The sequence below is a fragment of the Hyperoodon ampullatus genome, assembly GCF_949752795.1.
Source record: "Hyperoodon ampullatus genome assembly, chromosome: 11".
NCBI classification, from domain to species: Eukaryota; Metazoa; Chordata; class Mammalia; order Artiodactyla; family Ziphiidae; genus Hyperoodon; species Hyperoodon ampullatus.
Window position 1 is genome coordinate 71814436 of NC_136924.1, and position 61609 is coordinate 71876044.

At 40.6% G+C, this 61609-nt stretch overlaps 1 protein-coding gene across 2 annotated transcripts; it reads right to left on the reverse strand.

Moving 5' to 3' along the window:
• Window positions 1-3878: 3878 nt before the first annotated feature.
• Window positions 3879-45861, reverse strand: BEST3 (bestrophin 3; the record flags this gene model as incomplete). Of its 2 annotated transcripts, XM_079716017.1 has the most annotated exons (9): window positions 3879-5810; window positions 23045-23196; window positions 24877-24957; window positions 28142-28294; window positions 28403-28480; window positions 30042-30196; window positions 41465-41698; window positions 42162-42256; window positions 45710-45861. In XM_079716017.1, the coding sequence occupies 9 exons, from the start codon at window positions 45859-45861 to the stop codon at window positions 4880-4882; spliced, it is 2031 nt and encodes a 676-aa protein (XP_079572143.1). The 2 variants fall into 2 exon arrangements, with proteins under 2 accessions (XP_079572143.1, XP_079572144.1); XM_079716018.1 differs by lacking the exons at window positions 3879-5810; window positions 23045-23196; window positions 24877-24957; ... (3 more) ...; window positions 42162-42256; window positions 45710-45861 and adding an exon at window positions 34627-34682 and having other exon boundaries at window positions 41465-41627.
• Between the last annotated feature and the right edge of the window lie 15748 nt (window positions 45862-61609).

Sequence of the window (61609 nt, forward strand, 5' to 3'; positions counted from 1 at the left end):
TAACCATCTGGCCAAATCTACTTGTGGTGAAAGGAAGAGTTGGGCCCATTTTCTGAACTAATTCAGAAACAAAACACAAAAACTGACTCTCCACACAGAGTTAACAGGGTACTTAGGGCAAATGTGTTTTTTGTGCCTCTGTTTTCCAGGGTAATTGCTTCCGTTTTCTTTTTGCCACATCTAGGGTTCTCTAAGATATGCAATAAGAGAACAATCCTGGTATTCTTGAATTGGTTCCTTTGACTCAATAGTCACTACCATAAATACTGTCCTAAAAATTAGGGTTCCCAGAACTAAGAAACACAGAAAGCATGCGAGGGGACTTCCCTGGTGGCACAGTGGTTAAGAATCCACCTGCTAATGCAGGGGACATGGGTTCGAACCCTGGTCCAGGAAGATCCCACATGCCGTGGAGCAACTAAGCCCGTGCACCACAACTACTGAGCCTGCGCTCTAGAGCCTGTGAGCCAAAACTACTGAGCCCGCGTGCCACAACTACTGAAGCCCGGGCGCCTAGAGCCTGTGCTCCGCAACAAGAGAAGCCACTGCAGTGAGAAGCCCACACACTGTAATGAAGAGTAGCCCCCGCTTGCTGCAACTAGAGAAAGCCCGCGTGCAGCAACGAAGACACAACACAGCCAAAAATGAAGAAATAAATAAATTTATGAAAAAAAGAAAGAAAGCATGTGAAAGGATTGAGGATCTGCCTGAGAGTATTCCATAAGACAAAATGAGGAAGATCCTTGCTTATTCCTATTGATGCCACAGCACTTCAGAAAATGACTGATGTTGATCATATAGATGATGATTGTGAAGAGGAAAAGGAATTAGATTCTAATCTGGCTCCTGCTTAGGAACTTTTTACAGTTGTAGTTATTATTCCCCCTTAACTGATATAGGACCAGGTTTAGGGAGATTAGATGCCCTAAGAGGGTCCTCCAACTGCAAACCAGAGGTGCTAAATCCTCTAGAATTATAGTGGAAAGAGCAAAGGCAATTGATTTTTTTTCTGGTTCCATATTTTGATTGAGGAGATTGATACGTAAAATGGGTTAGGAGCAGAATTTACCACCATGATGATGAGGCCGGCTATTGTGGGGAGTGAAGGTTTGAGAAAAACGCTGGAGAAAAGGAAGATGTGGTAGACATTGGGAAACATATGAAACAAAACAAAAAAAGAAGCCCAAAGAGAAATGGCAAGCTTTCTGAGTGAAAGAGTTCAGCATCCTGGAGAACAGGGGATCCCGATAAGCAAATGACTAAAGTGGAAAGAGAGAAGTCGTTTTGTCTGCAGTTCGTGGTGAATCCACGGGGGCATCAATTCCCAGTCGGGCCAGTCACCCACACAGTGCTGCCTGGGGCTCCCCACCTTTTCACATAAACTCCCTCAGCTCCTCACGGCGGCCAGTGAGGTGGGGCAGAGAAGAGCCCATTTCACAGATGAGAATATGAGAGATAGAGGAGGGGGCCTCGTTCAAGTTCACAAAGCCACTCAGAGGGAAGTCACACACCGGGTTTCTCATCCTCATTCCATCACACCACATGGCTGCCTGGGCTCAGCAGACTTTATGATAAGAAGGTCTCAGAACAATGATTGAGGATTGAATCAATTTCTCTGGAGAAGGAGGAAGCTAGAGGGGAAACACTAAATAAGAGGGGTGTATAGTTAAGTGAGTCTTTTCTTTAAACTAATGGTAAATTATATATTTCTCCATTCTATTGAAAATATGTTTTCCAAAGCTTAGCTGAACTGGGCTGCAATGGATGCCTGGAGCTGTGGAGGCGATGCCCCAAGAAATAGACGGTACCATTAAAGAGGGGAGAGAGTAGCCTTCTTTGTTCTGGAGGGGCAGTCATCCCTAAATTCTTGGATGACAGAGAAAAAGCTCCTGGGCTTTTATCTTTACTGACCTGTGGATCCTGGCATCAGGGCAGAGTCATCATCTCTGGAGAACAGAGGGGGAATGCAGTAAGTAGGGCTTGGCCTCATTGCACCTCTGGCTTGTGGGTTATGTTTAATGCAGAGCAGAGGTGAGCCTGTTCTTGGAATGGATAAGCCCAAACGACTAAGCCGCTGGACGCTGTGACCATTCATCCAGCGGGTGGAAGTTTCCAGAGCTCAGGAGAAGATGGGCTAGGCAGGCAATACAATCAGGCACAGGAGAAGAAATCATTTTGTTTTTGCAACTTCAGTCTGTTTGGGTAAAAACTCATTTAAGAGTGAAGAGAGAATTTCTTCATCTGATCTGGGCAACTGCTGGCTTGAATTTATAGCTGAATTCAACCACCTGGGCTCATTGAATGAGCCATTATTCAGTTTTCAGTGCAAGGAGGAAATAGAGGCCACCTCAAATTTTGATGAAATATTGAGGAAATTAAATAATTCTTTGGACAAAGGTGCATAAGGGATGGAGGGAAGCAGAGATAAATGAACTCTCCTGGTCCTCCACAAAATGTATGATTCTATTTGTGTATAATATATCACTTTGGATTTAGGAACACAAATTGATTATATTTCAAAAGCAGCTAAGTAGAAACTTATTTGAATTTGAGCAACAGCTAAAGCCAAAGAGAAGAGAAGATTTAAGTTGAAACATCCAAGAAAATAGCGTTAGGAGGCTGGGAGAAGGTTAGGGCTCCTGCGTTTTAGCAGCGTTGCATTGGGGCCTGATTGCATAGTCCATATATAATGCTTCAGGAACATGGGTGCCTTTCCCAGGTGCTAACACTATTGACCAACACAGAGAACCATCAACGTAGAGCATTTCTTCCAACATTATTACCTTTTAGTCCTTTGAGAAAAATTCATTCAAGAAAATGTCATTGCTGTCATGTAGCTGGGATGGCCCAGCTGGATGCAATGTCTTGTAAAAATGTTCTAATGTTATAGCACATGATAACATTGCATAAGGAGAGGAGCTGGGGAAGGAAGGAGAGGGTCCTGCTAACTTTCATCTGTCAGGTGAAGAGGACCATGGCTAGGCTTCAAGTTGGAGCACTGCCCTCCTGTACACATGCATATAAGGTCCAGGTGGACTTAAGCAGGGAGGACCCAGAAAGGCCTCCAAGGCTGGAGAGACTTAGGCCTGGCTCCCGTGGGGCATCCTCCGGAATTCTGGGCAAATTGCTGGTAGATTCAGGGCCCTACAGAGAGCACAGCACAGTGTCAAAGTGCACTGAACAAGAGTGTGGGCTCTTGAGTCAGTTAACCTGGGCTTGAACCCAAGCCCTGCCACTTCCTAACTATGTGATTTTCATCAAATTACTTCTCTAAAGCCTCTGTTTTCTTCATCTTTAAAATGGAGATAGGGACTTCCCCGGTGGTCCAGTGGTTAAGACTCTGCGCTTCCACTGCAGGGGGTGTGGGTTCCATCCCGGTCGGGGAACTAAGATCCCACCTGCCGCGTGGCCAAAAAAATAATAATAATAATAAAGAAAGCACTGGTCTGCTAAGGTATATTATTTGGATAAAAGAATAACAACTAACATTGAGAAATGAAAGACTCCTTTAAAAAATAATAAAGTAAAATAGAGATAATAGTATATCAATTCATAGGATTCCTGTGAGGATTAGTGGGATTATCTGTTTTTACACGCTATTGTGAACACTCAATAAGTGGTAGCAATTAGGGCTATTTTGTTTTTGAGCTTGTAGTCAAGCTTCATCATATGACAGAAATAGTGAGAGCAGCACTCATTAGCATGGCCTTCCAGTTAAAGTTGGGACTCCCAACAAACAGCCACCCAAGAACTCCTTGGAGGAAGTTAGTCAATGTCCCATCCCTTTAATACAGTCCTGGACCCCCTTAACCTCCCAGCTCCAATACCCTACTTCATCCCATAAAACCTGGCAGACACAGTAACTGGTCCCATGTCATGACACGATGGGGATTTTTCTTTAAGAGTCTGAGTGAAACAGTTTGAAACCTTGTTATTTGGTTCCATAGCACTTGGTTATGCAGGTCTCATGCCCTCATGGCTTCTCCAGTGTTCAAGACCTAAGAGTGGACGCAGAGAGAGACGGCCACGGCTGAGAGGTCATGGGGGACACAGCAGGTCCCATGCCCCTTCCCACAAGGCTGGGAGGAGCCCGACTGCATTTACTGACACTTTGATCGCTCTGTAGGAGGCTTTGCCAATGCCTAGTGCTTTTAAAACTGTGGCAAGAAGTAAGCAACAGAGTTGGCAGGAGAAAATGTTACAGCCTGAAAGGTGGGACGGATGAGAATCACCAGAGAAGGAGCAAGACTAGGGGGATGAGAAGAACAATAGGATGAGGGAATAAAGGGAGAAGAGAGAAAAATGAAGTCCTGGAGGTCGAAAAGGAAATTGAAGGGAGATGCAGCTTTCTGATGCTGATGAGGTTTAAGAATTAGGAAATGATAAGAGTTATAGAAAGTGGAGTGAGATGGTTAGAAAGCCTCAAACAAGGAATCAGCTTAGGAAGGGGCTTCTGAGGCATCGTATGATCCATCTGCCTGTCTTTATAACTGAAGAAAAGAAGAAAAGGAAAAAAAAAAAAAAGGGAAGAGAGAATCCTTTGTTTCTCTATTGGCAAAACTAGGGGATTGGACCATGATCTATAAAGCCCTTCGCAAAGCTAACAATCTATGAATTTATAAGGCATAGATATTTATATATTTAAGGTTCCTTATTTGGTTAAGATAAGTCACTGTGGTCTGTGTAACTTCCATGAAAGTCACTTTGTAGTGGGTGGCATGAATGTGTTTGATTTTCTCAGGTCTCAAAAAGTCAGGATCATAATGCCCTTCAAAGTTTTAAGTAGCTTATACAGTATGATCATTTAAAAAAAAATTGACCAGCCCCCAGGTATGTTCTGGAACTAATACTTGAACTTTTGGGAAAGTAATAATCTGGGCTAGAACCAGGTCCTAGAACTTTCTGGCCTTCCTTTGGGTGACTCCTCCGTTTGCTCGTGGTTAGACTCTATGATATCCGTTTCCTTGGAGTCCAGGTTTTCCATTAAATACAGCACATCAGGAGAGACTCGAGAACCAGCCACAATGTTGATTCCACCGGTCTCTGAGGATGTTTCTGTGTCAAGTAAAGGAACCGGCTCAGGGCTCACGGGATCCGGACTTAAGCCTGCCAGGGAGGTGCGGCTGGACTCCACGAACCTCGGGAGGCTCCACCTTTCTGGGGACTTGTCACTCTCATGAGGGTCCTCCTCAGAAGCAAACTGGAGGAGGTTTATCTCAGCTTTGGCTGGAACAGTCTGGGAACTGGGGTCCCTAGAAGGTGCCCCTTTCTCTGAGGGGAACGGGACTGACCCCACAGAGTCCTCCTGCTGCCCAGTCCTGCTCGGCTGAACCTCAGTGAAGTCAGAGCTCTGGATAGAGGCAGTGGAGTCATGGTGGTCATCCTCTGCCCTGGGCACTGCCACTTCGGCTGCTGTGACCAGTACCTCAGGGACCCGTGGCGTTTTGGTGGGGTAGCCCCTCACACTGGACGGTGGAGTCAGGCTGGCCTGTCGGATGGTGGGCAGCTCTCCCAGGCTGGCATGCAGCTTGGGGCTCCCCTCTGGGGTGCAGGGGTGCTTCCAGGTGGCTGAGGCACGGTGGGGACTTCTCGAGGGCACGTGCTGCAGGTCCCTGGCTGGGCTGAGGTCGCCCGGGGGTAAGAACGTGGAGCTGTCGCTGGCCTGTCTCCCGTAGCTTCTCCTCCTGGGGCTGGAGGCGCGTTCGTAGGTGCTCAGGAACCTCTTGACTCTTCCAATCATGGAGCGGCGATGGCCATGCTTCTCATAATCCCACAGCCAGTCCTCGCCAGGCAGGTCGGACCCCGACAGCCTGAAACACACAAGGACAAAATGCAGGCAGAGCAGCTTCAGGGGCCTAACTTTGTGTTGGGGCCAGAGGCTCAAAAGGTAAGGACTGAGTTCGGTATTTTCACATTACAGATTTTGAAAGGGAGGATGGAGGGGGACTTTAACTGGAGATAATCTAGCAGAGGTTCTCAAACTTTTGGGTCACTGGACCCTTTTAAACTTCTAAAAAATTACTGAGTACCCTGGCGAGATTTGTTTATGTGGTTATAGCTATTGCTATTTACTGTGTGAGAAATGATGACTGAGGAATATGAAAAAGCACAAGAATGTGCAAGCACACATTCCATTAACTAAGTGATGACATCACTACATAGCCTCTGGAAAATTCTACCGTACCCTCACAAAAGGACAAGGGTGAAAAAGACAGATAACAGTTTCATGTTATTATGAAAATAGTTTTGACCTTAAGGACTTGGGTCTTGGGGTCTTGGTTCTTGGGGATTTCCAGAGGTCCCCAGCCCATATTTTGAGAATCACTGACCTAGAGACTTAGACATTAAAAGAAAAAAAAGATATAGTATGTGTTCTTTCTCCCTTGTTACAGGTGAACTAAAGTCATGTTTTCCCAGGACCCATGTAACCCCCCAAAACAATGAATCACAGCTAAATTCAAGACAATCCAAACAACAGCTAACATTTACTGACTATGCACCTTCCATGTATTAATTCATTCAATTATCACAGTAATCGTGTATGTTAGTATCATTATTATTCACATTCTGCAGGTGAGGAAACTGAGGCCCCGAGAGATTAATTAAGGCTATGTAGCTAGTGAGGGCTAAACCCAGAAGTCTGATTCCAAAGCCTTTGTTCTTAATCTCTTCTATATAAAGTCTGCTACGTAGGTGTCAAGAGATGAGGTAGAGCCTGGGGGCAAAATAATGTGTAAAATACAGTCCTTGCCCAGAGGTCATTTGCTGACATTCCTGGTCCATGCTTTGCACTTCTGTACTTGTGGGAAAGAGTACATCCATGAAGGTGGTGTGGACTCGCAATGCACTTGGGCTCCGCTGGTGATTAAGTCTGATGGATTTGTTATTGCTAAGAATATCCTGCCGAATTTTTAACATTTGAGACATAAAACAAATAATCCTCCCATTTTTAATCTTCTCCTTCAAGGCTGAAATAAAAGGATAACTGAGAAAACAGTAAGGGAAATTTGTTAGTAAGGCAGGCTCCTGCCTCAGATTCTGTGGTTATTGTCTCACATCTCTGTGGATATACAGTCTTAACAAAGTTCCAAGAAAAAATGCTTAAAGCCCTGCCCGTGATCAGGCCATCCTAGTCCAGTGTTCGCACTGACATCCATGGTGACAAGATGCTTTAACCAGGTGCATTTTATGGGACAGAAAGGGAAAACTTGGAACAGCATAATATTGGTGTAACCTGAAAAGGCAAAGTGAGCAGCCAAAGAAAACGTTGTTCCTCCATGTTTATGAATAAAAGATGGATGATTGAGATGATTAACTAGCTAAATGTCCTGGGATAGCATTCGATTACAACCTTGTGCTGTTATTCTAAAGCCTCGGCAGTGCCCTTGGCTACCAGATAGCCTTCTGGCCCACCTTCCACTGTTCACGGCTCGGATTCTGTTACATTGACTTGAGAAATGCAGACTCATGCTTCAGCAGCCTTGGTGACCCTGCTTGTTGCATTTCATTAGGTCAGATCTCCAGTCACACTTCAGGAACCCATTTAGTTACGGAGGACACCAGAGCAGTTGGTCACTAAGATTGCTGTGCTGGATGTGCTCGGGGAATCCTAGGGGGAGCTGGCAATGTCTCTTTATAGGACAGGCCTCTGTCCTCCATTTGGGATCTTCACTTTTTATTTGGGATTTGTCTTCCTTAATTACTTTTTAAGCCACACAACCTTGTAAGAGTGACAAAATCTTCTAGGAAAAAAATGTTTGTATTATCGTTACTTCAAAACTTCGTGAACCCTAAGGAAAAAACTTTCTAACTATGCACTGATGTGGTGGATATGTACACTCAACTGAGGCAAAGGATTAAGGCCTTGGGTCACACACTGGAGAAAAACAAACCAGTTGCAGAGAGCAAACTGCAAAAAGGCCAGTGCTCTTGCTGATGTTCTACTGATTCACCCACCGACATCGGGCAGGACTGCCCATGAGGTCCTGTTGCACTTTCCTGCCTCTGAGACTGTGGTGTGGACGCATGAGATTTATCCACATACCCAGCTAAATGCATTGAGCATCTGCCATGAACACATTTGTTGCATTAAGTTCTGTATAACATAATTTAGAAGGAGGAAGAAGGCATGTATATAAATAGCTAAATTGGGGGCAAGGTAAGTTGTTGAGCAGGTCTTTGACACTGCAAAGGAAACAGATAAGCAGAGAAGGGACAGAATATTGCAGGTGGAAGAAGTGACTTGAGCAAATTAGACAGCAGGGAACTTCAGGTGTTTGTGAGGAATGGGAAATACTCGGATTAGTGTGCAGAATAGTGTCAGGCATGAAACTGGTAGCCTTGGACTGCATCATGAAGAGTCTTATATACCAGGTAGAGGGATTAGGGCTTTACCCCAGAGGCAGTGGGCAGCTGTGGGTTGTCTTTGCGAGTGGAGGGCATAACTAGAATTGTGTCATTTGGTAGTCGTGTCCAAGTGGGAAAAGCTACATGGAAAGCAACCAGAAATGCTTTGGATAAGAAACATGACTTGGGAACTTTCTTTCTTTCTTTTTTTAAAATAAATAAATAAATTTATTTATTAAAAAACAAGAAAACGGGGAAAGGCAAAGGAGAGAATCAAGAGACAAGAGACAGGTCTTGTCAGGGTGAACATTTTTAAAGGGTTATTAAGAAATAAGGCAAATAAAATGAATATTGATAGGAATGAAACAAAGAGGAAAACAAGAGGAGAGAAGGACTTCCCTGGCGGTCCAGTGGCCAAGACTCCGCTGTTCCACTGCAGGGGGCATGGGCTCAATCCTTGGTCGGGATCCCGCATCCCACATCCCGCATGACATGTGGCACGGCCAATAAACAAAAAACAAAAATCGGGGCTAGCAACCTGGGGAGAAGGCGAACTCGAGTCCCAGAACCAGCTCTGGAGATTCTGCTTGGCCATGAAAGTTTTTAAAGGGGAAAAAGGGGAGGTAATCTCAATGGCTTGGGAACTTTCCACACCATTAGTCAGAAAGACCCATTAGTGGGTCTTTGGAAGAACACTTGGTGGTCTGTGATCTGGGGGGGCAGTTTTATGAATCTCATGCTGTTGTGATGAAGGAAGTCCTCCAGCTCTTCACGCTATCAAAGTGCAGAAGTGAAACTCCCCAGCGTGACAGACCTAATGACCTTTCTTCCAAATGTTTCTGTGATGGAGGTTTCATTGCCAACACACAAGACTCATCTCCTTTCTCTGGTTCCCAATATGACAGCAGAAACTGAGGTTTGAGGACAAAATGGTTTAAGACTGAAAACATGCAGAATAGAATACATTAAAGATTATTTATTTCCCAGTTGAAAGGTTGTACCTTTTAGGTCCTTTGAGACTTTCTCCTCCTCCTTATTTGATTTTTATTTTATTTTATTATATTTTAAAGGGAACTTTATTTTTTTAATTTATTTATTTTTGGCTGTGTTGGGTCTTCGTTGCTGCACGTGGGCTTTCTCTAGTTGCAGCAAGCAGGGGCTACTCTTCGTTGCGGTGCGCAGGCTTCTCATTGCAGTGGCTTCTCTTGTTGCGGAGCACAGGCTCTAGGTGTGCGGGCTTCAGTAGTTGTGGCACGAGGGCTCAGTAGTTGTGGCTCACGGGCTTAGTTGCTCCATGGCATGTGGGATCTTCCCGGGCCAGGGATTGAACCCGTGTCCCCTGCATTGGCAGGTGGATTTTTAACCACTGCGCCACCAGGGAAGCCCCTTATTTGATTTTTAAAGACCTTTAGTATAGGATTAGTACAATCCTGAGGCCCAAATATAACACCACTTAAAATGCCCCTAAACAATTATAGCAGAAACATTGTATGATAGAATGTAAGCACCCTCATTATATTGCTATATTTTAGAGAAGATCAGCTGAAAAACCTAGGTCTGATGTTCTGGAATTCACTCAGACTGAGATAGGCAGGTAATTAGAGACCAGAGGACGTACATGGAAAGTGCCATGCGGCCATTAGTGTCCAGCAGGTGGAATTTGAGAATTGCCTCTGTGGTGAGGAGAATGATTTATTTCGGGGGCTTGCAGAGCCAGGTTTACTGCTGCCTAGGCTGACCCCAGCTGTATGACCTTCGGAGAGTCACTTAACCTCCCTGTGGCTTAGCATCATACTTGAGTACAACAATACTTACTTTACCTGCTTTACAAGGGTGTTTGGAAGTTCAGAAGGAATAATATATGTGGAAAAGCTTTGAAAAGTAGACGATATGAAAAGGACTCTGTCAATGACTGGCACACTTTCAGAGATGGTTTCCAAATCATCATCGACTACGCATGGTTAGAGGAAATAATAGTGTCTCTCTGAAGGTCACTCCCTTTTCTCCTTCAAGCGTGACCTTTAAAAATGTTGCTACACCTCGAAGCTGCCACCTAACAACATGTTGGAAGGGATGACTACAACAGTTGTTTATTGATGAGACTAGGGTACTGAGCAGATGGAGGGGAAATATAAGGATGGGAGGAAGCTGGGTTTTTTGAGAGAAAGAAGATAAGGCCAGTCAGGTGGTGGGACTGCCCTGACTTGCCTCCCAATATTGTTTTTTGTGCCATTTGCAGACATTGTCAAATCCTTCAGTAAACATTATGGCACAATATAAATCATCAATGCAGAAAAAGTGGGAATGAGAAAGGTTGTGGCACGTATTGGGCTATTTGTGAAAGGGAGGAGAAGTGTACATGGTGGGAGAGAGAGTAGATTATGTTAAGCTCGGCAGGCTAGTTGGTTCTAGTTGAGTCTGGAAGTGGGGAGAGCATGCTTATTTCTACAGGTCAAATCGATGTCAGGATTGGGATGTGTTCTGATTTCAATCTCAAGTGTTAAAAAAAGACCCCCAATTTTCAAGATACCTATTGAGCACCTACAAAACTGTCAACCCCTCAGTCTCCCTTGCCAATGACAAATGTCTGAGGGCTCCAGCAGCTGTGATTTAATTAAGGCCTCTTGAAAAGACACTTGGATGCTCAGGGGTGCAGAAGAATACTTGTCACCTCCTGTTACCATAACAAAGAAGAGTCAGGACACAGGACTGCGGAAGATGGCAGCCGCCTTCCAGCTTCTTGGGGTGTGTCTGACATGGAAAGACCAAAACAGCCCCAGTGACTTGAAAGATGTAATGTATTTTTTTCAAAGCAAGCTTTTTGCAAAGGAAACCCCTTCTCATTAGTGTGATCAAGTAACTATAGAGCTTCAAAGACTGAAGAATAAAACTAGATGATGCTTGTCTTCCCTTCTCTGTGGCCACTTTTTTTTTTTTTTTTTTTTTTTTGCGGTATGCGGGCCTCTCACTGTTGTGGCCTCTCCCGTTGCGGAGCACAGGCTCCGGATGCACAGGTTCAGCGGCCATGGCTCACGGGCCCAGCCGCTCCGCGGCATATGGGATCCTCCCGGACCGGGGCACGAACCCGTATCCCCTGCATCGGCAGGCGGACTCTCAACCACTGCGCCACCAGGGAGGCCCCTCTGTGGCCACTTTTAAAGTGGAATTTTGACAATTTAAATTCCAATGATAGGTCATTTTAACAGAACTGAAATGAGGAATTTAGGAAAATGATACTTAATACGATGAATTCTACTTCTCACATCAGATTTATTGTTTTCAAATTGCTTGTGTACTCAAAGTCAGGCGGCTACCTTGGAGGAAGCCAGTAATTGCCTGAAAATCCATCGGGGCAGAGGCACACGTGCAGGAGCCTTTATTCACGGGCAAAGCAAAATGTACTCTTCAAACCCATTAGAGGCACACACTGTAATTTTTAACTTTCTGCACTACAGAATCACCGTCAGAGCTGTAGCCAGGGATTTATAAAATGAGTAAATAACCCTCATGCTAAGCTGGGAGGGGCGGGCTGAGTGTTGTGAGAAAAATCCAGTGGACAGAACGTTGTATCCACCCAGCAACACTCCCCGCCGAGCCCCTTCCCCCAGCGCCCTGCCCCGCCAGCTAGGAGAGAGTTTCAAGCTGTGGAGCATCACTGGAGGTTGTTGAGGCCAGAGAGCTGGCCACCACCTACCTGCTGCCGTTCTATTGCCTCTCTGATAGTTTGGACCAAGGATTATGGCAAATCTGGTTAAAGAACAAGCATATCTAGCCTCACATTACCATTCTGTTTATTCTCACCTGGCCTCCATTGGCTGTCACAAAAAGAAATTGTGACCCAAAGTTAAAGTCCCCACCTTTCCATACTCTTGTATCCTATGAGAGTTTTGTTAGAAAAGGAAAGTAAGCCATCTATACCTCTCATACCACTTAGAAGGTGAAAGCTAAGCACCAGTGGTGACCCCATGCCGGCAAATGAAAGAATCCCTGAGCAAGTTCTAAAATTATGAACTTAATGCACATTCATCTCCTTGGGAGTTTCCGTCTCTCATTTCCTTTCTGGTACATTAAGTGAAAATCAATGTTCCAAGAATACGTTTTTGTTGAAGTTAGTGATTCAGAATTTGAGATATTTTTGGCTGTTTATGGCACAAGCATGCAATAGTGTGTGTGTGTGTGTGTGTGTGTGTGTGTGTGTGTGTGTGTGTGTGTTTGTATATACAATCAGACTATGTTTTTTCTTGTAAAGTTAAAATATTTGAATATAGTTGGCTAAGAAGGGATTACTGAATAAAACATCCATCTAGAAATATATTTAACCACACTTTAATAAAGTCTTTGCTTGAATATGTATTTTGATATATTTGAAGTATTATATCACTAAGAATACTTCTGACAGTACTGTAAAATCCTAAATGCTTTGTGCACATTAAATACATATACGTTTCACTGCAAAAAAAGTACTGTATTATTTCTACATATTCTTAGGACCTTGGGAATGAAGATAGATATGTAAAAGTCATTATTTCTGGGTACGTGGTTGTAGTTTCACAGAACCAAATAAATCTTAACTTCCTCAACCCCTAACCAGGAGGAACTCTTACAAAAATTTGAATATTACTCCTCTTTGTTAAGTGGATCCTTAATTCACAGACACATTCCTTAAGATCACTACCAACATGAGGAAATTTTGACATATTTGAATCATGGCAGAAAGGCCAATACAACAGTGTTTTATGAACTGGACTGCAGTCAGCAGTTGAGGTTGCCAGGCTGAGAGCCTGCCTTTAGATTAGCAGGGCAGAGTGAGCACAGTCCCATGAAGACACCCCTCCTGACACACTCAAGTGATCTATTTCACAAGCAGCTGCAGCCTCTCTCCTCCAGAATTTCGAATCCTTTAGCTGTTATGGATGGATATTTTGTTAGGGTTTTTCCAATGCCTTTAAGGAATTATTGCTGTTTGGATTTCCAAGACAGGATTTAAAGGGAGTTATGAGACTTCAGGTCTTTAATTTCCATGTGTTCCATTCCTCAGAGCCTTAAAAATCTGTGCTAATGGATAATCCCAAGTATTTAAAAAATAATAAGAATTTTGGAGTGAACTCATGATATTATAATGTGAAGACAAGCATTCTACCTCAAGCCAGCTGTGGTAGGCTGGGCCAGGACCTCATTTAAAAAAAAATTTATTTTCAGCAATGTTGGCTTGAGTTTGAGCATTCTAGGTTTGTTTTGTTTAAGTGAGGTTTATCAAGCATCAGTGTCCACTGTTTCCCAAAGAAGACCTTTTTCATTTTAGGGCTTGTGCATGTTTTCCTGATATGCAACTTTTGGACAACTTTTCTTTTGGCTGCTTATGAGTGTTTTCTTAATCTTGGTTACTAGTGTCTCCATGGTTAAGCTAATGAAAAGCTTCCTTAATTAAAATAGCAGATCAGAAAGCATTCTGTATTATGACAAAGAACAAACTAAAGAGCTTCAACTGAAATTATCTTAGGTGTGGTAATGGGAACAGAGTCCAAATAGGAAAGATTCTTTTTCATTGTTCAGTTAATTCATAGGATGGTTTATTAAATGGAGATTAGTAGTTTATTACAATAATTAACATGGTTTATTAAATGCTTAAGACAAGTATATCTATGAAAGCATTTCTATTCTGGGTGCTCAGTTCAGATTTTCAACTGGCCTTTTTTCATTCAAAGTGGTCATTCTGAAGTTGATTTTGTCTAATTGAGTGCTTTTTATTTATTTATTTTGGCCACACCGTGCAGCATGTGGGATCTTAGTTCCCCCGTCAGGGATTGAACCCATGCCAGCTGCAGTGGAAGGACGAAGTCCTAACCACTGGACCGCCAGGGAATTCCCTGAAGTTGATTTTTAACATGCCGCATACAAAGACTGGGAGATGCATTGGTTTGGTGTTAGAAATGATAAAATGCTGTTTTAAAACAGAAGCTTTTGGTCTTAGATTCAACAGAGAAAGATGGGCTTTGTTAGTTATAACTTCCTTCAGATTAAGACATGATGATGCTTGGATGTGGTGAGAACATTGGTTCCTGGTTCACTAGCTGAACAGGCACCATCTCCCCATCGCCCTTTACAACATCCATCTTCAGCTCCCTCCCTCCAGCTCAGGCTCCAAGGCCTCCTGTCTCCCTGCCGCCCGCCCCCCCCCATGTCTTCTCTAGGCCCTTCTCTGTCAATTCCCCTGGCTCCTGTGTCTTCCCTCTCCTCCAGGGAGCTCCTTTCACTCTGCCTGTCCTTTTTTGTTCCTTTCTTGGAGCAACAAGAGTTATCAATTTATTTCTTTATTACATCTTGCTTCATCTTATAAAGGATTGGAGGTAGCTTATACAAATAAACACAATGCAATAATACATAAAGTTAGGCTAAGACGATAGAGCTAGAATAAGGAACACTAACAAGATGAGACCAAAAGAAACATGCCAAAAAACCTCACAGACTGACTAAAGGTAGTCTACAAATTGGGTTTTCAGCTTTCAGCAGCCAAAATGAAAAGACCGTCATCAATTATAAAATTCACAGTCTGTAAGAGAAATAGTTTAAGAGTTACCCAGAAGAAGCAAAACTTTCTTTTTTTCCCACAGATGTCTGAGATAAATTTTCCCCCGTAGGACCTCTGATAAAAGGGATGCTAAGTCATACAGTGGACAGTACTACAGTAAATACCATAGGGAGTCTTGATGGGTCTGTCCAGACAAGACCGGGGCATAACGGTAAAGTGAAATTCAGTAGAGATGGTTAAAGTAATTCCAAGGATTGGTGGTAGGGTGGGGAGGGCAGGTTCCTCTTTCCCTCTAAACATGCTTAAGGTGCTCCCATCCTAAAATGTTATAAAACAAATAAAAAACATGACCTTACCCTCGACTATGTCTCATTGGATATTGTCTGGTCTATTTCTTCCCGCCAATCCAGACTTCTCAAAAAAAATAGTACATGGATAGTTAATGAGTTAAAGAATTATTGTGAGTTTTTGGTCTTTTTTTTTTTTTAGGCATGAAAATGGTATTGTGGTTATATTTGCTTCACAATGGTTCAGTGGTGGGTACCGTAAAGGTGGGTGGGAAGATGGGTGACACCAGGTTGGCCATGACTTGATAGTTGAAAGTGGGTGATGGCTACGTGAGGTTTATTATAGTTTGTTCTCTACTTCTGTGTATGTTTGAATTTTTCCATTATAAAATTATTTTGAAAATAGTTTTCATTGGCAATCATGATCTCCTTGCCTCCCAATTTAGCTTCTGCTCAGCACTCTCACTTAAGTCTCCAATGACCTTAAAATGCAAACTCCTATGGTGTTCTACAGACTTTATGTTGAAACTTCCACCCTCGGTCTCTATGACAGGGCATTCTCTGGGTCATTCTTCTGCACCTGTAGTGATCATTCCTGCTCGCTCTCAAGGACTCCTTTTCCTCTGACCACCCTTTAAGTGACAGTGTTCTACCCTTTGTATTCTGTCCTACTCACTTGACACGGTTCCTGGCTGCTCCCACCCACTCTCTAGGTTCTAACACACCCATGTACTGGTAGCAGTCAAATACATCCCCCTGCCTAGACTTTGTCTCTGTGCTCCCTGCCCGCTGGCCACCTCCATGTGAATTGCCCACAGATGCCTCAAAGGCAACCCATGCAAAAGGAAGCTCATCATCTTTCCCTTTCAGCAGCTCCTCCTTGCTACTCTCTGTCATCCTTGGTTCATTACCAATCACCCCGTCATACTTCACTCCTTCTCCTTTCTCGAATATGTCCCTTCTGCCATCTCCACTGTCCGCATCCCTGGAAGCGCCACCCTAGTCTGGCCCTTATCATCTCCCATCTAAACTATTACTAACGGCCTGCTCACTGGCTCTCTGGCTCTGGTCTTATCCCCAGGCATCCACCTTTCAGCCAGCTGCTAGGACAACCTGCCTAAAACACAAGTGTGACCATGTCATTTAATAGCTTTGGAAAAAGGCTGAAACTTTTTACTCAGGCTGTAAAGTCCTCCATAATCCCCCCTTACCTCCCCCTCCAGATTCATTTCTTGGCTCTTCTGCTTGCATATCAAATTGTTACTCTAATAGAAACACAGAGTAGAAAGACAGTTGCCAGGGGCTAGGAGGTTGGGGGAAATAGGGAGAAAATAGGTAAAAAGGTACAAACTTTCAGCTATAAGATGAATAGGGTTTGAGAAACTAATTAAAACATGGTGATTATAGTTGATAACACTATTGCATAATTGGAATTTGCTAAAAGAGAACTTAAGTGTTCTCACCAAAAAAAAAAAAAAAAGATAAATATGTAAGGTGATGGATGTGTTAATTAACTAGATGGGGGAATCCTTTCACAATGTGTATGTATATCAAATCACCACAATGTGTACTTTAATTATCTTATAATTTCATATGTCAACTATACCTCAAAAAAGCTAAAATTTTTAAAAATTGTCACTTTGAATACACTATCATTCCTTTCTGTCTTTGCTCATATGGCCTGGAATGTACCTTCTGCTGAATCGCCTCACTCCTGTGTGCTAGCTCTAAATTCATTCTTAAAGATACACATTAGACTCCCCAACTCTAAGGGCCTTCTTTGATTCGCCAGTCCCTGTGAAGTGTACCTTCACTGTGTTCCCATAAGACTCTCAGCGTTTCTCTATGGCTGCATTTACCACATTGTATTGTAACTTATCTCCTCATTATGTCTGTGAGCTTAAAAGGTGTGTTTTTTTGTTTGTTTGTTTTTGCCTGTCTGTAGCATCTGGCATAGAACCTACCATATGCTAGGCCCTAAAAAAAATATTGCCTGAATAAATGAATGAGTACGTTCCACATGTGAAGATACAAGGAGAAACTTGATAATTTAAATTTGCACTTGAGATAAAAATGAGAGGGGGGGAATTACTTTATTTCAGTAATGTATATTTGGTAAATGTGTAGAAAATAGGGCAATATTTTGGCCATGTTCCTGAATATAGAGAACAAAGGAATTGTCTCCAAGGAATTCCCTTTTTATACGGAAATGAGTAGTGTGCTGAATGTGAAAGAATGTAGGAGGCAGCGTAATTTCTCAGGTTGCCCTTGGATAGGGCTTTTGCTCAGTTATTGAAGGGCATTGCCTCGATTTTGGAATTTCTGGGTCATGGGAATTGTGATTACAAACCTGGAATATTGATGCGAAAAGATGAGGCAAATCTGATTTCTGAATTAAATATGCTGGGAACATATGTCCTAAATAGAATAAGAAAGTAAAAAAACTTATCCAGGAAAGGATTTTTTATGTGCGTCAAGTAGCGAACACTGAAATGTTTGCATCTATACCATGTTGACACCTAGTCTTCATCCTAATGCAAATAACTCATTGGCTCAGTCATCATCAACCACCTGTGCTACAATAATCCTTACTTCTACCTTCCCTTTTCCCTGAGCCTCTTTCAGATTGTTTACTTGGTATTGATGTTGTATTTGAGTGAACAAGTCAATGCTTAGGGAATTAGCTTTTAAGATTTTAGAGGACATCTATTGTTTCTGCCAGCCCAGCAAACCATTCACCCTTCTCCTGGTAATAGCACTGTGATTTTTCTTAAGGTATCATTTACTCCGTATGGCTGGTTGGGGCTGACCACACTCCTTGGTCCAAAGATTGACACACAAACCAACCTTAGCTAATCAAAATACTGTGTCTTCCTGTTGATAGTTATTGGTTCAGGAATGGGCATGTTAGCCAAGCCCAGCCAATCATAATAAATCCAGTACTTTAGTTTTAAGAGTTAGAAAGGAGATGTGCTCTTTCCATAGGATTTGCTGAGAAGATAGGTTGGACATCTGGAGCTGCTGGCTGCCATCTTGCCTTTCTGCTGTCAAGAGGGGAGAGCCTGCCTGAAGCCTGAGCCAGTGGAGAGAAAAGTAGAACTGAGGGACAGGGAGGGCAATGCGGGTCTTGGTGACATATCTGAGCCTCTGGATCCAGTCATACCCAAAGCTAGCCTACTTTTTGAATGTGACCCAAGAAACCCCTTGTTGCTTAAGTTAGTTTGAGTTGGTTTTCTGTCATAGGCAACCAGAAACATCTTGTCTAATAGCACAATCATTGAAAGAATCGACACTAATGGATCAAAGAGGGCATTCCTGTGAATGCTGGCTTCCAAAAGCCTGAATTCCTGCAGTGACCTTTCCTGGACTGTGAGGCTCCCCTTTAGGGTCCTCATTCATGCAGAAAGTCAAGATCAAGTGAGCTTTTGCCTAGTTGTTTCTTTGATCAATTGGTTCTAGCAGAGTCCAGTTAAACATCTCAGAAAAGCCTCCCCTAATAGACCCTGGCCTTTGCCTGTGCCTGGTCCATCTTGCTAGTAAATAGGCCATCTTAACTACAGGTTTCTCTCTGACAACTGGTAACTTTTTGCTCCATTCTTTTTTTTTTTTTTTTTAAAGTAGGTGATGAGTCTTTATTTATTTTTTAAAATCATAGACCTGTTTATTTTCACTAACATTTTGTGACTCTAGAACTAGAACATTTACTTCTTTTTTTTAAAATTAATTTATTTATTTATTTTGGCTGCGTTGGGTCTTCGTTGCAGTGCATGGGCTTTTCATTGTGGTGCCTTCTCTTGTTGCAGAGCACGGGCTCTAGGCGCGCAGGCTTCAGTAGTTGTGGCACTCAGGCTCAGGAGTTGTGGCTCGTGGGCTCTAGAGCGCAGGCTCAGTAGTTGTGGCACACGGGCTTAGTTGTTCCGCGGCATGTGGGATCTTTCCGGACCAGGGCTAGAACCCGTGTCCCCTACATTGGCAGGAGGATTCTTAACCACTGTGCCACCAGGAAAGTCCGTTCTTTCTTTTTAAATAATTTTTATTTTTTAGGCCGTGCCGTGTGCATTTGGGATCCTAATTCCCTGACCAGGGATCAAACCCATGCCCCCTGCATTGGAAACGCAGAGTCTCAACCACTGGCCCACCAGGGAAGTCCCTTTTGCTCCATTCTTAAATACCCTACCTCCTGGTCTCCTCTCAAGCATTTTATTTTCTTGCCCAAATTTCCAAGGTTAGTTTAATATGAAAAATAGCTTAGATTTGTCTAATCTTTCTGTGCCTCAGTTTGACATCCACAAATAAGAAATCTGTAGTAGTTGACAATAATGCTCTACATTTATATCTAGAGTGTTTTTATGCTTACCATCTTGTTTAATCTTCCCAGTAATCATTTGGGTTATGTATTTTCTCCAAGGTCTTATAAATTCCTAATGCTATGTTTCTGTATTTAGAAATAGGAGAAATACGTATTTTAATACTTTCTAAACAACATGGACACTTGCAAAGGAATGTAAAATTATGATGATTAGGATGAATATGTAGATCAAGATAAAAATCTTGAGGACCAAAATAAATTATCATTTTAACCATCATGCAAAAACAATTCAATGGACATTAGAAATGGAGAACAAGTGGTACTTGCAGTCCAAATAGAGTCATCATGATGATTCCCCGGCCCTATCAATGGTGCTGGTCTCTTTTCTTTTACAAGGTAGATCTTCAAATACTTTGCATTAATTAATGACGGGAGTGGAGGGGAAGTTTAAAGCTTACTCAGTGATCTAAAAACAAACTCACAGAAAAACTTTTCCTATTAATTTTCAAAATTGAGAAGGTTGCCAGATATCCATGAAACTGCCACTGCAGAATATATTGGGTTGGTCAAAAAGTTCCTTTGGTTTTTAAGTAAAAGTAAAAGACACATTTTTCATTTTCACCAAGATCTTTATTGGACAACGTATTCACCCTTTTGTTCCACTACCTTCTGCCATTTTTCAAGTAACTTCATAATTCCATCTTCCCCAAACTTTTTATCTTTTTGAGCATAGAACTGTTCCGGGTGCCTTTTACAGCCTTCCAGGGAATTGAAATTTTTTCCATTAACAGAATTTTGTAAAGACCGAAATAAATGGAAATCCGAAGGTGCAATGTCTGGTGAATACGGTGGATGAATCAGAACTTCCCAGCCCAGCTGTAACAGTTTTTGCCTGGTCATCAAAGAAACATGCTGTCTTGCATTATCCTGATGGAAGATTATGCGTTTTCTGTTGACCAATTCCTGATGCTTTTTGTCGAGTGCCACTTTCAGTTGGTCTAATTGGGAGCCGTACTTGTTGGAATTAATCATGTGGTTTTCTGGAAGGAGCTCATAATAGAGGACTCCCTCCCAATCCCACCATATACACAACGTCACCTTCTTTGGATGAAGACCAGCCTTTGGTGTGGTTGGTGGTGGTTCATTTCGCCTGCCCCACGATGTCTTCTGTTCCACATTATTGTACAGTATCCATTTTTCATCTCCCATCACAATTTTTTTAAAAAACGGAACATTTTCATTACATTTAAGTAGAGAATCACACACAGAAATATGGTCAAGAGGTTTTTTTCGCTTAACTTATGTGGGACCCAGACATCAAAGCGATTAACAACCAAGCTGGTGCAAATGATTTTCAACGCTTGATTTCGATATTTTGAGTATGTGGGCTATCTCCCACGTGGTATAACATTGATTGTTCTTAGTTAGTGTCTCGATTTGATTGCTATCAACTTCAACTGGTTTACCCGACCGTGGAGCATCGTCCAGTGAGAAATCTCCAGCACGAAACTTTGCAAACCACTTTTGACACGTTTGATCAGTCACAGCACCTTCTCCATACACTGCACAAATCTTTTTTTGCGTTTCAGTTACGTTTTTGCCTTTCTTGAAATAATAAAGCATAATATGCCGAAAATGCTGCTTTTTTCCTTCCATCTTCAATATTAAAATGGCTACACAAAAATTCACCAATCTCGGTAAGTATTTTTTAAATGCACACTGATATGACAGCTGTCACAATACAATCTAACAAAATTGTTTTGAATGAGGGCTAAAGACAACTAAGCGCTCCTAGAGCCATCTTACGGAAAAAACCGAATGAACGTTTTTGCCAACCCAATATTACAAAAGGCTGAGAAGTGCACAGCAGGAAATCACTATTTATGGAGACTGAGCAGTCTGCTGGGGTAGGGATGAGTACCTTGGTCTGGAGGAGGTCCTGGACAGGAGGGCCCAGGCTTAGCAGGCATCTAGAAGCCGCAAGGAGTAGACAACCTTCACCAAGCTGTGCTTTGAGGGCAGCAAGGTGAGCGTCCCGGCTCCTGCATCATCTCATTATTTGCCACAATTCCTGAGATTCCACTTTCAGTCATCTTTTTCTTTGGGTCTTGAAGAGGTTTCAGCCTCAGAGGTTCTTTTGGAGGAGCACCCCAAACCATTATTTTTGAGGATTAGGAGACATTGAGCTAAAAATAAAGCCTTATAGGGATAGGATTGAAGCTAGATATTCTCATAGTAGTATTAAAAACAGGCCCAGAATAGTCACTTATGCTAAGCCCCATGTCACCAAACGGAGACATAGTTTCGGTTCCTCCAGAAACGGAATCTTAAACCAATCAATCAGGATTTGCCTGATCAGCACTACTTAGGTAGTCTGCCTTCTAGACCCCTGCCATCTCCTATAGGAAAGTGACCTTGCAATAACCAACCCACTTTTTTGCCTGGTGTAACGGCCTTTTTCCTGCCCCCTTCTGCCTGCACAAGTCTTTCACTTGTATAGCCCCCTGATGCTCCTTTCTCTTTGCTAGATTGGATGCTGCCCAATTCGTGAGTTGTTGAATAAAGCAGTAAGATCTTTAAAATTTACTCAGTTGAATTTTGTTTTTTAACAGTAGAGAAAGAGGAGGGCTGAACTGTATGGGGGGAAGAGAAAGGAGGTCACAGGTGGCAACTTTAGACACGATCTCACTTCACAAATCTGCTTAGAATTGGCCTCAGGGAACAACGAACCATAGTTTTGCCAAAAAGTTATAAGAAAAACTCCGTAGAAGTTTTTCCTTTTTCTGTAATTTTTTGGAGGGGCTCTTTTTACTTTTCTAAATTTGTCCATACTCTTCTCTTTAAGTTACTTGGAAACTGTAGCATCTGCCTTCAGCAAATATACTTAAACTTCCCCCACATTCACACATTTCTCCAAAATCAGATACATTATCAGATTTAATAAAATTATTCAAGAACTGTGCATGATTTACTGCAGGCCTCAGCCCATTTATTTAAAGCTCATAGTACATAGGGACAGATTGTTATGTTAAAACAACTGACCAGACACTGGCCTGTATACTAAACAAGTCAGTTTGATCAAAGTATAATCTTAGAGAGCACTTTTGATAAAATTTATCTTAAGGCTTGCTTGTCTCAAAATAGTCTAACACAGTGCCTTACACATGGTATATACTCAACAAGTACTTGTTAAGATGCATTTCATTATGATAGTCATAATTAAATGATAAACAACTGTATAATTAAAATAGTAAACTACTCTTCAAGTTGGAAGGAAAGAAAGAGGATAGTTTCACAATTACTGGAAAATCTGCTGTGGTATAAAAGCAAGGTAAAATGCAAATTACCTCAAAACACACATACACACACACCATATTTAAATCAGAAACTACAGTCTCTTTAATTTCTCACTCTCTTGGACATATTAATTATGTCTAAAAATTTGAAAAGGCTACCATTGTAAGGTATTAATAATTGAGAGTTCTTATGAAAGTAACTTCAGGACCACATCACAAAAAGATCAGAACAGTGACTTCTCTTCTAAATATTGATGATTTTTAAAAATGCACTTACCCCATTTCGACTGTTGACCCCAGAAATGAGGGTATGCAGTAGTCAGCAGCTGCCAGTGTATACGGTGGTCGAGCAGCAGAATCGTCCCAGTAAATGTCCTTCTTCATTTTGGGTAAGCTCATGTGCATTTCATCCACGGCTAAAAGGGAGACCTAAAATCATCATTATAGTGTTAGAATAATTCAGATGTGAATTGTATTTATAAAGAAAGAATAAGTTTAGTGGGTGCATGGGGTTTGGAATGGGATAGAACAGTGTGAATGAGTGAATAAAATGTCTGTAGTTCATATTTGCTTCAACCAGTGCTGCTACAGAGAGTTATACATGTCGTTCACTGCATAAGAGCACTTGGCAATGGGGATAAGTGGAGCCATAAAACTGCCCAGACTAGATTCATCAAGGTGCATACCCCAGAGTGGAGTGCATCTTATCTGGAGGCAGAAGAGACACCTCTTTCTTCTTTGCTCAAAGTTTTCTAATTGTCTAGTGGCTTTCCTGACAGCAACCACATAATCCCAGATATTGCAGGAAGCTGAAGATTTCAATATCCCATTTCATTGATTCCATAAACATATTTATACTTGATATCATTTCTTATGTGCCCTGAATTTTTGTTTGTTTGTTTAGAAAAATATATCAACAAGCCTATACTGTTTAGGGTTATAGTGGTCTTCTTTTGACTTTGACAAACTGATGCATGAAAAAATTATTAATCCTCTAGAAATCTAATTTTTACAAAGAGTGAGTGGTGTAGGCATTACACTTCCTCCTCAACAGGCTGACAATGTGATTGTTAGAGGTCAATACAGAGGTCATGACCTGCCAGTTGACCTGTGAGCTGGACCAGAGTAATCGGAAGCTCCTCTCCCCTGTCCTTGGAATGTACATTCTGCCCACTGTTCCCACAGTGGGAGCTGTTTCAAGGACACAACCTTGAGAGAGTAATGTGCTGTTGAGACCGTCTGGACTGAATACATGACTGAACCCCAGTAAGGCCTCTATATCAAATTTTAGGATTCTGGCAGGTAGGTGTGGAGGTCTACTCATTTTGTATCCACTGAAGACAAGCCTCTTAATTAAGTTCCTAGTTTGTTAAACCTGCCACCTACCAATCTGGAGCGGTCTGCCTTTTTCTTTGGTCTCTTCTTGCCCTCTGTGTACTGGGGCCAGTTTGTGAACCAACAGCAAAATGCTTTAACCTGTGTAAGAGCTGAGTAAGGGCTTGAAACAGATGAGCAAGTTGAAGCCCTTTTCTCAGCCTGTAGTTCTCAGGGAAGAGAATGGGTTGAGGAGAGTCTTGCCTAAAAACAAAATTTTCTCATGCTGTGTCTTCATGAAAAACCTCTCTGAAATAATGCTTCAGGGTAAAGGCTCTGGGGTCCATTTGGTGTGATTGAGGGAGATTTGAGACACAGGCTGGCGTGACCCACGTTTCCAGTGTCCAGCTGCTGGACATCTGACTGCAGGGACCTACATGATGTGAGTTGGGAACTGTGTGGCTGCCACTTTATGTCATTGTTAATCTTTTTAGGTGGCAATAGGAAACAGATTAAAGAATGAATTAAAATATTGGTCTGTACTGAGATGGAAGTGGCTATGTCAAGTTAGTAAAGAAACCTACAAAGAAAACTGGCTTGAAATTGTATTTAAAAGGGACTAAATTTTACTGGAACTGAGATCCAGGATCCGTGAGGTTCCAAAAGGACCTCGAAACAACATACTGAATAGCCAAACCTCTTTTGTTTGTGGCTAAAGCACTCAAGTTCAGGGGCCGGCGTTCAGAGTCTGTTTAGATTATTAATGTTTGTAAAGGAAAGAAAAACTCCTCTAACCTGCAGATTTCTGTCAATGCACCAGTTAGTTTCAAAATCATCATCATCTTCTCCAAAAGGGTTGATAAGTTGCTCAGCTACCTGCAATTGAGAACATAGAATAAGTCCACCGTGATGCTGTGAAGACTAAGAGTGAAGGTTGAAGAGGATTCCTGTTTCACTGTCTGCTTTCTTTGGTCACCTTTCATAATAGGAAGGCTAGAGCGGAGTGGGTTGTTCTGCAGATGCAGATATTTATCAGCCAGTGAGAATGGACTCAGACTGTGAATCATGCACCTGCAGAGTCTGCTCTCCAAAGACTCTGTCTATTCAGCTGGTGACAATGCAGGCCCCAACTAGGAGAAGCCATGGGCTGTTTAGGAGCCAAATGACTGACTCTCAGGTACAAATCAGCCAGCAAATATCAAAAGAGCATTGTGCTAGGCATTGTGCTAGGCACTTTGAGGGATACATAGCCTGTGCTCTGAAAGAATTTACAAAAGGCCAGGTGATGAGATAAAATGTAAATGTGGGCAAGGTTAAACAGCAAAGAAAGACTTCACAATTAAAATAATACAAGGAGATTTCATAATTATTGGACGTAACTGCTAAATGAATGAGTCACAGAGCTAGTAAGTCATAAAGCTGGAATTTTTCTTACTTAGTTTTACCTTAAAGGATTTATGGCTATCTAGTAAGTTACTTTGAAGTTAAGTAACTTCTTATCATATATCTTCTAACAGTTGGTAAGTACTAGATGTTCTTACCATGTTCCTGAATTGAATAGCCTTCTTGATGAGAGATTTATATGCCAAATATGTCTCACCTGTTAGTCTCTATTTTCATTAATTCCCTTTGATTTTTATTACCTGGACGTACGTGTGTGTGTGTGTGTGTGTGTGTGTGTGTGTGTGTGTGTGTGTGTGTGTGGTTTTACCTTGGGCCTAGATGTAAAAAACTTACAAGTGTATAAAACAAAGGCACCATTGATTAGTTGAGTTCCTAGATTCTGAGACTATTTGGTAGAAAATCTACCTACGTGTTTTTTAGGATTTAAGTCTTAACCACTACATCAAAATCACCTGGAGAGCTTTTAAAGAAAATTGATGCCTGGGTCCTCACCCCACCACCCCCGGAGATTCTGATTTAATGGGTGTGAGGTTGAGCCCAGGCATCATATTGAGTAGAGCTCCCGGGAGTTTTTAATGTGTGGCCATTGTTGAGAACGACTGACTTAGAGAAGGACATCCCCTTGTTCTAAGGGACAGCCTGTGGCAGGGCCCATGCCCCTGGATCAGTCACAGCAATATCCATTGTCAGAGTCCTTCATTGCAAGTTCCAAGGGGCTGTCTACCTTTCTTGTCTGGGGTTTTCCTTAAATTAAATGGGCCACTGGATGGGTCCTGAAAATATTTTTGTTACATCCAGAATTTCACTTTTATGGGATCCATCCTGCATATAGTATTAGAGTCTACATTTAACTACCAAAATGATATCCATGTTTCTGAATTGACTATGTCACAAAAGTATCCTTTACTCACTTGGAGGCTCCATTTCCAGCAAACAACTGAATAATACACCATTCATAAGATTAAGATGGGTTTTCACACTTTGAAAAGATTTATAAATATTAGAATTGTCAAGACAAAACTGCTGTTTAGGGCTTCCCTGGTGGCGCAGTGGTTGAAAGTCCGCCTGCCGATGCAGGGGACATGGGTTCGTGCCCCGGTCTGGGAAGATCCCACATGCCGCGGAGCGGCTGGGCCTGTGAGCCATGGCCGCTGAGCCTGTGTATCCGGAGCCTGTGCTCCGCGATGGGAGAGGCCACAACAGTGAGAGGCCTGCGTACCTCAAAAAAAACAAAACAAAAAAAACTGCTGTTTAGAAACTGAGATCCAATCTACTGGGTGGGAAAACTCCTTTCTCTTAGGGTTACCTGTCTCTTAATAGAGCTAAGATTGTCTTTTCATATTTTGCCTTCAAAATATTTTATAAAGGAAAAGACTGTTAATATTTTAGAGAGCACTTCAGAAGTCAGGAACTGCTGGCTCTTCCTTCCAGGCTGGCCAAACATCTCATGTGGACGCAAAGTGAAGAATAAAAAGCTCAGCACAACTCAGGGGAAAGGACAATAGAAGACCAGAGTGATTGAGTGTTTGGGCCAATTGTGGTGAGTTTGTGTTTATAAAAGTAGAGTCTACTTTTTTCTCTAATGGGAAATGAGAGCTATTAGTCTCTATTACTCTTTCTCTGTCTTAAATGGGTAAAAATAATTGTCACTGTCATCTGGTTAAAAATGTTTTTGCCATTTGTAAAGGAAATGCCTTTACTCTTTGGAGGATAACTTGAAGTGCCAACATATTTATTTTTCCTGGTTAAAATTCAAACCAATGAAAGTAAAGGCATCTGCAGAGAAAATGCTTCCACAACCTGGAAGGCCTCGACGGTGCACTGTGGCAGTTTGGAAGGTCAAACATTTGAAATTCTATTTTATTAAAATTATCTTCAAACTGTCTTTAGATTTCAATTAACTTAATGAAGCCATTGTCTTTGATCTTTTTCTGTCACATACAAAAGAGATGGAAGAATCAGGCCTCTGATACTTTCACATACATCTGGGGTTGGGGGGAGATGGTAGTGGGAACAAATAAAATTCTACACTGATGATTGAACTAGTTGTTTTCACTGCTCTGACCTGTTTTTAATTTCCTGGCAAACCAAATATTATCATTAATCCTGGGGTTTCTGGTTTTGATTCCGATGAATTCCTTTGAGTCTCTGTTCTGGTTTTGAAAATGGAATGCATTTAATGTCGTGGCACAGCTAGTGGGATTTCAGGGGATAGAAGCTAACTATCTACAGAGTTGAGCAGAACCAAGATCATACAGTATTAATGCTTAAGTCTGAGATACAAGGCTTCTTATTTACTCTCTTTTACTCTGCTTAGTTGCTTGTTGTGGTATAAAATATCAATGCAGGTACACTTATTACTTTAATTACATTGTTGTAACCCTAATGCGAGCACACAAAGACTTAAAACCATCAGTGGCCATAAAAGAGTAGCATCTGTATAAATGAGCTGCTTCAGACCCCTACAGTACAGTACTCACCACATCCCTGCCACTTTAATGCCTGGTTGAAAAGTAATAACATCTCCGAGCTATTAAATGTTAAATCTACCTTTGACTCACTCATGAATGAGTGATTCATTAAGGGATCAGTGTGCAGAGTTTGGAACATGACGGAGATTACAGAGCAGGTCTCAGTCATTGAGACTGTTGGCTACCTTGAGCCATCCTGCGTAGAAGAAGAATTGTAGGAGAGTAAAGATCGGAATGTAAAGATCTAAGTCATGCCCTGAGTAGCCTCTGGTGGGATCCAAAAACTGGCGTCCAATCAGGCACGCAAAGAAGAAGGTGTAGACAGCTAGCGTGACAACCTGAAACAGAGAGAAACCTGAGTGAGAGCACAGCGCTGGCTGCCCGAGAGAGACAGCATGCCAAAGTGGGCAAGTAGAAAGAAAAATCACGTGCCAAGGATTTGATACCTGAGTGTAAACCAGCGGAATCCCAACCCAGTCATAACCAAATAAGAGGCTGCACCAGGAGCGAAATCGGTTCATTTCCTAAGCCAGAAACAAATTAGACACGATTTACTGAGGTGATGGGTGTGGTAATAAATATTTACTGGGATTCAGCATATGGCCATGACTTTTAGGAATACACCTGTAAAATGATGAGAGAGACTTTGAAAGGCTAGAAATTGGTTCTGAAATCCACTCCAAAAGGAAAATTTTGAAAATGACAAGCTATCAACATAATTCAACAATGTGCAAAAGGGATTGAGTACAGTTGGACATTTTAAAAAATATTAAATCAGGACTGTATAGAAATATCCCCTACTCTATTGAATTCGTAATTTCCAACATATATATTGGCCCCAAGTGGTGGTAGGAAGGCAGTGGTTAATATTTTATTTTATTTTATTTATTTTTTTAAGTTAATTAATTTATTTAATTTATTTATTTTTGGCTGTGTTGGGTCTTCATTGCTGTGCACGGGCTTTCTCTAGTTGTGGCGAGTGGGGGCCACTCTTAGTTGCGGTGCGCAGGCTTCTCATTGTGGTGGCTTTTCTTGTGGCGGAGCATGGGCTCTAGGCATGGGGGCTTCAGTAGTTGTGGCGAGCGGGCTCTAGAGCGCAGGGTCAGTAGTTGTGGCGCATGGGCTTCGTGGCTCCATGGCATGTGGGAACTTCCCAGGCCAGGGCTTGAACCCATGTCCCCTGCATTGGCAGGCGGATTCTTAACCACTGTGCCACCAGGGAAGCCCAGTGGTTAATATTTTAAATAAATCATTTCTAAATTATGTGGAGAGCAGATTATTTTTTGTTTCCTCTATTGCTTTTGAAAACATACTTACTGTAGATCTTAGAAAAAAGAACTAAATACATCCTAAACCGTTCTCCCAACAAATGAAGACTTTAGAATGCTTCTATTGACAGAAAATCTATCCCTGTTTAAAGCAGGAAGGACTGGGATCCATTGATTTCTTTTTTCTCTGTTGAACACAAGTTATTATTTAAGACTGGGAGAAAGAGTATACGTTAAATTGGGAGCTATTTTTAAATCATTCACTCCTTTTAGCTTAATCGAGGCAGGAGACTGTCATGGCACAAATCTCTCTAGCCCTTCTATAAATTCGTTTCTCAAATGAATTCAGGATTATTTCATTTAATGAAAACACAGTTTTGTTTCCTGGAGCATCTGGAAAGCTGCGTTAACCTTGGGATATTCCGATTTGGGGGAACTGACTGGAGGGGTTTATTTCTACTCCAGATTTGGTCTGGCATCCTGGAGCTAGGGATGGCAAATATTCCTTGAGGGTGCCAGATCCTTCCAAGCCCTGGCAGACATTGCTGATCAATCAAAGAACATTTTCTTACAGAGCCTATTACAAAGCCTACTTCTGTTTAAAACAGAGCCTCTAAGCAACCACCTGCAATCAATCTGAGTTAAACTGTGTACTATTCTCCTCCTGCCTTTGAGGGTTCTGATACTAGCCCAGTCTTTCTGGTTCCTTTGGAACCAGGATTGAACAAATTGGACTTGTCCAGGTCCAACCTGTTGCATCCAGGTCCCTGTTGGTCTCTGATTAGCATCTTTTACTGACAGTTTACTATGTACTTACAGTCATCAATGATTGCAGATCAACACTGTCTCTGATTCTACCTTCCTTCCGGGCTTTAGCTGCAAGATTTCCAAACCAGATGAATGGAACCCAGTATTTCAGATGAGGAGATTTGAGGTGTTCAAATAATTTTCTTTCATCTGCTGTCATAAAACCTTTACACAAAATAAAAATAGCTAGATAATACAGACTTGGTTTAGCGCTAGTATATTACCGTATATATTTCAGTGTCTACTATGTGAGCAAATAATGGGGGATATTCAAGAAATATAAAATAAAGGTTCCTGTCTCAAGTAGTTTTTACTTGTATCAGAGATAAGGAATATGTACTCACGAGCACACGTGCACACACGCACACACACACACACAAGTTATATATCGGTATAGGAGGCAATACATGTGAGCAATCCCTAACAGAGGCGGCCAGTAGGAAGTAAGGTGACATTAAATGTGGACTAGGACATCTGGGGAAGGTCTCTTCTTTAGGTTTTGGTTTATTCATCTAAAATTGGGAACAAGAATACTTAGAATTGTTTGGATTAAAAGAATAAAACGTGATAATGTATACAAAGCACTTAGTACGGTGCCGAACACGTGAATCGCATAACATTTCATCCTGACCCCTCCTTTCAAACTCCTAATTAACCAGGACCTCTTCTGCGAAGCCTTCCTTGATTCCTTCCTTCTCCTTCCCCGGGGATTTCTCCCCTTCAAAGCTCCACCATGGTGCTCTCCCTTGCCTTGTATTATGATAATGTTAGACACAAATGTTTCCCCTGCTAAGACCCTTTGGAAGGGCAAAGAGCATATTATCTTCGTGGTCCCCACAGCATTTCGCATATAGTTTTTAAATTATTTATTATTTATTTTATTTTTGGCTGCATTGGGTCTTTGTTGCTGTGTGCGGGCGTTCTCTAGTTGCAGCGATCAGGGGCTACTCTTCCTTGCGGTACACGTGCTTCTCATTGCGGTGGCTTCTCTTGTTGTGGAGCACGGGCTCTAGGCGCGCGGGCTTCAGTAGTTGTGGCTCTCGGGCTCTAGAGCACAGGCTCAGGAGTTGCATGGGCTTAGTTGCTCTGCAGCATGTGGGATCTTCCCAGACCAGGGCTTGAACCAGTGTCCCCTGCATCAGCAGGTGGATGCTTAACCACTGCGCCACCAGGGGAGCCCTCGCATATACTTTAAAAGTGCTTCTTTCATTTTTGTGTGCCTCTGTGTGTGTGTGTGTGTGTGTGTGTGTGTGTGTATAACAGTTTGCTTAAGTTTGCAGTGACCTCTCAGAGCCTCAGTTTTCTCATGCGTAAAAGAGATGGTAATACCTACTTCACAGGGGTGTTGTAGAATTACCTGAGATGAGGAACATATGTCAAGGTTAACATAATGCTTCGCACATACTTAGCACTCGGTAAGTGCCAATAGTATATTATGTGAACTTTTATTCACACCCCCACCACCTGCACACCAGAGAAAGAAGAGATTTGACTAATAGGAGAGGAGGAATAAGTTAGCAGGTTTATTTATTAACATTTATTGAATGTCTACTGTGTACCAGGGTTTGTTCATATAAAGATGTGCTTCAAAACACTTGACACTTTATTTTTTTTAGAGTTAAAATCATGATTTAATTACCAATTAAATAAATAAAATGTCAAGCACTTCAGGAGTTGTGGCACATGGACTTCAGTAGTTGTGGCACATGGGCTTCAGTAGTTGTGGCTCGCAGGCTCTAGAGCACAGGCTCAGTAGTTGTGGCACATGGGCTTAGTTGCTCTGTGGCATGTGGGATCTTCCTGGACCAGGACTCGAACCCATGTCTCCTGCACTGGCAGGCGGATTCTTAACCACTGGGCCACCAGGGAAGTCCCATTCTTCCTAATGGCTGCATTCTATTTAACTGTGTACAGTATTTTATATAAGTAGTCCTCTTTTGAATAGAGTTTTAAGTTGTTTTAATTTTTTTCCTACTAAAAATAATGCTGCAGTGACTATCCTTGTACTTACCACCTTGACTTTTTTTTTTAAAGGATTATATAGGGGCATGAGGAATCATTTTCTTTTATTTATTTATTATTTATTTTTTTTGGCTTCATCGGGTCAGTTGCGGCACACGGGATCTTTCATTGTGGCACACAGGCTCAGTAGTTGCGGCGCGAGGGCTTAGTTGCCCCGCGGCATGTGAGATCTTAGTTCCCTGACCAGGGATCGGACCCATATCCCCTGCATTGGAAGGTGGATCCTTAACCACTGGACCACTAGGGAAGTCCCCACACCTTAACTTTTTAAGTGGACTTTTAAATGTTCATTATGATTTAGTATAAATGCTTTTTGAATTAAAACTTGTTTCTAAAACTGATTTTTGTTAGATATGAATTTTGAGTTACTTTTGATTCAGAAATGCAATCATTTGCTTATGAAATGCTAACACATTCAGATGAAAATCAACTTTTGCCCTAATGTGACACAGTTTGTATCCTTAACCATCTGTAATCGGTTTATGAATCTGGTTTTCCTGCTTAAAGTAATCCTCCCTCCTTACCATGCAGACTGAGTTTTATTTAAGAGGTGTTGCTGTAACAGAAAATAACTCAAAGGAGAAGTGAGATGTGCCATTTTGAAAGTCACTGACCCATAGAGCTTTGGAGTTACCTAGATCCTTGATGTGATCCAGGCCAGTGTTTTGAGAATATGGTCCACAGGTCGTGGGTGTCTGAATCACTTGTGACACCTATTATATATGGAGAGGGCTAGGCTCTACCATCACCTGCTAAACCAGACTCGATAGGGCAGGAATTCTTGACCCAGTGTTGCACCTTTGCCTTATCCTGAATGCCCTTTAGAAAATTCCAGTGCCTTCACCTTATCCCTTGAGATTCTGATTCATTTGGTCTAGAGTGAGGTCCAGGTGTAAGCATCCTTTTAATCTTCCTGGGTAATTTAATGAAATTGGGTCCAGGCATTTACATGTTTACCAAGCTCTGCAGGAAATTCTGACCTATAGCAATGTTCAAAAATCACTGCCCCACTGAATGAAGATTCTGTTTATTCAGTATTTGAAATAAACAGAGTAACAACTACAGAGCCAATATTTTCCAACAAGAGACTAATTTTAGATAAAACTCAGGTTATTTATATTAGCTTTGAAGGGGTCTGCCCATGCCTGGGGAATTGGGCTCTCTCTGGTGGTCCGAGAATAAGAATGAATCTGAGAATTCTTGTCTTGTTTCTCAGTGCATTTCAAAGTTGTTGCGTGATCTAGATAATCTGTTTGGCTTTTTTTAAGACTTGCAGAGTATGATTAAATCTGATGATAAGTAGTTAATAGATGAACTTGACCTGTCTTGGCTCTGTGCTTGAAGACTTGCAACCCTTCACCTTTCCCCTGGAAGACTATTCTCAGACATTTCATATCAATTGTCTAACAGTTATAGTCTTGGGATTTATAGTGCAGTTTCCAAAAATGCCTGCATTTATATACTGGCTGCAATCTCTGTCATTTGACCAAAGAATAACTTTACCTCTGGTTATTTTTTATTCAGGAATATGGATCAACTTATGCTGGCAAGTTCTTTCTTGGCTTCTTAGCAAAAAGCAAATATGCAGAGTGAGGGTTAATTTAATGCAAACCCTAAAGCGAGAGTTAGGTAACCTCCCCCCAGTCCCTGCCGTGTAGCACACCCAGTGATTGGAAAGGGACATGTAGAGCTAGGAAAGTGGGGGGGCGGTTAAATGTTCAGCCCAAATTTATTGTGTACTTTACTAGGTGCTGTGAAAGATGAACTAGACATTAATGTATCCTCCAAGAGTGTACAGGCAGAATAATGTTTATTATTTCCTGCAGGGTTACACATCTTATCCAAAGTAACCCCATCTTTGGAAATTGAGTTGTTGGTCCATTGAAAGAAAAGTCTAGATTGTTAATCAAATCAATTCAAAGAGCATTTATTATTACATGGAATGTTATCCTCATCAGTGCCTCAGGCCATTTTAACCAGAGACTGATGATATATTCAGAATGTGATCATTATCCTCGTCTGTAAGTCTTTGTTAACCACAGGTATTGATTTGCTACAGTTTGGCTGCACCATCAGCTGGCTGGTCCTCACACTACCCTGTCTCCTTCACATGTCTGTCTTTATGCCACGCTCCCTCAGACCCTATCCACACCCTGACATTGCTATTTTATTCAATATCTTGCGATTACATTTGCCTTGAATTTCTCTTGCTATCTTTTTTCCTTCTGGTTTTCTGGCTAGTTCAGCTCTGCTCAGCAATTTTCATATTGCGTATCCCGAAGAACCCTTTCTAATATTTCAAATCAGAGTAAAAAAATATATATATATTTACATATATATATACACACACACACACACACACACATATGTTTGTATTTACTTGTGTCTTGAATTGTGGCTTGATGGAGTAGGATCTGCTACTTTAAGGCAAAATTTTATTGCCTTCAAACCAAAGGACCAATTAAGTCCATTAATAAACAATATTCCGGTAATCGCAGATTCAGTTGAAGCTGAGGCAGATGTCTTTTGCCTTTAAAGCAGAGTGCGTACATGAGGCTCTATTAGGAGAAAAGCTAAAAGCTCTGCTTCTCAAAACTTTTAGGCAGGATGGGTTTATTGCCAATTCTTTCTGAAAGAGAAAGTTGTGCATTCAGCATCTGAGCCCTTCTCAGAGATGACTTTTTCAGGCACATTGCAACAAGCCTGGCTCATTTTCCTCTCTGTACTTTCCAAATGAATGGAATGAAGCCACCAGATTCAACTGCAGCCATTCTTTAAATTCAACAGTAGAAATTTAGAAATCCCTGTCAACTGGGAAAATCAAAGTGAGGCAAAATGGGATTGAGAGAGAGATGGAATCACACTGTGAAGGCATTGTGGAGGGCAGTATTCAGATATATATATTTTTTAACCATGAACTACAGTAAGATATATTTGTGGTTCCCAAAACAATTATTGGCTCTTCTGTGTGAGGTGCTCTCTGATATTTTCTGTTCTGTTCCATTCCATTCCATAAAAAATGCTGGCTCAAAGCCATTAAAATGATTTAAGAACCCAATAATAAGTTACAACCCACAGTTTGAAGAGCTTGAAATAGGATATGGTTGAGTAAAATCAGTTTCTGGGTTAGCAATACTGAACGGAGAGAGAGAAACTCCTCTATTTTCCTAATGAGTCAGACACGAGTGAAACATCTCTAGTCAGCGGTATTCCTGTCTCTAAATTAGTATCCTATTTGGTAGTTCACTGCCTTCTACACATGATGCACAGAAAATATCATTCACAAAATCAGTGCTCTTAACTCCTGGCCTGTCCAGGTGGCCCAGAATTCCATTTGCTTTGGGTAAGTAGATCTGAGGCAATTTGCAGATAAAGTTGGAGGAGTTAATAGATGCACTGTGGTGCAGTGGTTCCTAGACTTTGCTGCACATTAGGATGGTCTGGGGAGCTTAAAAACTCCTGATGCCCAGCTTGCACCATACACCTATCGAATCCTAATGTCTGGGGGTGTGAGCCACCATCAGTATTTTTAAATGATCCCTAGCGACTCCATCTTGTAACAAAGGTTGGGAACAACTGCACCTAGTACAGAGTCACACAGCAAGCTGGCCATTTTAGCATCCTTGTTCTGGCTCAAACATAGTGCTTCTGGGGAGCTTGTTTAGAAGTGGATTTCTGGGTCCCAAGCCCCAGAGATTCAAATTTCATAGCTTGTCTGGGAACCTGCAATTTAAATAAGCACGCTTGATAATTCAATGAATGTGGTGGTCTACGATCATCCTTTGAGAAGCATTGATTGGCGAGCCATGATTTAACTCCTAAAACAGAGCTGTGATGAACCTTCAAACATTGGGCTGAGACTGCCCATCCATGGCACTAACCAAGGAGGTGTGTACTTTCTCTCCCATTGCAGAGCCAGTGCACATAGGTGAGTCAAGTTGTACTCACAAGACGACATTCAGTCTCTTCTGGGCTCATCACGTGAGACTATAGGGGTAACTGACTCAGCCTGTAAAAGTTCAGCCAACAGAGGAAAAACTGGCACAGCCGTGAATACCACCATCCCCTTGATCATCTCTCATGTAACACAGAGCAGTGGGAGATTTCAGAGACCAGGGAACCCCAGTAGCACGGAATGCATCAGGAAAAACATGAACAGCAGATCACAGGGCAGAAAGTCAATATTATACAAAATCCATTCAATTTTACTTAGCGAGAGAAGATTACAGATTAAATGATCTGAGTGTGGGGCTAGCCTTCCAGACAGTGCATCTAAAGTTAGAACTTTTATCTCAACAGTCACGTGACAATTGGGAGCTCGGTCGGTTGTATTTATGCCTGTTAACTGTATGTCACTAAGAATCCTGATGGCGTCTCCACAGGCTCTCTCGTCAGGGCGGAAGCTCAAGGAACTTCATGTTAAGATTCCAGGCCTTTAAGAAAACAAAACAGTGTCCTTTCCTTAAATTTTACTGTCTTTTAACCACTCTTACAGGCTACCAAGCACAGAGGGAAACTATTTTGGAGAAATAGAAATGCAATGGAGTGATGTGAAGTTCAGCTGTAAATATATTTATGCTTGTCTCTGAAAATGATTCATAGAAGAAAACATTTGTAGTAATCTTTACTGATCCTCGAGGACAGGGACCTCGCTTTCAGCTGTGCCCCAGTGCTCAGCACAATGCCTAGCATACCATATACACTCAGTAAATCTTTGTTAAATGAGCAAAAGCATGACAGATTTAGTAACAGATTTAGTAACGTTTCTTTTAGAGGAATGCATGTAATTTCCCATTTCCTTTTTTTGTGCTTCTGGTGAAGAATTTTGAAGGGAAATGTTTTCTCTCCTGATCACTGTGAAACCCCAGATAAAATGTTTTGATTCAGTCTTATACCATAACGTAAGCACCCAATTAAGGCCATCACTTAAACTGGCAAAGATCTGGAATTGTGCACGTGACTTGACTTAGAATGAGTGACATCTTCCAAGGCAGGTGATTGAAACGACTGGAATTTTTCAGGGCAGGCTTGTAGCCAAGAGGGAAAATAACAGAGACTCCTGGGTTACAGCTTCTCTGCGAAGTAACTGTTTGATAACAGACCAGTTCAGGGAATTTCCAGCATAATGGACATTATTTTGCATTCAGTTGTTACATTTCTATTTTCATGGGGGCATAACTAAAGAAATTTTAATTTTTAATTCGAGAAATGTAACCTGTAACATCAAAGCATATGTATTTCCCAGATTAATGTAAATTGAGTGTCCAGCTTAACAGCAAGGAATGTCAGGGACCGGCGGGTAAGTGACCTAGCTCACCAGCTGTAGTCAAGCAATGGCCATATGCTTCAGAAGGAGGTGCTGATCTTCATTCTCTCCGTCCTCTCACTGTTTTTGTCCTGCTAGTCCTGAATCTTTGTGACAGGGACCCTCCCTGAAGCAATACAAAGAGTTTGGAGGGCAACTCCCATTGCCTTAAAGCCCCCTGTTTCTCAGAGTGTGATCCAGGGACCCCCTTCCTCAAAGTGTCCAGGGGCTTGTTAAACACACTCATTCCTGGACCCCAGCCTAGAACTACTGAATCAGAATCTCTGGGGGTGGTGTCTTTGGATCTGTGTTTTTAGCAGTATTGATTTTTTTAACACTGTCTAAAGTGCACTGAAGTTTGAGGACATGTACCTTCCCAGACAGGTGGGTTTATGTAGGGAGTCACCTGACAAGAGGTTTTTTTTTTTTGCGCCCTCAGCCTTGCCTCCTGCCTTTGCCCCTACACTTTTGGGGCCCCTGTGCTTTACTGCCAGCCCTCTCTGCCCTCAGGTGGAGCAGGTGCCCTGGCTCTGGGCTCAGGGCACCTGCCAAACATTTTCTGCCATCCCTGAACTTCCTTTTCTTCCCAGAAACGTTGGCACAGGCCAAGGACAGACAGAGAGAGGTGGAGACACGTACCCAGTTGGGAGAGCTTGGAAACTGACGCACGTGCAGACCAAGTCAGCCTTCTCTGCTGGGAAGCAGGAAGTCTGGTAAGTCTGTGTGGCCAGCCGACACAGAGTCTGTGCCCATCCATGCGGGTGGCCGTGAGGCAGACCAGGAAGGACCCTGCCTGTGAAGCGTGGCCCCCAGCTTGGAAGGCAGTGGCTCAGAACTTTGTCCCACCACCTAGCATGCAAACCTTGCATTCCTGTTGGGCACATGCTGGTCCACTACCCCTTCTTCTGCCTTTTGAGAAAACACTTAGGGGTGAAAGAGAGTAGTAGAGACCTTTACACTGCAATCACCAGTGATGGCCCCAGAGGGCACCTGCCAAGCCTTCAGCCCCGTCCTGTCACCCTCAGCACTCTTCCTCCTTCAGACGCGGCACAAAAACTTGAAGTGAGAATGATGCTCGTTGTGTCCAGGCAGGTCTAATTCAAGTCCCCTAGATGGTAGTCTCTGAGTAGACTGCTCAGAGGCTACCATCTAGAGCAATTCTGGAGCCTCCAGCATGGTTGAAACCTTGAATTCACCCTTTTCTTAACTGTTGCAGTTTTGTTATTAGTAATGAATTATTTGACAAATGCCAAAGCCTTTTACCCCGGGGGTGAGAAAAAGGGTTAAAAAAATAAGCATCCCAGAAAAGACTCCTTACTTCTCAAACTTCAGTATATAAAAATAGCAACATAAGAGCATGTTTAAAAGCAGGTTTTCCAGGCCTTACATACAATGGTTCTGATTCAGTAGGTCTGACGTGGGGCTCAGGAGTATGCATTTTATTTTATTTTATTATTTATTTATTTATTAATAAATTTAGTTATTTTATTTATTTATTTTTGGCTGCGTTGGGTCTTCATTGCTGTGCACGGGCTTTCTCTAGTTGTGGCGAGCGGGGGTACTCTTTGTTGCGGTGCGTTGGCTTCTCATTGCGGTGGCTTAAGCTCTAGGCACTTGGGCTTCAGTAGTTGTGGCTCGCGGGCTCTAGAGTGCAGGCTCAGTAGTTGTGGCGCATGGGCTTAGTTGCTCCACGGCATGTGGGATCTTCCCAGACCAGGGCTCGAACCCGTGTCCCCTGCATTGGCAGGCGGATTCTTAACCACTGCACCACCAGGGAAGTCCCAGGAGTATGCATTTTAAATAAACAACTCAAGTTATTCAGGATGTAAAGGGCCCGTGGGTTTGTGGATCACACCTTGAGACATACTCATGTAAATGCACCTCAAGGAGCAAATGATTCCCCTATGCCCTTGGAATGGTTGCGGGTACTGGTGGTAGGGGAGAGAGAAGCACTCGAGTGTTCCAAATGCCTTGGAAAGGGGGAAAGTGTCGATGCAAGTACTGACCGGTGTTTGTGTAAGTTTGATAAGGAGTGAGTGTCGGTATTATGAAAAGTGCACCTAAAGGAAATGAACTCAGATCATTCTCCCATTCATCTCGCCGTTTCTACTTGCCCCTCAGACCTGAGCACAACTCAGCCCTCGTTGAGCTCACGTCTAACCAGAGGCCCTAAAGCCCTCTCTGTCACCAGCCACCCCATGTGCTTTTAATATGAAGGTGACACTGAGAGGATAGATTCGCTCTGAGAATCGGGCCTGGAGTCTGATTCCTGTCAGAATGCGCTTTCTTCTTTCCAAGGATGTGTCCGGACTACAGAAATGTCACCTTTATTCATCCAAGTAAACTTTAGCTGTCACTCATCCATTTGGAATGGGCCAAACGTTTCTTGTTTGTTTTTAGGACTTTTTTCATAGGTCGAAATGCTTATCACATTTGATCCTTTAGACATTAGGGTAAGAAAAATAAGTTATCAAGTGGCATTTTAAACTTGGTCATTCTGATGCAGTATTCCACTTTTAAATTTGGAGGAAGGGTGGCAGTTAATTTTTTTTAAGTTCCGACTGGTTTTACTGAATTTACTGAATTTAACTGAATCTGTAACCGACTCCTTGCTCCCCATTACTTTCTCACATCTTGCTCTGTAGCCCTAACAACGGCCTCTAAACTCCTCCTTCCTTATTTCCACCTTACCTTTCACAGTCTCCTGGTCATAGGGGATCAAGAAGACCTAGGATGTCATATCAAATGAGTCTTCTAAAGTGACCAAAGGTCTATGTTAGGCTGTTGTACTAGATGATTTCATTATTAATAGCAAGAACTCATGTCACACCATGTGCCGGGTACTGCTCTAGACACTGCAAGTATTAACTTACTTAATCATCACAACAAGCCTATGAGGTATATGAGGTAAAAGGTATTATAAATCACTCTAAACTCACCCTATGGATGAGGAAACTGAAGCATTAGAAAGGTAAAGTAACTCAGACAAGGTCATGTAGCCAGTAAGCGATAGAGAAGGATTTGAACTCTTACTCTGTGTTCTGAGTCACTATCTATGTCGCCATCTGAGAAGACAAAACCAAATCAAACAAAAGCCCCCAAACCTCCAAAAACAAACAAACCATGCTACTCTTAAATATATATATATATATATTTTTTTTTTTTTTTCAAGGACATTTCAGAAAAGGAGACTGGATAAAGCAACCTAATTTGAGACTGTACTCAATATAAAGGCAGAATCATCTCATGGGTCCTATATCTGCTATATATTCATTTATACATTCCAACATACTCTCAGATGGATCAAAGACAACCCAGCGCAAAACCCCATTTTTATTCTGTACGTGCCAACAATGATCTCATTTAATCCTCATCCCCTTGAAGGCTGGTTTAACAGCTTCTTTGCTAAGTATTAACACACCAAAGAGAACCATTCTTCAAACGTGATTTGTTCTCAGCATCCTGTGTCCAGAAGCCCAGGTACAAAACTGCATCTACTCTGAGGAATAGGAGAGACAACAGACCCCCACTAAAGCAGCCTTTTACTGCCACCTCTCAGGCTCTGCCTAGATGAAAAGCCGCATTTCTGGTTCCTACCAGAATCTGCTGTGTTTGGTAGGTGTTGGGGGGAAGGATTAAGTTAGGAGTTCTGAGCCTGAATTGAAATTTTGGCGCTCCCACTAATGAGCTATGTGATCCAGAACAGGTCATAACCTCTCTGAATCTCTCATGGTTTTTTTGAGATCCATATGAAATAATATTTATGAAAGTGCATAAACTGTAAAGTGCTAGCAAATGTAAGGCGATATTACAGAAGGTTTGAATAAATATGATAATTATTATATTATGGACCAGGTGACTGCTTGCAACTTAATTTGATGTTGACTGTCTGCTGTTTCCTTTGCTCTGCCCCCCAAGTAAATGTCTTGAGGGCAGGAACCATGACTTGTTCATTTTTACCTCTTAAGACTGTTTCTGGCACATGATAGGTAATCAGTAAATGTTTCTTGAATGAATGAATAAATAAAAAGCATTTTCAAAGGAACTTTGAAAGTTCTGATCGAGGTCAAGAGGAGCCCCATGGAAGGAAAAGTCATTTCCAATACCTGCTTCAACCACATGGTCCATCGTTGGAAACCTTTTGTACACAGCCGTGCTCACCGAGCGGAAGATGAGCAGGGATGTGAGGTTGACGTAGCGCATCAGTGTCCTCCTTAGCAGGCGCCCATACTCGTCACTTCCATGAACACTGCTGGAGATGAGAAACATCAGCCTGTCTGGCCAGGGCAGATTCACAAACTGGTTCCACCATCGGTTCACCACCAGAGTAACATAAAACCCTGTAGAATAACAGGAAATTGTAAAGCAACTTCTTACTGTAGACATATTGTTGACACTGATGCTTTCAGCAGAATTTTAGTTTTTTTAGGGATCGGGGCGTAAAAAATATGTTGTTATCCATATCTAATGATTTTGCCCTCCAGAAAAAAAATGTAATTTGTGCCTCGCAATGCTGTAGCACCCAGTAAGTGGGTATTAGAACTCAAATATTGACGGCAAAAATGGAGAGTTAGTGAAAATAAAGCTGAATTGTCCAAGAGCAGATTATTACCTCAAACTTGTTGGTTGTTAATTTAGCAAAAGCAGCCTTGAAGGTAAACCTTATGGATGATTCTGGTTCTATTGCAAGCAGTGACTTTTCAGGCATGCCTCTCAGCTTGGAAACACTCCCATGCAGAGTCATTGGTGTTATCCTAATAGAGACAGCTGTGTGGCTGCATTCTGCATGTGACCTATACTTACCAAGCACAAAGGTTACTGGAATTTGTTCAGCATATCTGTCACAGTAAATTGATAATTTTTCAAAGTAACGTTTTTGGGCTCCTGTAAGTAACAATCTGGAGCAAAAATAAAATGCACAGCCCTTTATGATATTATACTTCTGCACCTGCTTTGCAAGTGACATTCAGTGCAAACAATTAAGCAAAAATAACCTCATTTTTTTTTTAAGGAGCAATAATTTTTTCTTTTCTACCTAAGCTGATGTATCTCAAAACCTTTTTAACTGCTGAATGTTTTAAGAACTAGCGTTTTTAGTACATAAATGTTGTTGGTCATTACACAGTGGGACATAGTAACCATTTTATTTTTAAATACTTCATATTTTAAATTTTTTATATGATTAATGCATTGGATTTAGAGCAAAATACTTCATAAAAGAGTCCATTTTCCAATTATTCATCATATGTACTTAAAAAAGAGTGCCTTAAGTGGATTGCACTTATTAAGTAATTATTGAATAATAACCCTGGATTCGACATCCTGATCTTACTTTTTCATGAATATGCTACTTAGTACATTCTTGATTATACATGTTGTACTTCAAGGGATGTTATAACTGTTTATTTTAAAGCCTACAGTTATTTAAGGGATTTCCCTGGCGGTCCAGTGGTTGAGATTTTGCCTTGTAATGCATGGGGTATGGGTTCGATCCCTGGTCGGGGAGCTAAGATCCCACATGCCTTGGAGCCAAAACACAAAACAGAAGCAATATTGTAACAAGTTCAATAACGACTTTTAAAATGGTGCACATCAAAAAAAAATCTTTAAAAAAATTTTCAAAATAAAAGAATTTAAAATATACATTTATAATATAAAACAACACAGATTTAACAATTAGTAGTGAAATTTTTATAATTATGTTTGGTGGGTTTTTATTTCTATAGTATAAATATAAAAATTTATATTATGGACCTGACACAAACCCATTTTCTGGTATTGTTAAACATAACTCCATTTAATGAAGCTATTATTGGTATTTATGTTGCAAGGAGGAGACTCAGAATCAGAAGAACTATCTCAAGGCAGGTTAGTAATAATGATCAAAATCCAGAAAGAAAACACAGATGAATTTGAATAAATGAATGAATGCAGCTTTTCCAAGGGAGAAAGGAATCCCTTGGAAACACTCATCATAGCATGTGTCAGAGGCCTATTTGTGTCAGTAGAACTTTGAAGAAGGACGCAGAGGGATAATGAGGTGACAGTGAGCCACAGACCAGACTGCAGATGAAGATCTGGGAGCTGGTGCTGACCAAGGAGGTGTGTGGGTGCAGGGTGGGCTTGGAGTTCCTGCCTCAGCTTGGAAGAGGTGTCAGAAATTCTGAAATCAAGAAAAGCTGACAAGAGAGGCATCACCTGGTGGACAGGCCTATCAAGGTCATGCTGATGACAAGTTACAGCCAGAATGCTTTCTGGTACTCAAATAAAAATGATCAGAGAGAATTTAAATTTGGAGAGCACAGACCGTAGGGTTTAACAGAGCCAGGTTTGAATCCCAGATCTGCCACTTAACAGATTTGGATTTGGAGCATATTTTTAAATCTCTCTGAGTCCCAGTTTTCTCATTTGTAAATGGGGATAATTAATACCTATTTATATGTATCAGGAATGTTATGAGGATTAAAGAATATATGATATATAAAACCACTTAGCATATGGTGTCACACTTAAGAAATAATAAAGTGGTTGTTACTATTAATAGTTGGCCAAAGGAAAAAATATTTAGCTGATAGACACATAGAAATCTTACTAGCTAGAAAGTACCACAGCGAGTATTTTGTCAAATCCATCCCAGAATAAAAAGAGATATAATCAAACTAGTGAATTCTGGTTCTGTCTTATGATTTTTTTGCTAGGTATAACTATTTGCTTATAACAGGATTAAAAAACTTAGCATCATTAGTAGACATGAGAATGAAACTATGTCTGTATTCGTCTACAGGTATGTCTGACTTTCTTGACAGATTCAACCTGTAGTTCTTGGTAGAGCTTTGATCAACATATAAGGGTCTATTTTAATAAACTTTTACATTTGAACTTTAAAAAATGAAAAATGGCTTGAACTAATGATTATTGTTATAAATGTAAGCACTCTTTGGTCTTTAGAAAACATATGTGCATACAATTTTGTGGGGTATAAATAAGATATTGGAGTCAAAGTTAAGGCCCCATGGAGCATTTCTGGCTACAATGCAACTGTTCTAAGAGCTATTCTATTCTAAGAAGCAGTAGCAGCAATAAATTCACATTAATAAAAATAAACTAATGAGACAATTATCCTGAAATGTCATGTGTCTTCCACCATTTCATATTCTGAAGGAGTAGGTGACACATAAATAAATCATCAAAATAATACCGTATTTAGAAGACAAATCTGAAAAATTATTAGAGATTTTTAATAAAACTTTCCTTGTAAAGATATTTTGCCAAAATGTATACCAATATATACATTTGTTTGGAACTGTAGTTTTGATATGTAACAAAAGTAATTCTTCCTATTCTAATTTTGGTCATTATCAGCTAGCCAAATTAACGTCCCTCTTCTTCACATGGTGTCCTGTTGCTGCAAGGAAGAATGTAGGTGAAAACAATGATTCACAAATTTGTCCATTGTATGCAGAAGAAAAAGAACAAACTGATGAACACAGTAAAGGTGGAAATACAGCCTCAAAAACCTTTAGCTTTTCTATTTTAAGTTTTAACTTCTCCCCAGAGAAGAAATGTATGCAATCAATATTAATTTAAAAAACTAATAAAGCTTCCCTTTTATAATACTGATAAAATTTTATTAAGACTATAATTTTTAGTTATAAAAGTATTTCTTGGACATGATGTTGCTCATATTTCCTGTCAATCTGACAGGCAAAGGTTGTGAGGTTATAAAGAATAAACGTCTTTTATGAATATAATGTGCCCTGAACTCAGAAGATATAAAGAAAATAAATTAGTTTTCAGGCCTTTTCTTTAATTGAGATATTGGTAAGGTTGGGGGCACCAACTTGGATAAGATTTCGTCATTCCAAGAAAGAGGAAGGAAAGTTGCCTGATACACACTATTCACGAACATGTTAATTATGTAGGTAGTCGCTGCAAACTGTCAAATCAGAAACTCAAACTATGAATAACATAGTTCAGAGAAGCACAAATAATTATTTGTCTGTGGACTTTGCCATTCAAAATCATCACTTAGTGAGGTTCTAGGTATAAATCTTTCATTTTATGCCTATAGCAAAATTCTTGAAGCACAACTAATACCTCATCATGACCAATTAAAGTGGGGCTGAATGAGAGCCGCCTGAACATGACGGTTAGGGTCTATTTAACATCCTAAAAATGGTTAGGTGTGGATTAAAATACCCAGTCCTGGGGAGAAGTAGGCAACAGAGGATCATGCAAAGGAGGAGGTCACATAATGCAAAAGCCAGTGGCAGCCAAAGGGCTTGGATTTTTGAGACTGTATTCATATATGCTATCTAATGGCCATTAAGGACACACGCAAAGGAAAGTACCTGTACATAAAACTTATTGCTGTGTAAAGTACAGCAAAAACAATAAATTCCCTGTATAGTAGTTTGTAGATGCTGCCTCTCCACTTGAAGAGTAACCTATGAAATCCAAAAAAAGTCGCATTTGCTACTTTACTGGAGTAAGTGACAGTCATCTTGGATAATTTTTCTTTTTTTTCTAGAAGAGCAAGAAGACAACACACAAGTAAAAAGCAATGTTTAAGACCGAGCATAAATCTGTATCTCAAAAGAAACCCTAACCAGCAACCAGTCAACCATCTCTACTTTTTGCCTTTCTCAGCTTGAACAATTTGGAATTTGGAGATAACCACCAACTCAGTGCTAAATCTTTTAGTAGAAAAGGGGAAGAAAGGAGTGTCTGGAAAAAGAAATATTAGAAATCTTAAGCTTGCCTTCATTTCTAAATATTTTGAGATTATATAGCTATTAATAAATATTTGAATGACTAAATGAGATGTATGAGATATGATGTATTATGATCTATCATATATTTTCTGAATCCATGGAAAGATTTAAGGTATTGATATGCTATATTAACTGACCTTTTCAAAAGCAGTGGTCAAACTTATTGTTTAGGGCTTTATTTGCTAAAATGTGTAAAGAGGTATTTATTTCACCCTTAAATTTCCTAAAAGAAAGTTATGCCTCTCTTAGAAATCAGGAGAAGCCAGCCCCTTGTGGGAATTTAATTGATGGGTTACTTTTGGTTGTTTTAATTTAATTGTCTCTCTAGTGGAGCTCTGAGTGCATAGTTAGCACTCTGTGCACTTCACAAGGTAGACAAAACGTCGGGCCACAGTGATACTAAGTAAGGTGCATTTTCCCATTGAAAAGTCCCACATAAAATGCTTAGGGATGGGCACCTTCTGTTTGGAGCTGAAAAAATGAGGCCATTATTTAGGACTCTTTCCACCTGGACTGTTCCATGGATGTGGGTGGGATGAGAACTGGGCCCCAAAGCCTAGTTTTCAGTGGATTCTCTGGAATTCCATTGCTCTTCACCAAGACACTAAACATTCAGGTTTTGAGAAGATGCCCCAAAGCTAATCTTTGTTTGAAAATCCTGCTCCACAGCTTTCTAACACAAAGCATACACAGAGAACATGAAATTTCTTTGAAACCTTTTGCTTTCAAAAGGATCTATGAGGAGTCTTATAGAGCTACTTAGACTGAAATGATCGAGTTTTTAGGTAGAACTGTACTAGACATAAGTAATAAATCCTATAGCAGATTTCTTATACAAAGTAGCCTATAGCACACATTTTATCATAAATAAGGACATTTTCTGTCTTTATTCAGAGGTAGAGAAAAAATCCAATTCTCATTTGCCTAGTTTCCCTAAAAAAAAAAAAAAAAAAAAAAAAAAAGTGAAACTCTGGAACTATATTCTGGAGCGGTATTTTTTTTTTTCCTAATCACCAGCCTAAGGCTTCAACTACTGATTTTAACAAAGAAACCAGAGATTTTTTTGGCAAAAGTAGGTGTCATTACGAAAGGTTGGGACTCAGGCCACAAAAGCAGTTTCATTTTTCCATCTTCACTTTGTCTCTTTGTCTAATGTGAATACAGCCAAAACTGGGAGAGGAGCATAATAAATTAAGCCCATTTCATAATTTGTTCTTATGGACACTGGACTTTTGAATAACAGTCCTTAAATAACTCTCTTTCCTTTAACAGTTCACCCTTCTGTTACAGCTCTGTCAGAAAAACCAAGATCACATCGAGTAGAGGTTAGAGGTAAAATGCATAGGTATACTCTGTGCACTAACCTATTTGTTTGGTTTGGAGTCCCCGACAGGAAAGACAATCTCCAGGCTCCCCCTGCAGAGGTGGCTTCGGGTCGGTGTTGTACTCGCGGCTCACCCTTCACTCATGCGGAGTCTGGAGAACTGTTTATGCCAATTTGTCCACTGGTGACAGTGATAGCCGGGAACAAACAGGAGCAACAGCTGCTGATGTGGCTTTTTTCTAATCTATAATTATAACTCCACCTGTCGCCCAAAGCACCACTTTGAATGAGAGGTTGGAGGTAATGTGAAGGAGCTTGGGTCACCTAAGTCTGTTATTTTCATTTTGACTCTACCCTGGGATCAAGGAAGAAAGAGCCATTTGCCCCTAAAGTGCTCTGAAGAGGCTCCACCAGCCAAAAACAGGGAATTGGCACAGCCTGTGTGTGCTTAAAACGAGAATAAATTCTTGTGAAACCTGAAACTGGGGCAGACAAGAACATAAACAGGATTTTCACTCATTTGAGAGGTACTGAGAATGCTCTTCCATTAAAAACAATAAGCATGAGAAAAAACCCAGGCCCAATTGGAAAGGACCCAGAGAAAGGATCATTGAAGAGTCTTAAGGCCAGGAGAGTGCCATCGTAGTGCTGACCATGAGGGACTCACATTTCTCAGTTTCTGCCTCATTGGCTCCTTTTTAACCAGGATGGTTGAGAAGTTAGAGGCCTGCAATGTGAGTCACAAGAGAGTCTAGAATGGGCTTTCTGCTGAGATGGAAGTAGGCTCTGTGCAGCAGTCCCAGAAGACTTGCACAAGAAGAGTTTCAGACAGCAGAAAATAATCCTAAGTGATTGTGCTGTGGGTTTCCATTGAAAGTGATTTTTGCTGGATTTGGAGGATGTAAAGTTGTAAGTATTGAATCTTTGAATGAGATTCATCCATCTGAAGATGGCAGAGGAGTAAGACATGGAGATCACTTTCCTCCCCACAAGTACATCAAAAATGCATCTACACTCCTACTGAACACTGGCAGAAGACCTCAGACTTCCAAAAAGGCAAGAAACTCCCCATGTACCTGGCCGAGTGGCTGACAGGGTCTTGGTGCTCTGGCCAGGTGTCAGGCCTGAGCCTCTGAGATGGGAGAGCCGAGTTCAGGACACTGGTCCACCAGAGACCTCCCAGCCCCATGTAATATCAAACGGCAAGAGGTCTCCCAGAGATCTCCATCTCAACACTAAGAACCAGCTCCACTCAACGACCAGCAAGCCCCAGTGCTGGACACCCCATGCCAAACAACTAGCAAGACAGGAACACAACCCCACCCATTAGCAGAGAGGCTGCCTAAAATCATACTAAGTTCACAGACACCCCAAAACACAGCACTAGACATGGTCCTGCCCACCAGAAACACAAGATCCAGCCTCATCCAGCAGAACACAGGCACCAGTCCCCTCCAACAGGAAGCCTACACAACCCACTGAACCAACCTTACCCACTGGGGGCAGACGCCAAAAAAAATGGGAAGTACGAACCTGCAGGTGTGAAAAGGAGACCCCAAACACAGTAAGTTAAGCAAAATGAGAAGGCAGAGAAATATGCAGCCAATGAAGGAGCAAGGTAAAAACCCACCAGACCAAACAAATGAAGAGGAAACAGGCAGTCTACCTGAAAAAGAATTCAGAGTAATGATAGTAAGGATGATCCAAAATCTTGGAAATAGAATGGAGAAAATACAAGAAACACTTAACAAGGACCTAGAAGAACTAAAGAGCAAACAAACAGTGATGAACAACACAGTAAAAATTCTCTAGAAGGAATCAATAGCAGAATAACTGAGGCAGAAGAAAGGATAAGTGACCTGGAAGATAAAATAGTGGAAATAACTACCGCAGAGCAGAATAAAGAAAAAAGAATGAAATAATTGAGGATAGTCTCAGAGACCTCTGGGACAATATTAAATGCACGAACATTCGAATTATAGGGGTCCCAGAAGAAGAAGGAGAGTAAAAGAAAGGGACTGAGAAAATATTTGAAGGGATTATAGTTGAAAACTTCCCTAATATGGAAAAGGAAATAGTCAATCAAGTCCTGGTCTTCCAAAATATAACAGACGGAGGAACACTCCCAAACCCATTCTATGAGGCCACCATCACCCTAATACCAAAACCAGACAGAGGCGTCACAAAAAAAAGAAAACTACAAGTCAATATCACTGATGAACATAGACGCAAAAATCCTCAACAAAATACTAGCAAACAGAATCCAACAGCACAATAAAAGTATCATACACCATGATCAAGTAGGGTTTATCCCAGAAATGCAAGGATTCTTCAATATATGCAAAGCAGTTAATGTGATACACCATATTAACAAACTGAAGGAGAAAAACCATATGATCACCTCATTAGAGGCAGAAAAAGCTTTGGACAAAATTCAACACCCATTTATGATAAAAACCCTCCAGAAAGGAGGCATAGAGGAAACTTACCTCAACATAATAAAGGCCGTATATGACAGACCCACAGCCAACATTGTTCTCAGTGGTGAAAAACTGAAACCATTTCCACTAAGATCAGGAACGAGACAAGGTTGCCCAGTCTCACCACTGTTATTCAACATAGTTTTGGAAGCTTTAGCCACAGCAGTCCGAGAAGAAAAAGAAATAAATCCAGATTGGAAAAGAAGAAGTAAAACTGTCACTCTTTGCAGATGACATGATATTATACATAGAGAATCCTAGAGATGCTACCAGAAAACTACTAGATGTAATCAATGAATTTGGTAAAGTAGCAGGATACAAAATTAATGCAGAGAAATCTCTTGCATTCCTGTGCACTAATGATGAAAAATCTGAACGAGAAATTAAGGAAACACTCCCATTTACCATTGCAACAAAAAGAATAAAATACCTAGGAATAAACCTACCTAAGGAGACAAAAGACCTGTATGCAGAAAACTACAAGACACTGATGAAAGAAATTAAAGATGATACAAACAGATGGAGAGATATACCATGTTCTTGGATTGGAAGAATCAACACTGTGAAAATGATTGTACTACCCAAAGCAATCTACAGATTCAATGGAATCCCTATCAAACTACCACTGGCATTTTTCACAGAACTAGAACAAAAAACTTCACAATTTGTATGGAAACACAAAAGATGCTGAATAGCCAAAGCAATCTTGAGAAAGAAAAACGGAGCTGGAGGAATCAGGCTCCCTGACTTCAGACTATATTACAAAGTTACAGTAATCAAGACAGTATGGTACTGGCACAAAAACAGAAATATAGATCAATGGAACAGGATAGAAAGCCCAGAGATAAACCCACACACATATGGTCACCTTATCTTTGATAAAGAAGACAAGAATATACAATGGAGAAAAGACAGCCTCTTCAACAAGTGGTGCTGGGAAAACTGGACAGCTACATGTAAAAGTATGAAATTAGAACACTTCCAAACACCATACACAAAAATAAACTCAAAATGGATTAAAGACATAAATGTAAGGCCAGACACTATCAAACTCTTAGAGGAAAACATAGGCAGAACACTCTATGACATAAATCACAGCAAGATCCTTTTTGACCTACCTCCTAGAGAAATGGAAATAAAAACAAAAATAAACAAATGGGACCCGATGAAATTTAAAATCTTTTGCACAGCAAAGGAAACCATAAACAAGACAAAAAGACAACTCTCAGAATGGGAGAAAATATTTGCAAATGAAGCAACTGCTAAAGGATTCATCTCCAAAATATACATGCAGCTCAATATCAAAGAAACAAACAACCTAATAAAAAATGGGCAGAAGACCTAAATAGACATTTCTCCAAAGAAGATATACAGATTGCCAACAAACACATGAAAGGATGCTCGACATCACTAATCAGTAGAGAAATGCAAATCAAAACTACAGTGAAGTATCACCTCACACCAGTCAGAACGGCCATCATCAAAAAGTCTACAGACAAATGCTGGAGAGGGTCTGGAGATAAGGGAACCCTCTTGCACTGTTGGTGGGAATGTAAATAGATACAGCCACTATGGAGAACAGTATGGAGTTTCCTTAAAAAAACTAAAAATAGAACTACCATATGAGCCAGCAATCCCACTACTAGGCATATACCCTGAGAAAACCATAATTCAAAGAGTCATGTACCACAATGTTCACTGCAGCACTATTCACAATAGCCAGAACATGGAAGCAGCCTAAGTGTCCATTGACAGATGAATGGATAAAGAAGATGTGGCACACATATACAATGGAATTTCATTTCAATTTCATTTCTCTTTATGGAAGAAAACTTTAGTTTCTTGTTTAAAACAGACATCTTTTTTTTTTCCAGATTCTAAAGGTAACGTGTATAAAAAAATAAAATGTAAAACAACATATAAAGAACAGAGTGGTACTCTATCATGCCACCCTAGAGAGGTGATACTCATTTAGCATAAAGTTCATCTTTTTAGGCTTTTGTAGAAGATATTTTAAATCCTATAATTAATAGCAAACAATATAAGAGACGTGCAATGTCAGGGCTCTATGAAATAATTATACCAGCCATATTTTCTTTCGAAAGCAAGCATCAAGTTTCCCAGTCCTGACCACTATGATTTTCAACAGCCCTGATAAACACATTTGTCTTTGATTCCAGTAAACCTGCAGTGACAGGACAATTCATAAAAAAGAGTAACTGATCATTTCTAAGTGATGGAAATGCTGATATTCATCTATAGATGTCAAGATAAATCCCCCTTTGTTCCTTAAGGGAACAAAAAGCAAGTTTAGGTAGGCAACACCACTTCCTAAAGGAGAGCTAGCTATTCATTTCCATTGATGTGAAAAATCTTTTGCCAAATTTCTCTTGAGCACTTGGTTGAACATAGTCAAGTGTATGTGAAACTTTGCATTCAAATAGTAACCAAATGCTAGAAATTGTTTTCTTTTGGAGGTTTTGATTCTGACTCTAAGACTTTTGGACATTATTAAATGGGGAATAAGAAATCAGTAAACACTTTTGAACAGGAAAAGGGCTTGACAAAAATCTATGTTGCAGAAAGGTGAGTCTATGAGATGGGAATGTGCTGGATTTGAGTGGGCAGGGATTATAGGAAGGGAATCAGTTTGAAGGTTATTATGGTTGTTCTGGTATGAACTGGGGTGGTTGGCAAGTGGAATGCAGAGGAAGGATGGTATGAGAGAACCCAGAGGCAAACTACCACTGGAGGAGAAGGAAAGGAGGGAGATGGGGGGAGGGAGAGGAGGAGGAGGAAAGAGAAGTCTGATACGACTCTTGCTTTGTCCTTTGAGCCCATTTGCACATGAAGAGCAAAACCTACAGAATATGATTTCAGATTTGTTCAGGTGACATGGTTCTTTGCAGGGCACCATGTAATTTTGATGTGTTTTGTTTGATCTTGCAAATAACATTTTTATCAGCAAAAATGGATGGAAAGTAAAATCACAAATAGGAGCTCATGTGTCTATAAAAATCAAGTTGAATATGATTGGCTGAGCCTCAGTTTTTCTGCTATTGCTTCTGATACTTATTCACTTTGCTATGTGCTGGATCTGTCTAGAAAAAGACAGTGGTCAATGCTAAAGATCCAAGAAAAATTCATAGAGCAAGCTTTCAATTGAGAACATTCATTCATCAATTTTTTTCAACAGCAGAATACCTTGGTTCAGTTGGCTTGAAAATCATTCACAGTGATATTTTTTCCCTAAAGCTAAATTTTTATTGGCTTAGTGGAACTGTGAGCTTCTTGAGAACTCGTGCCTTACTCTTTCTTATTTTTTTCCTATTTACTGGATACCGTGATGGATGCAATAGCTGCATAACAAGCAGCTGATTGGGATAAACCATGTGTCAATCTCGGTGTGGAGGTTTCTGATACATGTTCTTGGAGACAGAACGCTGCCAAAAAATCAAACTGAAGTGGGTTTGATTTGTTTTTCTTTTTCAATTAATTTTTTTCTCTTTGATTTCAGGGAAGAAACAGTGAACTCCTAAGACTAGAAAGACTATTGAGTTTTATTACAGATGAAGATCTAAACTCATAGACTGGTTATTTTAGGAGTCATCATTACTTTCCTTACACAGAGTAATTGCCAACTCAACAAAACAGAAATGCATTAGTTCACATTCTGAAGGTTATCTTTTCCTAATGGAAGGTACAGAAACTGTTCTATTTTAGGGATGAAAGCCTAGAGTCTAGAGAATTGTTACTACAGTGCTTAAAGTGTATCCTGTACTTTATAATCAATGATATTTCTCAAATGGATGGTACCACTTAGCTCAGGCACATTCCAGATGGATAAAGAAAAAATTGCAAGATAAGACCAATTAAAAATCAGTTTAATTTCATAAGAAAAGGCATGCAAATCCAAGTATATTTTTTATTCCAAACAGCTGTGAAATTCTGTTACTTTGCCACCATAATGGTGGAAGATGGCCATTCTGGAAATTATATTACTGTGTAAGTAAAGGGAAGATATAGAGAAATGGGGAAAAAACTATGCATAAATGCTTGAACAATTATAAAGCACCTTTGCTTGTGTGAAAAAATGCATGTGAAACTGAAAAACAACTGTTGGTTCTGGTTCTCTGGTATGGCAGATTGTACGTTCTGAAGACATTTTTAGTTTCTTAACACATACTAGCTCCTTAATAATATTACTGCTGAAAAAGGTCGTAGGTTTGGAGTAAGAGAGTGAAGGAGAAACTCAGCTTTTGTGCCACATAATTTTGTCTTGTTAGAACAACATCCACATTTTCATATTTAATGATACGCAATAAAAAATCTTATGCGATGTCACTTCCAAATATATACCTCCAGCCCAGGTTTTCACCCAGCTCCAGACCTATTCTTGATATTCTCCTAAACATCTTAAGCCCAACATGCCCAAAGCTAACCTCCTCATTTTTTCCCTAAAACACGCTCCTCCTGCCACCTTTTGTCTCAACTGGTGAAAATTCCTTCCTTCCAAAAGGTCAAAATACTTGGAGTCCTTTCTTCATACCACAGTCCACTCTGTCAGTAAATCCCGTTGGCTGCACCTTCCAAAACTACTCAGCATCTGTCACCTCACTCTCTCCTCTCACATCCCTGTCTCCACTCGTCTCACCTCATCAGGGCGGCAGTCATCCTTCTCCCACCTTATTCTAGCAGGAGGTCTCCTCGCCTCTCTATTTGCCCCCTTCAGTCTCTTCTGACAAAAAGGTGGAGTGAAAGCCAAGTCAGGTGAATCATGTCACACCTCTGCTAAAACCCCTCCCTGGCTCCCTCCTGCTCTCAGCTTAAAGCCCAAGTTCTTAAGCAGTCCAAGGTCTGTCACGACTTGCTCCCATTTGCTCTCTGATCTCGTTTCCTATTACTCTCACCTCTCCTATGGACCCTCTCCAGCCACACTTGCCTCCTCTCCTTCCTTGAACACACCAGGCATGGTCCCACCTGAAAGCCTTAGTCACGGCTGGTCTTCCTCCAGGTATCTGAGGGAATGGCTCCCGCACGTCTTCCAAGTCTTTGGTCAAACATCGTCTCAGGGCGCTGATCTCTCTACTGAAAGCTGCATCCCGGCCCCGCACACCTCCCTCCCTCCTGATCCCCCTTCCTACCCTGCTCAACTATTGCTTTTTATCCACACCACTTACCTCCCTTGACTATACCATATAATTCACACATTTATTGTGTTTATTGTTTATCTATCCCTACTAAACCAAAGGTTTCACGAGGGCATGAAGCTGTTTTATTTACTGATGAAAATAAAGTGCCACCAGTAGTCCTAGTTCAATTAATAATTATTGAATGAATGAATTTATTTGTTTTATTTTATTTTATTTATTAATTTTTTAAAATTTATTTAATTAATTTATTTTTGGCTATGTTGGGTCTTTGCTGCTGTGCGTGGGCTTTCTCTAGTTGCGGCGAGCGGGGGCTACTCTTCATTGTGGTGCGCGGGCTTCTCATTGCGGTGGCTTGAATGAATAAATTTAAAAAGAGGCTAGACAGTATTCCACTTTTTCTCGCAACTGTAAATGTCATGAGGACAGATTCCATGACTATTTAAAAAATTTTTTTAATTGAAGCATAGTTAATTTACAATGTTGTGTCAGTTATACATATTTATATAATTCTCCAGTATGGTTTATTACAGGATACTGAATATAGTTCCCTGTGCTATAGAGTAGGACCTTATTGTTCGTCTATTTTATATATAGTAGTTTGTATCTGCTAATCCCAAATTCCTAATTTATCCCTTTGGCCCTTTGGTAACCATAAGTTTGTTTTCTATGTCTGTGAGTCTGTTTCTGTTTTGTAAATAAGTTCATTTGTATCATATTTTAGATTATACATATAAGTGATATCATATGATATTTGTCTTTCTCTTTCTGACTTACTTCACTTAATATGATAATCTCTAGGTCCATCCATGTTGCTGCAGATGGCATTATTTCATCCTTTTTTTTTAACATCTTTATTGGAATATAATTGCTTTATAATGTTATGTTAGTTTCTGCAATATAACAAAGTGAATCAGCAATATGTATACATATATCCCTATATCCCCTCCATCTTGTGTATCCCTCCCACCCTCCCTATCCCACCCTTCTAGGTCACAAAGCACCGAGCTGATCTCCCTGTGTGATGCAGCTGCTTCCCACTAGCTGTCTATTTTACATTTGGTACTATATATATGTCAATGCTACTCTCTCACTTCGTCCCAGCTTACCCTTCCCCCTCCCTGTGTCCTCAAGTCCATTCTCTACATCTGCATCTTTATTTCTGTCCTACCCCTAGGTTCACCAAACCATTTTTTCTTTTTTTTTTTTTTAGATTCCATATATATGTGTAAGCATACGGTATTTGTTTTTCTCTTTCTGACTTACTTCACTCTGTATGACAGACTCTAGATCCATCCACCTCACTACAAATAACTCAATTTCGTTTCTATCCATGGCTGAGTAATATTCCATTGTATATATGTGCCACATCTTCTTTATCCATTCATCTGTCGCTGGACACTTAGGCTGCTTCCATGTCCTCACTATTGTAAATGGAGCTGCAATGAACATTGTGGTACATGACTATTTTTGAATTATGGTTTTCTCAGGGCATATGCCCAGTAGTGGGATTGCTGGGTCGTATGGTAGTTCTATTTTTAGTTTCTTAAGGAACCTCCATACTATTCTCCATAGTGGCTGTATCAATTTATATTCCCACCAACAGTGCAAGAGTGTTCCCTTTTCTCCACAAACTCTCCAGCATTTATTGTCTGTAGACTTTTTGATGATGGCTATTCTGACCGGTGTGATGTGATACCTCATTGTAGTTTTGATTTGCATTTCTCTAATGATTAGTGATGTTGAGCATCCTTTCATTTGTTTGCTGGCAATTTGTATACCTTCTTTGGAGAAATGTCTATTTCGGTCTTCTGCCCATTTTTGGATTGGATTGTTTGTTTTTCTGATATTGAGCTGCATGTGCTACTTGTATATTTTGAAGATTAATCCTTTGTCAGTTGCTTCATTTGCAAATATTTTCTCCCATTCTGAGGGTTGTCTTTTCGTCTTGTTTATGGTTTCCTTTGCTGTGCAAAAGATTTTAAGTTTCATTAGGTCCCATTTGTTTATTTTTGTTTTTATTTCCATTTCTCTAGGAGGTAGGTCAAAAAGGATCTTGCTGTGATTTATGTCAAAGAGTGTTTTTCCTATGTTTTCCTCTAAGAGTTTTATAGTGTCTGGCCTTACATTTATGTCTTTAATCCATTTTGAGTTTATTTTTGTGTATGGTGTTTGGAAGTGTTCTAATTTCATACTTTTACATGTAGCTGTCCAGTTTTCCCAGCACCACTTGTTGAAGAGGCTGTCTTTTCTCCATTATATATTCTTGTCTCCTTTATCAAAGATAAGGTGACCATATGTGTGTGGGTTTATCTCTGGGCTTTCTATCCTGTTCCATTGATCTATATTTCTGTTTTTGTGCCAGTACCATACTGTCTTGATTACTGTAGCTTCGTAGTATAGTCTGAAGTCAGGGAGCCTGATTCCTCCAGCTCCGTTTTTCTTTCTCAAGATTGCTTTGGCTATTCAGCGTCTTTTGTTGCCATACAAATTGTGAAGTTTTTTGTTCTAGTTCTGTGAAAAATGCCATTGGTAGTTTGATAGGGATTCCACCGAATCTGTAGATTGCTTTGGGTAGTATAGTCATTTTCATAATGTTATTTCTTCCCATCCAAGAACATGATATATCTCTCCATCTGTTTGTATCATCTTTAATTTCTCTCATCAGTGTCTTATAGTTTTCTGCATACAGGTCTTTTGTCTCCTTAGGTAGGTTTATTCCTAGGTATTTTATTCTTTTTGTTGCGGTGGTAAATGGGAGTGTTTCCTTAATTTCTCGTTCAGATTTTTCATCATTAGTGTATAGGAATGCAAGAGATTTCTCTGTATTAATTCTGTATCCTGCTACTTTACCAAATTCATTGATTAGCTCTAGTAATTTTCTGGTAGCATCTTTAGAAATCTCTATGTATAGTATAATGTCATCTGCAAACAGTAACAGCTTTACTTCTTTTCCAATTTGGATTCCTTTTATTTCTTTTTCTTCTCGGACTGCTGTGGCTAAAGCTTCCAAAACTATGTTGAATAATAGTGGTGAGACTGGGCAACCTTGTCTTGTTCCTGATCTTAGTGGAAATGGTTTCAGTTTCTCACCATTGTGAACAATGTTGGCTGTGGATTTGTCATATATGGTCTTTATTAATTTGAGGTAAGTTTCCTCTATGCCTCCTTTCTGGAGGATTTTTATCATAAATGGGTGTTGAATTTTGTCCAAAGCTTTTTCTGCCTCTAATGAGGTGATCATATGGTTTTTATCCTTCAGTTTGTTAATATGGTGTATCACATTGATTGATTTGTGTATATTGAAGAATCCTTGCATTCCTTGGATAAACCCCAGTTGATCATGGTGTATGATCCTTTTAATGTGCTGATGGATTCTGTTTGCTTGTATTTTGTTGAGGATTTTTGCATCTGTGTTCATCAGTGATATTGGTCTGTAGTTTTCTTTCTTTGTGACATCTTTGTCTGGTTTTGGTATCAGGGTGATGTTGACCTCGTAGAATGAGTTTAGGAGTGTTCCTCCCTCTACTATATTTTGGAAGAGTTTGAGAAGGATAGGTGTTAGCTCTTCTCTAAATGTTTGATAGAATTTGCCTGTGAAGCCATCTGATCCTGGGCTTTTGTTTGTTGGAAGATTTTTAATCACAGTTTCGATTTCAGTGCTTGTGACTGGTCTTTTTATATTTTCTATTTCTTCCTGGTTCAGTCTCAGAAGGTTGTGCTTTTCTAAGAATTTGTCCATTTCTTCCAGGTTGTCCTTTTTTTTTTTTTTTTTTTTTTTTTTTTTTGTGGTACGCGGGCCTCTCACTGTTGTGGCCTCTCCCGTTGCGGAGCATAGGCTCCAGACGCACAGGTTCAGCGGCCATGCCTCACGGGCCCAGCCACTCCGCGGCATGTGGGATCTTCCCGGACTGGGGCACGAACCCGTGTCCCCTGCATTGGCAGGCGGACTCTCAACCACTGCGCCACCAGAGAAGCCCCAGGTTGTCCATTTTATTGGCATATACTTCCTTGTAGTAATTTCTCATGATCCTTTGTATTTCTGCAGTGTCAGTTGTTACTTCTCCTTTTTCATTTCTAATTCTGTTGATTTGAGTCTTCTCCATTTTTTTCTTGATGAGTCTGGCTAATGGTTTATCAATTTTGTTTATCTTCTCAAAGAACCAGCTTTTAGTTTTATTGATCTTTGCTATTGTTTCCTTCATTTCTTTTTCATTTATTTCTGATCTGATCTTTATGATTTCTTTCCTTCTGCTAACTTTGGGGTTTTTTTTGTTCTTCTTTCTCTAATTGCTTTAGGTTTAAGGTTAGGTTGTTTGTTTGAGATGTTTCTTGTTTCTTGAGGTAGGATTGTATTGCTATATACTTCCCTCTTAGAACTACTTTTGCTACATCCCATAGGTTTTGGGTCATCGTGTTTTCATTGTCATATGTTTCTAGGTAATTTTTGATTTCCTCTTTTATTTCTTCAGTGTTCTCTTGATTATTTAGTAGTGTATTGTTTAGCCTCCATGTGTTTGTATTTTTCACAGACTTTTTCCTGTAATTGATATCTACTCTCATAGCGTTGTGGTTGGAAAAGATACTTGATATGATTTCAATTTTCTTAAATATACCAAGGCTTGATTTGTGACCCAAGATATGATCTATCCTGGAGAATGTTCCATGAGCACTTGAGAAGTATGTGTATTCTGTTGTTTTTGTATGGAATGTCCTATAAATATCAATTAAGTCCACCTTGTTTAATGTATCATTTAAAGCTTGTGTTTCCTTATTTATTTTCATTTTGGATGATCTGTGCATTGGTGAAAGTGGGGTGTTAAAGTCCACTACTATGATTGTGTTACTGTCGATTTCCCCTTTTATGGCTGTTAGCATTTGCCTTATGTATTGAGGTGCTCCTGTGTTGGGTGCATAAATATTTACAATTGTTATATCTCCTTCTTGGATCGATCCCTTGATCATTATGTAGTGCCCTTCTTTGTGTCTTGTTATAGTCTTTATTTTAAAGTCTATTTTGTCTGATATGAGAATTACTATTCCAGCTTTCTTTTGATTTCCATTTGCATGGAATATCTTTTTCCATCCCCTCATTTTCAGTCCGTATGTGTCCCTAGGTCTGAAGTCTCTTGTAGACAGCACATATACGGGTCTTGTTTTTGTATCCATTCAGCCATTCTACGTCTTTCGATGGGAGCATTGAATCCATTTACATTTAAGGTAATTATCGATATATATATTCCTATTACCATTTTCTTAATTGTTTTGGATTTGTTTTTGTAGGTCTTTTCCTTCTCTTGTGTTTCCTGCCTAGAGAAGTTCCTTTAGCATTTGTTGTAAGGCTGGTTTGGTGGTGCTGAATTCTCTTAACTTTTGATTGTCTGTAAAGGTTTTAATTTCTCTGTCAAATCTGAAGGAGATCCTTACTGGGTAGAGTAATCTTGGTTTTAGGTTTTTGCCTTTCATCACTTTAAATATGTCCTGCCACTCCCTTCTGGCTTGCAGAGTTTCTGCTGAAAGATCAGCTGTTAAGGTTATGGAGATTCCCTTGTATGTTATTTGTTGCTTTTCCCTTGCTTTTAATATTTTTTCTTTGTATTTAATTTTTGATAGTTTGATTAATATGTGTCTTGGCATGTTTCTCCTGGGATTTATCCTGTATGGGACTCTCTGTGCTTCCTGGACTGATTGACTATTTCCTTTCCCATGTTAAGGAAGGTTTCAACTATAATCTCTTCAAATATTTTCTCAGACCCTTTCTTTTTCTCTTCTTCTGGGACCCCTATAATTCGAATGTTGATGCGTTTAATGTTGTCCCAGACATCTCTGAGACTGTCCTGAATTCTTTTCATTCTTTTTTCTTTATTTTGCTCTGTGGTAGTTATTTCCACTATTTTATCTTCCAGGTCACTTGTCCTTTCTTCTGACTCAGTTATTCTGTTATTGATTCATTCCAGAGAATTTTTTATTTCATTGTGTTGTTCATCATTGTCTATTTGCTCTTTAGTTCTTCTGGTTCCTTGTTAAATGTTTCTTGTATTTTCTCCATTCTGTTTCCAAGATTTTGGATCATCTTTACTATCTTACTCTGAATTCTTTTTCAGGTAGACTGCCTATTTCCTCTTCATTTGTTTGGTCTGGTGAGTTTTTACCTTGCTCCTTCATCTGCTGCATATTTCTCTGTCTTCCCATTTTGCATAACTTACTGTGTTTGGGGTCTCCTTTTTGCAGGCTGCAGGTTCATAGTTCCTGTTTTTTTTGGTGTCTGCCCCCGGTGGGTAAGGTTGGTTCAGCCGCTTGTGTAAGCTTCCTGGTGGAGGAGACTGGTGCCTGTGTTCTGGTGGGTGGGGCTGGATCTTGTCTTTCTGGTGGGCAGGGCTGCGTCCGGTGGTGTGTTTTGGGGTGTCTGTGGCCTTTTTTTGATTTTAGGGAGCCTCTTTGCTAATGGATGGGGTTATGTTCCTGTCTTGCTAGTTGTTTGGCATGAGGTGTCCAGCACTGGAGCTTGCTGGGTGGAGCTGGG